The sequence below is a fragment of the Populus alba genome, chromosome 5, assembly GCF_005239225.2.
Source record: "Populus alba chromosome 5, ASM523922v2, whole genome shotgun sequence".
Taxonomy (NCBI): Eukaryota; Viridiplantae; Streptophyta; class Magnoliopsida; order Malpighiales; family Salicaceae; genus Populus; species Populus alba.
Genome location: NC_133288.1, coordinates 20,817,538 through 20,880,675, shown reverse-complemented (window position 1 = coordinate 20,880,675; position 63,138 = coordinate 20,817,538). Strand labels below are relative to the sequence as shown.

Sequence of the window (63,138 nt, the reverse complement as noted above, 5' to 3'; positions counted from 1 at the left end):
AACTATAAACCCTGTCCATTTGCATGATGCTGATGAGATTAAAAACAAAACAACTGTGACACCTAAGCGGATAGTAATTATTTAGATTTATAGTCACTAATGGGTAATGCTATAACATTAGAAGAAAACGATCTTATCAATTGTTAACTGAGCCTAAACAAGTCCAACGTGACAACTGATGTGTAGGCTACAGAGGCAAGTGACCTCATTCGGGGTTGCAGATGCAAGACCTTATAGAAAGAGAAAGGAGCCCGAGCCTATTAGAAGGCAACTAGGGTGTTGGATAGGTTGAGCCTCCTAGAGGGTCATGCCGGGGTCCAAGGTGATCCTATCCGAGTATGGGATACCCAGATGGGATGGACGATCTACCCAATCCAAGGTTGGGGATCAACATGGTGATGGATAGAAGCCCAATCCTAGGCTAATTGAAGATCGAACTGCATTTAGACTAAGAAATAGAGATGATAAATCTGAGCCTATCTGCTTATTAATTTGGGAGATACTTGCGTTTTATGTGAATGGATGGGATTACTTCGAGCAAACAAACAAAAAAACTACAATTGAAAATGTCTGTAGATTAATTAGAGGACCCCGAGAGATCCCTATATCCCCATATTCAAGTTTCGGCGAGCTATTATTGGTGGCTGCTGGGTTTGTAGCAAACCATTTAGAGTGTATTTGGTAGTATGGTAGCAGTTGCTTTTCAAATAGTTTTTCATGCTGAAATACATGTCAATGATGTTTTTTTATTTTTAAAAAATTATTTTTGACATCAGCACATCAAAACAATCCAAAAAATATAAACCGCATTTAATTTTAGCAAAAATAAAAATTTTAAAATTTGATAAAACGCAAGTTGAAACGAAGAGCCGAACAGTCTTTTAATCCTATATCCCCTTTCGTCAAGGCAGTTTGGGCTTACACTCTTTAGCCCTGTGGGATTCGGAAATCCAATCTTGAACCACCAGCCGTTCTTAATAGACACAAAACATGAGCTGCTCGGCTTGGGCCAAACATATGTCCCATTAGGTTTGGTTAAATTAGAAATCCAATCTTAGATTTCCTCTTTATATATATATATATATATATATAGTAGTTAAGCTAAATTTCTTGTGTCTTTCAAAAATGTCGCACTGGCTATTATCAATAACTATATTAATTTTTAGACGAATTTAACTTGGAATTGTCGCAACATCCTACGAATTTGAAAAGAATTTTGAAATTTTATAATCCCACTTAAATTCATAATCGGGTTTACAAGTTTGATATGCTAGCTCGAGTTACTCGGTTTATAAGTTTCACGAGTTCATAATTCATTAATTTTTTTAATATTTTTTTATTTTATTTTTTAATATTGGATTGGTTGGAAAATAAATTACATGATTTGTTTTTTTTTTTGTTTTTTTAAGGTTATTATAGTCTTAAATAATTTTTTAATTTTAGGTTGGTGTTCAATTTTATAAACATATATATTTATTATATAATTAAAAAAATTATTAAACTCAATGGAGTTTATAACACGGTTTGTTTGAGGACTTAGATCGATTTAATTTGTCATTGTCTCAATAATTTTTATGAAAAAATTATCAACTTGAAATTTTATTAAAAGTTAAGCTATATTTTTACTGATCATTAAAATTGTATTTTGATCTATAAAATTAATTAATTTAATTTGAATTAATTCTACAAAATTGAATTTGAAACTTAAATTAGATTAAAAAAAATTGCAAGATTTTAAAATTGATTTAACTGAGCAAAGTTTGATAACACTTCAGAATTTTTTTTGTATTCTTAATATTTTTTAAAATTTTAAAAACATTCAGTGGAGCAAGAACCAGTAAATTAGTAATTTATATGGCTTGTTGGAGTTGGCAAAGGAAGAGGACAGCCATCTCCATTCCTTCCGGTCAAGTACTCCGGCTCGGGATAGGATCAATCATCGCTCAATTCCGGAAAAGTCTACTTGTTTCTGTGGTTTGCATGCCACCCCGATTTTTTTATCGCTAGTCAAGTGCAGCTACAAGCCTAGGAGTTAGCTCAGGAAGAGGACAGCCATCTCCATTCCTTCCGGCCAAGTACTCCGGCTCGGGATAGGATCAATCATTGCTCAAATCCGGAAAAAGTACTTGTTTCTGTGGTTTGCATGCCACATGAGCCCACACAGCAGTGGACGTCACACTAGGCTAGTTTTGTTGTGTTAAGTAACATAGCTGCATAATGGCCCTTAAAATAGGATAGATAATGTTTCACCACTTTTGCCCGTGTCTCTACGCAATTCGATGTTTTCCATGGGTACAAAAGCCTCATGAGACACAAGTAAAAAATAGTTCTTGCAACACAGAATATTTCTCCTCCTACTTTGTTCATGTTTGTTTACTTCACTCCCCATTTCTACACATTACATCAAGCATATTTCTACGCATTGTATCTAGCATTCAAGGCAATATATTTTCTTTAAGTATCAGAAAGCTTAACGTAAAGGGTTTATTTTGTAAGAATTTTGGACTATCCACCCAGTTCTTCTTTGGCAACTCTCAAAGCTCAGAAAAGGTCTAAATATCTCTTGAAGAGCAAGCTTCAAGCTTTTCCACAAGTACCCTTTTCAAGATTTGAATTAATGTTCAATATATGAATAAGTTAAGATCTGACAAAAGGGCAGTCCTTCATTGTAGAATTCAAAATCCGTGACAGCTTGTTGAAACCACAAGAATCTAACATCATTCAAGACCGGGGGTTTTCATTATGTATACTTCTGTCTTGGCTCAGTGAGTGTTAATTTAGTTGGAAACTTCATGGAAGATCACCATGCTTATACTTTAGAGTTGCGATATATTTACTCTATGATCAGAGGAGAGTGGGATTTTTTCTTTGAATTAACTTAAAATAGAGTATATCTGATCACTAATTACATCGTAATCTCAAGGAGTTGGTTTAAGTGGTAAGGAAAAGATTCATTCAGCTCGAGTTCAATTACTAATCTGTTGATAAAATGATTAAAGGATGGCAAATTCCTTGCTTTCCCTGAAGAGCAAGCCTCACTATGCTTGGTTTTACTCGGTTATATTTACCGGCAACAGCAGGATTTTTCAAGTAGAATGTTAATCCTCAACTTGGAACCAGTCAAGATGATTATGCTTATAAATTTTCTCTTCCAGTTTTCCTTGCATGGAAAAAGATTGCTTGCTGGAAAAACGAACTTCTGGTTCACAAACGGGACAGTTTTGCCGAGTATCCGTGCTCTTCCTTTCTTTTATTATTATTATTATTATTATTATTATTATTATAATTCAATAATATTCTTGTCTTCCTTCTAAACAGTCAACAAACTGGACAGAAACAATCCATGATCATCTGCCATCTAACTAAACAAATATAAAAGGAGGAAAAAAGGTTACAAATGTTCAAATTTCTAGTAAATCTAGTGATCCCCCAGCTCTTGTGAAAAGGTCGTGCCAATATTCAGTGCTATCATACATATTTGAATTAGTGGCATAGAATTGTTCCACCTCAATTACTAGTGGAGAAAATGGAAATTGAAGTTGTGGCTCCGTGCCAAAGGCCGAAAAATCACTCACAATTCTTGAATTATCAGCAGACAATACTTCCGACCAAAAATTCTCATCCATTTCAGGAAAATCATCCGACGACTCGATCTTCATGCACATATTGTTATTACTGGTATCAATATCACCTGTGATCAGAGAGGAGGTGTCACTTGAACATTGTTGCGGTGAGATTGGTCTATGTTCCTCGGTCTGGTCAGATCCTGCTGCAAGATTTGATGAATCGACTAATTCTTGATCTGTCTTTAATTCGTGATCAAATGTAGAAATATCAACGGATCTTCCCTTGATTTCTGGGGTGACATGATTTTTCTCAAGTCTTTTTTTCAAGTGGGTGTGCCAAACATTTTTAATTTCGTTGTCCGTGCGTCCCGGTAATCTTGCTGCAATTGCAGACCATCTGAATAAAAAAAAAAAAAAAATCATGTCAAGATATGCACTAACCTTTATTTTGATCCTCTTTGATTTGCAGAATTTAAAATGCTAAATGACTTGTTGGCATGTATCATGTCACATGAATGATTACTGTTATGTCCATTAACCAAATGTGCCAATCTTGTTTGAGAGTGCTTCAACTTGAAAAAAGTGTTTTTTTTTTTTTATTTGCATACGCTAATGGAAACTGCTAGGAATCTGTTCAGACACACATGTTTTTTTTATTTGCATACACTAATGGAAACTGCTAGGAATCTGTTCAGACACATGCTTCTGATACAGCCATGAAAAAAAAATGACATGTTGGTCAATCACATGAGGGAAAAATACTTTAAAATGACAAGTTGAGTTTTTTGTTTTTCTAGTTTTTGGTCTTAGGGGATGTGGGGTGGCGGCTAAAATGACAAGTCATTTAATCACATGAGAAATAAGTGTTCTATGCCTAGCCTATCTCCCATCTCCGTACGAGGCACTAAGTATCAATTCTATGTTCTTCAGCTCTAGAACAATGCCCCATTAGCAAATCTTAACCCTAATTTAATGATATTTGCTTCCTTGCATAATTTTTTTCCGGCGAAGCCGTCCCATCCTTCCCTTAGCTGAATGGCTTGCCTAGAGCCTAACTTAGCATTAAGTGTGTCTGTGTTGTCAATATTATACCATGTAAATTATGATTAACAGTAGTTTGACGAAATGCTAACATTGCATACCTATTTCCTAACATCTCATGCAATTTGATGATGGTATCCTCTTCTTCTCTGCTGAAATTTCCTCGTTTGATGTCGGGCCTCAAGTAATTTATCCATCGGAGCCTGCAGCTCTTTCCACACCTCAGTAAACCTGAAAAGGGAGTCAAAAGAGAATTGATTCAAAACCAAAACATTATGCAGTTCTTGTAATTCCCAAAACTTTCAGATGATCAATTTTACTTAGTAATCCATGCAATTGCTTAGAATTCACTTCAGAAGTTCTAGCTGATCTTATAATCAAAGCACATAAAACAGGATCACCTTCTTCTGAAATTCCAACTTCAAATCACAAACTTGTGTGGCAGAATCTTCATTTATTCTCAGTACTAATTATGAGTAATGAGTATATGCTTTTAACAGGCAATTTTTGGTTGAAAGCGATGTGTATAAATTACCAGCTTGTTTAGGAAGCGCACGCCAATTTCCATGGCCGTGAAGTTGAATGTAATTGGTGAGAATCTGATCTTCCTCAGCAGTCCATGGACCTTTCTTCAACCCCATTTTCTCACAGCATGGAGCCCTCACCATTTTTTATACCTCAGAGGTTGAAAGAATGGCTAGTTCTGTGCAAAGAAATGAAAGAAACTAAATGCTCAAAATATGAAGCAAGACCACGAAGAGGTGGTGGGTGTTTATATAGCATGACAAGAGCATACGGGTGTGTGTGTGTGTGTGTGTTTATATAATATACTACAAAGTACACCCCATCCATTTTTTTCGAATTAAAAGAAATATCAGCCTGCAATTTCTAGGAAATATCTCTCTCTCTCTAGTGTTGTGCAGCTATTTGGTTCGCAGAATGGTCAAATAAAAACGTGGTCATTTTCTTTAAACGGATGTGAACATGGTGGCTATGTGCAAGTGCAAGCATGAACATGGGATGCAGATGAGCTCAAATTATTGAAGGCCAAATAATTTCTCTCGGAAGACATTAATTTTCAATAGAAAGTTCTGGGTGGATCATGTTGATGTCATAATCTCTTCGAGGAATTGGTTGGAGATATAGAGATTTTTAAGGAAAAACTATCGAAGTCCGGAACCTCTAGCGCCATTGAAAGAATAAAGGCCAATTCTTGTGGTAAAGACAAGAATTTTGTGTATTTTAGAATTATGAACACATAAAAGTTTTTGTGGAAAAATAATACTGGTAAGAAAAGTATTAAAGACATAATTTAACACAACTAGTATTAAGAACAGCAATTGAACGTAACTATTACTAGGAATAACAAGTTTAAAAAATTATGCCTCTTTCAATTTAATTAACATGCGAAAAATCAATCTAAAATTTTCTGAAAATTTAATGGTCAAAAAATAAAATTAAAGATTTAATAACTAAGAAAAAATAGATCATCAGAGACACCAAAACTTTGTTTTTGTATACCTAGTATCGCGCGTTAGAAATATCTCAATAAGACGATTCTAACAACACCTTGAAAGACTACAAAAAATAATAGTAATTTGTTAGAGGTTTTGTTTGAGACTAATTTAAAGTTAATTACAGCCTTATTTAGTATTCTTTTAATGTATAGGTAGAATTTTCTTATCGAGATTCCTCTAACAATATTGAAAGTGTCGAAAACAAAGCTTTGAAATGTCCTCAATGAGTTTTTCTTTCTTATTTTCTTTTGTTTCTCTTTCCTATCACATCATTGTATCTTCTCTTTCTTTCTTAGCTATTGAATCTTAAATATTATTTTTTGATAATTGAATCTTTGTAAAATTTTAGTTTGATTTTTGTTTAAGTTAATTGATTTGTAAAAGAAAAATATTTTTGAAATATAGCTAAACAACCACTATTAGCAAATTATGTTATTTTTCAAAAACAATCCATAAAATCTCAATTAATAATGATTTAACATGTATTTTCAATATATTATTACAAAATCAATTTTATTCTTATAAAATAATCAGAATATATTTTTTATTAATTTTTTTCATCCAAATTAATTAATTAAATCATTAATATGACTTGAAATTATAGTAAATAAATTCTATAGATATTTCAGTTATGTATAAAGCAAGTGATGAACACATTTTTTTTTTTTTTTACAAACACCGCGTACCTCACTCTTTTTCTTTATAACCTTTTACCTCACACAATCATTCTTTCTCTCTGGTGAGCCCTTCGTCTACTAAAGTTGTCACTTTCTATATAATATTAAATCATATGAATTATTAATTATTAATTATTTAAACTTGGACAAAAAAAGTGATAAATTAAAGACTCAATATTTTTAAAAAATAAAATTAATTCAATGAATATGTCGGGATGAAAAAGCTCGAAGACAAACCATCACTTTGCAAACGTAAAATAGTTTCTTTGGCACAATCTCTTAAAATAAAATTAAAAGCATTTTCTATATATAATAAATATTGAGCTTGTGAGCGGATTTTCTGTTTTCTTCGTCATGGAAATAGATTAATTCGAGTAAACCTGACTTCTTCCTGCTCGCCCTATATAATTATATTAAAGATGTATCTAATTACGACCTAAGGATACATGGACACTTAATTAAAGTTGTACTAAATATATGGGTAGGTAGTGTGCAATAAGATTTTATAATTTAATCTTTTTATTGCTTAATACTCTAGTCAAGGACATGTTTTGGAGTTATTTTAATAAGTAAAATTTCTTTTTTGTTTGGTGAAAAATTACAATTCTATTTTTGGGGTTTAAGAGGTCATCAATCTCCTTTTTATCTCTTTTTTTGGGGCGGCTTGAGAATAATTCCCTTCTATCTTTTAGAGTCTTGCTCATAATATGTCCTTACATGTTCATGTTCATGTCCGTAGGGTGCGTGTGTTTTATTAATGTGGATTTTCAAATCAATTTATGTGTATTTCGATTAATCTCACGGGTCCTGAAGTTAACAATTATGTAAGTTTTTAGTGGCCCTGAAATTTGTGAGACTCAAACTAGTAATTTTCAGGAAACAAACTTGAAATTTGACTAGTTAAACTATATCCCCTTAATATTCATAGGATATATATACTTTATACGGTAAAAGAATTGTATATTTTCAATTTTCACATTGATTAAAGTATATATTATTGTAAAGAGATTCTGCATTTAAGGTCAAAGAAAGAGGCTAGTGTATTAGGTAAAAATGTTGTATTAAGTAGGTGTAATCTATTGCTAAGTGAAGGTCGTCTGAATTGATTAGCCATTAAGGGATGAGACAAACACCGGTCAAAACCAAGAGAATTTGGTCGTCTTAGTACTGATATTGTAGTTTCGATTTCTTGACTATTTCTGTATAAAACAGTAACGAAAATATTTATAAATTCCAATTTCGTCAATTAAATTTTATAGGACATGTAGGGAGGCGAATTAAAGTTAAAATTAACCTCAAGCTTAAAAGAGAATGTCCAAAGTGGACGCCGGTCGTTGCCTTCCCAGGAACATGTAGGGAGGCGAACTAAAATAATAATTAAAAAAAAAAAAAAAAAAACCCACAAAGGAGAATTCTTTCGGGGAAGAAAGGATTGTTGATTGGGACTGGCCCAAAATATTTTCTTCGTGTCATCTTGAATTTCAAAAGAGTTTAATAAATAACTCTCCCCTCTAACTCCTAGCAAAGAAAATAAATGATGCTCAGTTTTTTTTTAAAAAAAATTATCTTTGACTTGAGGGGTTTTTTCTATCTTTTATGTTAGGTTATTTGGTAAGTAACCAAACATATTTTTCAATAAATGATGCATATAGGTCCTTCAAATCTCTACAAATAATTTTTCATAGCCAGAACCAATAGGCTTACGTATCCATCTTTGAATTAACAAGAATTGATCTTATTTTAAAAGAAATTAAACTAATTTGATTTGTTTATTTAAGTGTATGTTCATCAAATGATATTGTGATCGGTGCTTTCAAAATCAAGACAAATTTTTTACAGTCTTTTAAGTTGCAGTTTAAATGATAAATTAATTTATTTTTTTGCAAACTCTGATTTCGCCAAGTTGGAGTCTTTTTTTTAAAAAAAAAAAAAACATGTGAGAATTTTTCTATCCACACTACACATTCACGAGAAAGTGACAGCTATAAAGTTAAAAACTCATCTAAGCCCTACTTGAAAATACTATTCTATATATAAAATGCCAAAAATGCTTTCTTTTTACATAACAAGTGTTTTCTGATTAGATTGTATATTATTTAAAATTAAATTCTTTATTTAAATGATTTAAAAATATACTCAATTTATCATTTATTAAGGAACCATCTTAACCCAATAGCTTAAGCTGTAAATAAAATTTCAAGATAAATGAAAATTTTTTGGACTTGAAACTTGCACATGATCATATTATATTGTGCTTAATTGTTATCAAATAAATAAGAATGATAAGATTCAAACTCGTAACCGCTTGGTCATCAAAGTTCTGATACCATATTAAGAAATATCTTAAACTATTAGGTGAGATTTTAAAATATAATTTATATTATTCTCTAATAACATCTAGTGTATTCATCTTTGAATGCTTATTGAAAGATTAAAATTCAATGAATGAAGATATTAATCCTTTAAAATTGTATTTTTTAGTTTGATTTTTTTTTCATTCAGACAAGCTACTTGTCATAATTTGATTTGTTTTTTAAGCATTAGAGATGATTAGGATCCAAGTTCTTGAATCCAAGAATCAAAATATCCTAAAACTTCTATAAACTCATTTTTAATTCTAAAACACAATGGAATCACCTTAAAAAAAAAATCAGGGAGGAAGCAAGCACTTCACATCCTCGAAGAGATTAAATATTTTAAGAAGAAATGGGTCTTCTCTTTTTCTTTACTCTTTTTCTTTTTATTTTTCTTTTAAAAAATGGACTTATGCATAGTATAAGGAAATTGACCATTGGTTGAATTATTATTTTTTATCTCATTTCGGTGACTAATGCATAGTTATTTTTTTATTTCTTTTTTTTTTCATGAAAAACCCTCTCTTCTTGATTTCATTTAACTCTTGCGTATCTTGTTCTCTGTGTTTTTTTTCTATGCCAACGGCTGCAAAGGGAACATATACAATTCGCTCTGTAATCTCTTTACTACTCTTTTCAACGTTTTATTGTTGAAGATGTTCCTTAACATTAAATGCATGAAGACCAAGTTATGGTCGATGGAGTCCAGGCCATCAATTGCAACTGGACTTCATTTTTATTTTTATTTTTTTAATGTCAAGCTTTTGAATGGAACTGACCTTCAAGCTCGTGGCTGGAATAGAAGAAAAGTTCGAGGCGTAGAAAAAAACATGGTCAAATCCGTGATCCATTACCTATCGTCATTAGATTTGGCTCGCCTAAAAAGGCACTTTAACATCAATCTGAGAGCTAGCTGTTTGGTTAACGTTTCTTTCACAGTCGACATGTCTTGTCCTCGGAATTAAGCGTTCTCTTCACAAGGAATAACTCACTCTTACCATACGGTCGGCAAAGTGTTTTTATTTTATTTTATTTAAAGATATATTAATATTAATATTTTTAGTATTAATCTGTTAAAACCATAAAAAATATTTTAAAAAATTGTTTTTAAAACAAATCTAAAAACAAAAATCACTCTACTCACACGCATTAATTTGTTTCTAGTATTTGAGAAACGCATGTGAAAAGAAAGGTACTCCACGCTAGGATTTTGAATTCTCAATAATTAATTCTTAATTACTTTTTTTTTTGGAGAGAAAACAAAATATATTGTGTACAAAAATAAACTTTTTTGGAAAATTTAAATATGAAAACATATCGGGGAGAAACATCATTTGATCTCTGTCCTAGTGTTAGGCTAACAGTGAATTCAATGCATTGTCACTACTTTCAAAGAGGGAAATAAAAAACTGTCTCCACATAAAGAAAGAGATAATACAACCATCTCCCTTTTCAATCCTCCTGTTTATTTTTATATTTTAAAAAAAACTTTTTCGGTGCATGCATGATTACATATTATACGCGGCATGAGACAGGTAACATATGAATTAGCTACAAGTCACTATCCGGAGATGACCTTTCCAATTCCAAATTGTGGCTTGCAATGACGTGCGTGATCAATTGTAATTAAACTTATATTATGAGACACTCAAAAAAAATAAAATATCAATTAGTAACCTTTTTTAATTTTTTTAATCTGTCAAAATTAAGTTTTAAAAAATAAATAATATATTATTTTAATATATTTTAAATAAAAAATACTTTTAAAAACAACATTTACTACACTTTCAAATCAAGAATTCACAAAGTTTTTGGACTTGTGGCCTTGCAATTCAGCGATGTTGAGCTGTGAAGTACCCCACTTGAATGTTTATAATAATTTGAAAAAATAATCTATGTCAACAAAGTGTTTAGAAAAATTAATTAAATACTATCACGTTCGCTTACGAACTGATCAGGGATTTTTTTTAATTTTTTTATCTTGTGTTAATGAATTCTCTAATCCAACCATATAGAGTTAGTAAATCAAAACCAGCACAGAAAAATCTAAAAATAATGCAAAAGTCATGGGGCTTCAAGTTGAGTTCCCGATAATAATTTTAGGCTGACTTCAATATTGCGTCCTGGAGTCCAAGTCAAAGCGTAAGACGACCATAACTCGGTGCATGATGATACCATCGATGACTGCAGGTTACACCAGTGATCTTCTGATTGGAAAGGGCAGGCGGTGTGAATGCAAGCTTCAAAATTTCCTCGATCTCTCCGACGGATCAACAATGTTGTTGTCTTTGATAAGTTTACGAAAATGATAGCGCGACCAATTCATAACACTAGGTGGTGCTTGATGTCAATGATTTCCGAAAGCAGGACCCAGTTCCATTAATCATCAAGTTATCTTTGATAATAGCATCAAGTCAGCAAAACAACCTCATCTCTTTGGCAAGAAATTAGAGCCTAAAAGTCTTCATTCAAAGAGGGTTTGTTTCCTGGTCGAAAAGATCTCTCTCGCTGAGATTTGTATATCCCCAATTACCAAGACGTGGGAGGAATTATCACGTTAGTCTGGGAGGGGCTTTCTTTCAATCGGGGATTTGGAGGGCCTAGTTGAATAAAGAGCCCGATTTGGAGGGCTATAATGACTCCTTCGGAGCTTGTCATGCATATGTACCCTTTCTCTTCATAAGAAAGGGGATAGATCTTGATCTGGATATGGATTCTCCTTAACCTGCCTGAGCTCTTACAACGAAAAGGTAAATTAAGATGCGGATATCAGTCCTCGAGACGAGCATAGGCGTGCATATGCTAAAGTGGCAAAATGATGGATATCAATCGTGAAAGAAAGCCTACCTTTCTGGTATTACTCAATGATCAAAGTATATCATTCTGTTAGAAGTTGTACAAGTATTATTGGTTAATCGTTCCTAGGCAATCAAGTTCCATTTACAAAGAATCTTGCTGATTCTACATCGGCTGCTGGCTGCTGCACATATAGCATTACTGTTCCTAATCTTTCCAGCTTAATGTTGCAATATAAAAGGGCTGCTGCTACGTCTAATCGCACTTGAAACTTGGCCTTCCAGCAGAAGGTACAGGATATATTGGCTGGAAGAATATGCCGGAATTGTTTTCAATTCTTGTATCATTAAACTCCACCATCACTTCAGCAAAGAATAAATTTCCTGTTTCGGTTGTTCAAGTCCAACAACATTTGATGATTCTTTGAATATAACTGGAGTTCGACATTACTTCAATCCTTTAATCTGAGCTTTACTTGGTCCTTTTTGAGAAAGAGGGAAGTAGGTTAGCAAGAAAAAAGGAAACGAGTGAAAAGGACAAAAAAAATAATTGTTGCCTCCCTAGACAAATCCATATGTTATGTAAAAAGGCAAGAACCACCTTTAATCGCTGCCTACTCGATTTGAATTTCGACCAGCGGGTCTACCTATCTTGAAGGGTTGAAATACTACCCAAAACTATAAAATGCTACCATGAAAATCGGCTTCCTGTTCCATCAAGAAAACGATCAGTATGCCAACCTTTGGCTTGCAGCTCAGATAAAAATGGATCAAATACGCTATTCATCTTCTCATAAGCATCTTGCAAGGTGACAGAAGTAGATTCATGATAAGACTTCTTCATGCTCGAAGCATATGCAGCCACCAGCCATGCCCTTAATGCATCTTCACCACTAGCATTTTGCTCCAATACCAAATCAGTCCATTTATTCCCGGGACTTAGAATAAACTTCTCCCCGGGAAATATTTCTTTCAATTCACGTAGTTTTGAAGGCCTCACTGCCCTGTGCAAAGCCTGCCCAACTTTTACATTGCCGGCTTCTTCTATAAGTCGTCCTGGAAATAAGAGATCTTCATGGTATCTGAGATCAGCAGGGCTTGATATTTTCCCTGTCTGAGTTGGATGACAGTTGAAGAAATTAGGCAAGTGGAAATAAAAAAGTAAGACGTGCTGAAGTGTGAAACAAACCTTGACAAAATCAGCCACAACCATTGCCGTCCTCTGTGGATTCAATGTGTTAACAGGGGTAGCTCGCATTTCTTCAATAACACAATAAACATGTACAATGGAAAGAAGAGGCCCAGCAACAAACTGCAAGAAATATTAGAAAATACAGCTAAGAGTCACGTAGACAACATAAACTGCTAAATCAGCCCATTACAAAATATATCCCCCGTGAGTCACTTAGAAAACATAAACTACTATATCAGAACATTATAAAACTTCCCCATAAATTGCAGAGGTTCACTTTTGTATATTGAATAAACAAACTAAATCAGTTTGTTTTGATAACTTAAACATGCCAGTGGCTGATTCAAAACTGGCTTAAGAGATACCACGTTCCACTTGAGGTTGTGGCCTCAAAAAGACCACACCACAGCAAAGCACGGAGTCTGCTGGTCACAGTTTTGAGCCTCTTAACCAAGAAAATCAATGTGGCACGGGGATCCCAAAACACAGCTTTAGTGTTGGGTCATAATAGTAATCTCCTAAACATCAGCAACCTTTGGAAACGGCTACTTGCACTCACTTTTGAGAACATATGCATAATGCAAAAAGACATATCAAGTACTTGTATCAGACAGCAATGATAAACAGTGTACCTTCCCTTGCATCGATGAACAGACAGTGGATGCTAACTGAATTCCTACTCCTAGTCCAAGAACATTGAAAAGTGTTGAGATGGCCTCCCCTTTTGCAAATAGGTCACTTAGATTGCCTTCTTTGGCAAATGAAGAATATATTGGCAACCTTGTTGCCCTTGCTGCAACTACTGCCATCCCCTATCAAATCCAAGGAAGTGGAAGCAAACTAAACATATTGGTCTATGCCAAAATGTAGAACAGTAAAGATAGAGAAGACAAAACCCAACTACAACCATAATGAGCTAAGTTAATATTTTTATGCAAATTTAAGTGGTTGTTACCCTAAAATATACCTTTGCAAAGTTGCCAAGGCCTGCCACCTCAAGAAAAAGATGCGGACATAAAGGAGAAAGAACTTCTAAGCCAGTGCCCAAATCATAAAGCACATCAGCTGCAACACAGAAAACACAACCTAGTTAGACACTTGAAGAAAATAAAGCATGACTCCAACCAACTCCTATCCACATTCATGAAGTGAGAAGAGTCCATAAATACAAAAGGAAAAACTCAGGTTTTAGACCCAAGAAAACAAACCTAGGATTCTCCAACATTTCGGCTCTGAGTCCATTCTAGCACCCAAATTGCTACATATGAGCTTTCCTGCGTGCTGCATCCCATCCTTCAGTATCTGCTCATCAACAAAATTTAATGAAGAACTAAAGAGTAAAGCAATCAGGATAAAGAATCTATCAATTGTTTCACCAGTGAAACTTACCCAACTCACTGCAGTTGCTTGTGCAGGTGTAGGTCGCAAGCCAGCAGCAAATAGTAGCGACTGCAAAGCATTAAGAATATAAAGAAAAGACCCCCAAATTACAGCCCTGTTCCATAGGATTAAAAAAAACAAAAAAAAACTATGGGATCATGCTAGCTAATTAGAATATATGTTCTACTTGCATAAATAAATGTTAGCAACATTAGTAAAAGAACACAAACAAAATATCCATTTCAGACAATCAACAAAGATAGAGGCATCAGCATTGCATAGTATCTCTAGCCATCAGGGACAAGAAACTAAATTAAACTAAGACAAAGAAATTGAAGTCTGAGTGTAATAGTTCAGAATAGGCCCAGAAGAAGACCTGAGTAGATAGCACAGATAATGCAGCACTAGAAAAGTGTTGCAGCGCACGAAATTGAGTGTATCTAAGATATCCCTCATTCACACTGCAAAAAACGAAACACCAAAACACACACATATAACAATAAAAATTCCCAGCAGTGTATATTCAGTTGCCAAGTTTGCACCGCCAACAAGGAAAAGGCAAAGTACCAACTAACCTGTACGGATATCCTGATGGAAAAAACTTGTTCAAGAAAGATTCAACCACTCTACGATAAACTGGTCTTGCATCATCAACTACCTTCATCTGTTGTTTGCATTTAAATATCACTGACTGAACTCAAATTCCCCAAGCAGTGAACTTTATTTTGAATTGGCTTCTTTTAACAAAATCAAAGAAACCCACAATTTAATTTTGTAGACATTGCTCAGAGTTAACAATCACGCACACCAAGTGTTCGTAAAAATTTATAAGCGAGAGAGGGGATCAGGATTAGAAAATTCCAGGAAAGAAAACAAGAAAAGACTCACAGAGAGTTGACCGTCGGGTTCAAACTGGAAGTGTCGAGAGACAGAATCAGAGGTTTCGATCCAGTAGACTGGAATTTCTGGTGTTTTGTCAGGCTCCTTCTTCTGCATCTTAATCTTGTCCTGTTTTTTTTTTAAATAAATAAATAAATAAGTAGAGAAACAGAACCCAAAAAACAAAACACTAAAAGAAAAGCTGCTGTAGTTGTTGTTTAAGGAGGCTTTTTTGAAAACATAAATGGAGATTACCAGCAAGTTCATGGTTGTGTGACGCACAAAGAGATAAGATACGCGCCGCTCTTGTCGGGGTTGCCGTTCGAGGTTGGAGGGAGCTAAATTCTATGAAACAAAACTGATAGGGAAAATTACTAATTAATTAAATAAAACGCAAACAGAAAACACCGACGTCGTTTTTTCTTCGATTTAAAAATGAGCTACTTATAGTGGCCTGCTATCCTCCACAAGGAATAAGAAATTTAAGTTTCGCTACCCTTTTCTATAACCCAACTTATAGGTTTTGAATTTATATTTAAAAATTAATTAGTTTAAATTTTATAAATTTTAAAATTATTAAAAACTTATATTGTTGTTAATTTTAGAATTTATAAGATTAATTTAAATACATACAAACTGACTTGAATATCTATATTAATAAATAAAAATTAAGTTTTGCATTTTTAGAAAATTATCATGAAATAATAATTACAATTGAATTTAAGGTAAGCATAATGATATAATAATCTCTATGATAAGGTGTGCGTGATTATACAAAACAATTTCTAATTTGATATATATTTTTATTTTAAATCTGATTATATTTTAAGGATAATTGGATGAGTGAATATTTAGCAGTCATGGAGTAATAAATAAGAGGGGCAAACCCGTTATTTCTCACAACATTCTTACATGTTGATTATGTTAGACGGTAATGGAATCCACCTTATAGCAAAAAAAAAAAATTTAATTTAAAAATATATTAAAATAATTTTTTTTTTTAAATTATTTTTTATATCAATACATTAAAATAATATAAAAACATATTAATTCAAAGTAAATAAAAAATAAAAATAAAATTTAATTTAATTTTTTTTTCAAAAACCCTTTTAAAACATAAAAATAAACGGAGTAGAAACTATTGGTGACCTTGTACTATACATTATTTAACATCATTATTAAATCTGAAAATATAAATATTTTGAAAAAAAATATTCATCAATTTTTTTTCTATTTAAAGTATTTCATGTTTATCTTATTTAGTGGAATATTTTTAATTAGGATCATTATTTATATTTTAAAAAATATTTTATAATTCTTAAATCAAGTAATCTCGAACTAGTATGCCCGTGTATTGTATGATTGAAATCTAAAAAAATTATGAATATTATAAAATTATGTTTAATTTCAATGTAAAAATTTTAATAATAAAAAATCAATTTTAATCGAATAATTTATTATTAGTATTATTATTTTCAGATAAGATACTTAATAATTTGAAAAATAAATTATTAAAATTGAGACTAAAACTTAAAATAGTATTTAAAAAACATGTCAAATATAAAAAAATAAAAAAAATAAGTGAATCTGATAAATTTTTCTTAAAGAGTTTTTTTTTTAAAAGTGATAGACAGCATGTCGCTGTTACTGATCGACTCAAATAATATATTGATATGCTTTTAAATTCATATAAATAGTAGAGCGTCATAGTTCTTTTAGTGTGGTGGGATAATTGAGAATTATCAAACTAAATCTCAAGCATACAATCATTCTTGAACCTGTAATTTCTTCCACTATTATTAAAATCGACCTAACCCAGTAACTCAACCCAAAACATAGCTGGCTTGTCTCCTTACCAAGACCGGGTATCCAAAAAAAATCAACTTAAAATCATTTCAATTTGATCTAGTGAATACAACTGATAATTTTATTTAATTCTTTTCTTTTAAAATGATATCTCTGACTTAAAAAAAAAAAAAAAAAAAAAGAGATTATTAACATATTAATTTATCATTACAGTTAAAATCTTTATAAATTAATATCTTTAAAACCATGAAAATTTATTTATTAATTAAATTATTATTTAAACATTAAATTTAAATTTAGATGGAACAAGAATATTATTTAATCAAGATTATTAATTTATTTAGGTTAATTGTGCATTGAAAAATGTTTTTTCTCCCAGCCAAGATATCAGCTATTAAATAACTCATGCAAAGGTTTGTTTGCTTGAACGTGCCGTAACTCAAGACGAATAAGAAGAATATACACAAAGAATTCAGCTCTGGGATCTACACCACGTAACAATGCATTACAGTACAAGGAGGTTTGCTTGCTTGAACGGAAACTCGCAACAGAGGTGATGAATATACCACGGGGATTTCTGCTCTAAGACCTAGAACATGCAACGGCCAACTAGCATATCATCTTATGCAACCAATTTCACAATGTCAAATCTGCATCATCATCATAATCAAAATCTGGATCAGCTGAAGGCCTGATCCTTTTAGAATCTCTTGATGCACCTCTTCCCTTCTTTGGCTTTCCTCTGAAAAATAAATCAGGTGAGTTATATATTATTACATTCTAAATTCTCACTGTCATCATTTAACTTTAACTGGTCATCTCAATCATGCATAAGGCATCCGAATATAGTTATAACGTGAGGTTCAGACTGATCTAAATCAAAGTACTCACTGTCCGTTTGCGTATATGCCTCCACCCTTGGATCGACCTACTCCAAATTCTGATCTCCCATCTACAATAAACAGAGAGATTTGAAAGAATTTGATAAAACAAAACAGAAAAAAAAAAAAAAGTTCTGCAACTTTATATGGCTCACCATCTCGTCCAGCTGCTTGTTCTTCAGCCTGGAAAAACATCCCGTGCAAGGGAAATACGAGTAACATATTAGAGCAAATTTCTAACTGGCCAAAATTTGGGATGAAGAAAACAAAATCGAAAGTTGTTTGATATGTGGGAGGGTCAACATAATGAAAAGTTGCACGCCTATATACTCCAGTACTAACTGATGATGCTTATCACCAGAACAGGTGGCATCTTAAAAACCAGATTCATATGCCATAGACAGGATTGTGTAAAAGCAAAATAACCTTCAAAACAACAAGTAGCTTTCAGACTACATGGTCCCATTACTATTTAATCATGTCTAATGAACAAAACAGGAGTAGCTGTACTTTCTGAAGCAAGTTTTCCATACACTAGAAGTACTCTTAAAGCAGAATAGAATTCCTTGCCATACAATCTCCAAGGATAGCAATTAAAAGCAAACATGGATTGAATTCCAAGTGGCTGCTTAGTCTTTTAATCCATGGTTTTGAAAACTCAAAACCCAGCACAACCTAGCAACAAACCCAGCGGTCCTTTTTCCAGTTATTAACGAGTTTAGGTACTGACAGACAATTTTTTTTTTTTTTTTTGTGCTTTAGTCTGAAGTTTTTTATAAAAAAGCCATGGGTAAGAAGAGAACTCAATGTGAGGTGAAAAGCACCACACACACGTTTCAGGTTTCTCATCACCCTAATTATATATGTTTTACATGCAACATGAGCAATTTCAAGGCATTGCATACACTTTCAGCACAAAATGACACTGGATCTTTCAAGAGAGCAATGCCTAAGAAGTTAGAAATAGTCATCAAGCAAATAGGTTCATTATAAATAGCTTTGAGTCTTTTATTTTTCTTGCTTTCTTTTTATGTTGTAAACACATTCATAGAGCATTACCCTGCACACTCTAAACTGACATGAAAAAAAAGGAAGAAAAATATTATTAAAGGAAGGAAAAGAAAACACAGGAAATGCTGCCATTACTGAGCATTTAAGACTTATAGTACATACAGCTGGTGAGGTAACTGAAGACAACGAGAAGAGCCTATCTTCAGGCTGGAACTTCCTAGACCGTTTTAAGCTGCAATTATAAGCTTGGAGTTAATTAAAGAAAATGTATGGCAATCCACCTGAATCCAAATCCCAAATGTGTAGGCATATATAAACTTAGCAAGCAAACATCAAGATATCTGTGTGTTACTGTGTTTTTTTTTTCCCACTTTTTTTTTCATGACTATTACTGTATAGAAGGCTCTAGACAATGTAAAGCATACATTCTCCTCCTTCAACTGTATTTAAGATTTTTTTTCAGCCTGTAATTGGTGTATATGTCAAAGCTCCTCTGTAGCACATAACCAACCTCTCAAGAAAAAACTGCTACATAATCTATACCTTGGTTCTATTGCTTTCAGTAACTTTAAGATAGATCATTTTGCTTTCTGAGCACTTGTTTACTACAACTACGATGTGAATATTTGCAAGTGCCCACCCTCTGTGTCCTTTTTTTTGTGCTATCAGTAATTGTAGTAACAAGAATTTTCATGACCTATTTATGTAGCCAAGATAACATGCGAAGTTCTGCAAATAACTAGTACCTATTTATACACAAAAGAAAATAAAAAACTTCATCTATCAGATTATGAACTTCACAAATAGAGACAAGAGATAGAAAAACTATTCATATCAAATCAAAAGAAATAAAGGAAAATCATAAAATCCACGCCATACAGTGCAGTGTTCTTAGATGAAGATAGAAACCCTTCGAAACCTTTCAATACATTGCCGCACTGGCCTGGATCTTGCAAATAGCTTGTCTCCAGATCATAAACCTGAATCAAAGCAGTCATTAAGCTCCTGCAGAACAAGCAAAAAAATAGAGATGGGATAGGAGAGAATATATAATTAAACAAAAAAATGATATAAAATTACTTTAAATTCCCATTTCTTTCCAATATAAAAAAGAGCTTCTCAAACAAAACAAACTCTAATATGAATACCAATTAGTTTCACATGAACAACTCAAGCTTAAATGAAGAACCCAGATAAAATTGTAGGAAAATATTTCAACTCGTTGCTTAAAGAGTCAAAACTTTAGGCGAGGTTACAGGACCCATTTTTTATAAAAATCCCAATTCACTGTGACTAATAAGACTCCAAACCCTAAAAACCCAGAAAGAAAAAACAGCATAGGCAGCATCCATGTTAATAGTATTATTCATATCAATCGTAAAATTAAGGAATAAAGCACCTGTCTTTCGATAACACGAAGCTCCTCATGCAGCTTGGCTCTTTTGTTTAAGAGATTTGCAAGCATTGCAGCTGGATTTGAAGACCCTCTATGCCCTAATTACATGCAAGAAAATAAAATAAAAACATCAACTTTAAAAAACAAGAAAAAAGAAAAATATCAACTTTAAAGAAACTCAAAAACCCATTTAAGAAAGAATAGCCGTTAATTCAACAGCCTACCTTCAGGATCCATCTTTTCGCGCGAAAATTGTGAACAATTTGTGATCAAAATTTGTAGGTTTTGAAAACCCTTACCCCCAAATTGGACGGACAGATTTGTTTTTCTTTTTTTTGTTCTTTTTAATTGCAAAAAAATAATAACGTTAGCATCAGCGCATTTAAATTAATGGGCCCATATTTTGTACCGAATATCTTGGGCTTGATATTGGGCTTGGCTTCTTGGAAAATATAAATAAACTAATAATAATACATAATGTATAAAAAGAAAAGGCTTGGGAGGACGCGGCGAGCAGATAAACGTTGATAAATATTTACTAATATTCTAAATATTAAAACACGTGGAGAAATTACAGTAATTTTTTTTATATAATTTTTTTTTCATTTTTTTTCCGATTCCCTGCATATTATTTCTTTTTTTTATGTCGTTTTTTCTTTTTTCTTTTTTTTTCTTTTCCTACATGTTTTTTCTTTTTCTTTTTTGGTTTTTTCCCCCAAAATTATCTTCTTTTATTCATTTTTTTTGTTTTTTATATTTTTTCTTTCAAGATTATCTTTTTTTATTTTATTTTTTTACTATTGAACTGGTTAAGAATTTAATTTTATAGTTTTTTTCTTTAAAATATTATCGATTGCTACAATATTTTTCCATATGATTTTTATGTTTTTTTATGATTTTTTTCAAAATAGTCTTTGTAGATTTTATTTTTTTAATGTTGAGCTGATTAAGAATTACAACTATAGCTTTCCTCGTAAAACATTGTAGATTGCTATAATGTTTCTCTGCGTGGATTTTTTTTTCTTTTTTTATATGAATTTTCTTTTTTTTATGATTTTTTTTTAAATTGTCGTCGTTGCTTCTATGTTTTTAATATTAAGCTAGTTGAGAATTTAACTTTTGTACTTTTTAAATATTAAACTAGATTGTTACAGTCATTCCCTACATGGTTTTTTTTTTTTTGTTATGATTTTTTAAAAAATTATCTTTGTCAATTTTATTTTTTTAATATTAAGTTGGTTGAGAATTATAACTGTATATTTCATTACAGAACACCACAGATTGCTACAATGTTTCCTTACATGATTGTTTTTTCCTCTTTTTTTATGTTTTTATATATATATATATATATATATAAAATTATCTTTGTAGTTTTTTTCTTCAAAACATTGTAGATTGCAATAGTCTTTCGTCGTATGATTTTTTTTGTGTTTTTTTTTTCATAAGTCCACGACAACGTACATGCATGCCATAAGCCCGCGCAAGCGTGACATCTAGTTAACTAATACTCTAAAATGCGTAGGGAAAGTATTGTAGCTTTCCCCGTATGTTTTTTTTTTTTGTCTTTCTTTCTTTCTTGTTTTTTTTTCTTTTTTTTCCACACATTTTTTTTGGGTTTTACATTTTTTTTCCAAGATTGTCTTCTTCTTCTTCTTCTTCTTCTTCTTCTTCTCTTTGTTTTTTTTTTTTTCAAAATTATCTTTATTGATTTTTTTTTTATCCAAAATGATTTTTGTTGATTTGTTTTCTTTTATATTGAGCTGGTTGAAAATTTTGATTCGTAGTTTTTTTTCTTTAAAACACTATGAATTGTTACAATGTTTTCTCACATAGTTTTTGTTTTATTATAGTGTTTTCCCACATGTTTTTTTTTTTAAATTATCTTTGTCAATTTTTTTTAACATTGAGTTGGTTGAGAATTTAACTTTAAGTTTTCCCACATGTTTTTTTTTTTTCCAAAATTATCTTCTTTTTTTTTTCTAGGATTGTTTTTGTTGATTTTATTTTTTAAATATGGAGCTAGTTGATAATTTAGCTTTGTGGTTTTTTTCTTTATAACATTGTGGATTGCTACAGTGTTTTTTCACATTGTTTTTTTTTTCTAGAATTTTCTTTGTTAATTTTATTTTTTTCATATTGAGCTGTTTGGTTTCTATAAAATTAACTTATTTTTATAAGATTATCACGATTTTATAATCAAGATCCTGAGTTTACTACATCTATCCATATCATTTTAATATATTAATTTTTTAATGTTTTTTTTAAATAATATATTTCTTTACATGCTTGGACTTTTTTTGGTTAACTATTTTATTTTGTCTTTTGACTTTTCTTTTCTTTTTGCATTTAAATTTCTTTTTGGTTCGCATGACAACATAGTACGAAAAGAGTAACTTAGATTATTTGATTGGTATTTGAAGAATCAAGTGAATGCTCATATAGAATGCAGAGAAGTGAGCCCTTGGATAATAGCATATTTATTAATGAGTTGATTTACGACATGTTTTATTTTAAATTAATTTTAAAAATAAATTCTATATAACTTGATTGATTTAATTAAACTCGATCCATGATATTTTGATAAAAATAATTAATTTTGGTAAAATTTGGTTGATTCAATTATATTTTTAATAATTATATTGATTGAATTAAACTCGGTTGATGTTATTTTAATAAAAATAACTAACTCAAGTTAATATAATAATCTAAACCTAATTCTAGATCAATTACTGGATTGAATTTAATAAATATAGATAATCCTAGACTAGTTGTTATATATGGTAAAAATCAAGAGGTATGGTAGTAGCGTTACTGCAACGCACAGTCCCCTTTGCCTTGTTTGTTTTCAGGAATTCACTTTCCTGGAAACCATTTTCCTCACTTTCCCATGTTTGGCAATACATGGAAAGTGAGTCAAAGGAAATGTAATTCCAGTCAAAGGAAAATATTAAGCTTAACATAAGGAAAGTGTTTTCCGTTTTAAATTCTCGGAAAACACTTTCCTGAGCCAATGCTACGTGTTTCTCTGTAACTGTTCATGGTAATTGCACTGTTCATTGAACAGTGCAATTAACATGAACAGTGTATTACATACACTGTTCACTAAAAAAGAGTGAACAGTGTAGTTTTAGTGCACTGTTCCGTTTTTTTTTTTTTTAATATATATAAGTGTGCTATTTTTTTAACATTAAAAAAAAAATAGTTTAGAGTGAATTTTATACCTTAATATTTTATCCAATTTTATTATATGCTAAAAATATTATTAAAACTATAGTTTTTGTCGGATGTATTTCGTACGTAATGAAATTATAAATGGTTTCATAGAATAGTAAAAAATATTTCACAAGCTTATTTCTTTATAATATGATATGATATATATAGTTATATTTTATAAAATAAGCTATGTATGAATATAGAATATAATAAAAAAAAAATTCATCATTATACATTTTAGATTTTATTTTTTTTATTGTAAGTGATTAAATATTTTATATATATTAGATAAATTTGAAAAAAAAATTAATTTATTAATAAATTATTTTCCAATTCATTTTTCATAACACAACCAAACACTGGAAAGTGTTTTCCATAACACTACCAAACATCGGAAAATACTTTCCCAGAATTCACTTTCCAGGAATTCACTTTCCCCGGAATTCATTTTCCAAAAGGAATTCACTTTCCTGCAAACAAACGGGGCCATAATCTTCTCTACTCGATTTTAACTCTTAGTTTGTTTTTGTTAATGTCTCAAGATATAAGAAACCTGAAGAGATATAAATAAAAATATAAAATAAATTGTTTTTTAAAATAATTTTTAAATGAATTTCTTTACTTTAATGAAAGGACACACGGAAGAAAGAAAAGAAAAAGGAAACCGCAGCCACACTTGCAGACGGCGGACACCTTGGCTATCCGGTAACAACATCCATGGTCCTTTTTTTTTTTTGTTTAACTTTCTGCATGAGGAAGAGTAGAAAAGCCCATACGCACCTCTCCTCACATTTCAGAATCTTTCATGCCCTTCATAAATCTCTTTCCCTTTCACACTTCTTACATCACACCCAAAAAAAAGAGAGCAACAAAAGACATATTCTTTTGTCTTGAAAGCACTGAATTTCCTTTTTCTGTATTTCTTTTAACTTCTCTATAACTTGGCCACTACCTTCCTTTTTTTGTTCTTTATAGATTTCTTAGAATTGAAGCGGCTGCGCTGTTTGTTGCTGTCCTTCATTTACCTTATAACTCAGCTACAATTCTCTCAACTCTTTATAAGCTGCCATGAATTTCAGAGGTGCAAGTCGGGTAAGCCCCATCGCCGTCTCTGTTTATTCTACAAGGGCTTGTTTTCTTTTGTTGAAATGAGATTGTTTTGACTGTCTGTGTTGATGCATGCATGTTTTTTCTTCTCTTGTTAACCAACGATGTTGTCTGGCAAAATTTGTGCCCTTTTTTCTACTTTGTTAGTAAAAGATTTGATCTTTTGGGGATAAAGAAGAGGAAATTCGTTGTTGTTTGAACCCATTTGTGATTAATCTTAAAAGAACCGATTTTTTTGTACTTAGAAATTGCGTTTTAATTTGACAGCAAGTTATTGATGTGATTAATTCACTGTAAATTTCCAGGCCAATGCATCATCCGGCATGGGGGTTGCTGATCACAGCAAAAATACATTTATGGAACTTCAGAGGAAGAAGGTACACCGATATGTGATCTTCAAAATTGAAGAGAAGAAGATGGAAGTTGTGGTCGAGAAGACCGGGGAGCCAGCTGAGAGCTATGAAGATTTCGCTGCATCTTTGCCTGACAATGATTGTCGATATGCTGTTTATGACTTCGATTTCGTGACTTCTGAGAATTGTCAAAAGAGCAAAATCTTCTTCATTGCATGGTGAGTTTCTGCCTTTGATTTCATTAATTTCGATTTGATTGGTTGGATTAGAAAATTATTTGAGACATGATAGATTTACACGATTCTTTATACATGTGCTATGTTTTGATGAATCCCTCGAAAGATAACTTGCTATGGTATTTGGATGTCTTTTGTGTTGATCGTGGACTGGTTGTAATCATGAAAGTGCCAGGTCTGATGGCATGCTATATATGGGACTTGATTTCTTTTGTTGTTGAAAGACAACAAACGATGATGTGTGTCTATCCCTGCACATGATAAACTCTTCAAGATGCATTGTCCCATTGAAACCACACAATGCGTTTTATCCTTTTAAAAAACGTTTCTTGAGGAGAGATGCCTTTTGTGCTTGTAAGTAACTAAAACTCTTGTTTTACAGCCGATATGAGATTGATGGAATCATAGCACATTTGGATCATCTTGTGTTTCAATATAGGCACTACTGGACTAGCATATGCAACTTCCCCGGCCCTTTCTCCTTGTGCAAATATTTGCACATAAATAGCTGAATTATAGGCATCCATTCTTGCAATATAACCCAAGGAAAGTTTTCTTGCCTTCATATGTCTAGCCTCCAGTTTCTTGTTATACTGAGAAGGCTTGGAGCTGTTAGGGTGATGATTATGATAATATTTGCATAATGCCGCTAAGGTAGCCACAAAAATTGCACTCTGTTTTTCTGCGATTTGTCCACAATAACAATTGCATATGGTCATATACACACATATACGTACAAATGTTATGTTTGTACATGTACTTGTAAATCTATCTAGTAAATAAATCAATCTAGATAAGATGTTTGGACATCTCCTTTTGGTGTTTATGATAACCAGGGAATAAATTTTTAGCTTCAGATGTTACTATAAGTCTGCTTTAAGTTGTGTTCTGTAGTCTACCTTTCAAGTTAAACCTTGTATTTTGATGTCTGTCTAGTATGATAATGAGACCTTAGGTAACTGAGGGGGTTCGGCCCTCAGAGATATCCTCGTCTGTCTGAGAGCATGAATTGATATTCAATACAATTTGATTACACTAAGTCTGTACTCTAGGCTGCGCTTTCCCCCCCCTTTAGTTCTGTCTTGTATCATTTTACTTATAATAGCCTTATATCCTTGAAGTAAGTATAGAATTTGTAATTTGGATTTTGGACTTTCGAGTCATGAATTTGCATTTTCTCGCTGCCTGTGTTGTTATGCCATAGAAATGTTCTGCCGCAGCTTTATGCCAAAGACTGACAAACCCATACCATGAAAATAATTTGATGGCCTAGTCATTCTGTTTATTCCCCTGCCAACTTTTATACCTTGTCGTATGGGAAAGAGCACTGATTATTGATTCCACCTGCAATTTTTCACGCCTCTTAAGGTGCTCTTGTTGTGTGTCCCCATCCACTCAGCAGAAAAATTGATTTCTTCTTTCATTTATTCAATGTATGACCATTTGATCAGGTCTCCTTCAACCTCTCGAATCCGTGCTAAGGTGCTCTATGCCACATCTAAAGAGAGATTTAGAAGGGAGCTGAATGGCATCCACTACGATATTCAGGCTACTGACCCTACAGAGATGGATCTTGAAGTGATCAGAGACCGTGCAAATTAAAGAGTCTACACCATTAATGGTTTCTTCCGAGGAAAACAACTTTGCCAAGCTCTCGCCAACTTGCGAATTAATACCTCCTTGTTCCATTAATCTACGTACAGGATCCATATGTGAACAAGATAAACTGCATGTTACTTGAATAACTAGCATTGCGGAAGTGTGATAAAGCACCTCTGTGCTATTATATTGGAAATTCCTGCTAAATTCAGCTTCCTCATTGTCCTCTTGTTTCCCTAAATTCCTGCTAAATTCAGCTTCTGCACTGGAAGCTGTAGCAGATAAACATCAGCAAATCGAAATTCATTTACATATGTACTCCAATGAACTAACGGATCAATACAAAAACAAATGAGACGGGTTTTTCACCAGACCACCTTTACTGCTCCTGCTCCTCAATTCTCGCGGGACATCACCTCTAGAGATTTCCCCTTCGATTCTGGCACCAAGAAAGTAAACAGCAGAAGGTTGTTGAGTGCATCATCACGAATCCAATTTGGTTTTCCTTGTGAGTCCAGTGGTTGTAAGGGATGGCCAAAGCAAATATAAACACTGTCATGAAGAAGAAGGCCAACAAGTGGATGGCAAATCTTCCCAATCTGTCAATCAAAGCCACTGTGAACCAGTAGCCTAGGACAGTACTCCATAGAGCAGTAAGTGTTCGTGCCCTTGCAATTCTATAAACCTTTTGAATTTCATTAATAGTTTTTGCGGGAGGAATCCATCCAATTGCGCTAAAGAAATCCTTTTGGGAAAGATTGTAGTTGAAGAATACAACCCAGCAAGCGAAACTCGTGGCATCGAAGAAACTATGACGAGAACAAACCAAAAGATTTGGCTGGTTGCTTATTATGACATGTGAAGAGCCTGGTAGACATATCCATGGACAAGAATGACAGGTTCAAGTTTAACAAGAGCCTTGGTCATACCAAACAACTTGTTTTACAGCATAAATTTTGATCTGAGCCATGGATTGTGTTCAAATTATATGTCATTAAAGTTGATAATTAAACTTTTTATATTCATCTATTATTTTTATTTCATCGTATCATTTAAATTACGTCAATTTCTGTGATTATCAACCTGTAAGGGTTTGTATCAGTACCTCTCAATTACTCTGTATAATTTTTTCATAATAGAGACAGGTTGATAAAAACTTAGATCATTGAATCTGTCCTGTTATGTGAACTTAGCTCCAAATTTGGCACTGGCCCATAACAAGAAAAGGAAAATTGAAAAATCTATCAAGTGTTCACCAAACTTATTCTAGAGAAGTGGCTAAAGAAAAATTTAAACCGCGGGCACTGTCCTGTTATGTGATCTTGGCTCCACATTTGGCACCGAACCCTCATCAATCTCATTCTCTCCAGACATCTCCTCCAAGGATTTTCCATTTGATTCAGGGACCAAGAAAGTAAACAATATGCCGAAGAAGTTGACGACACCGAGGACAAGGAGTGAATTCTTCACACCGATACCTGCAGGGTACCCTGCATCGGCCAGGGCCTTGTCCTTGTTCTGGGCCAAATATAAGAACCCGAACGCACCCACAATTGCTCCGAGCTTCCCAGAAGCTGCTGATATACCGTGGCAAGTGGACCTTAACCTCGCAGGGAAAATCTCGGCTGGTACAACAAATGTGGTGGCATTAGGTCCAAAGTTTGCAAAGAAGAAGGTCAATGAGTACATAACCACGAATCCAATTCGGTTGTCCTTGTGGGTCCAGTGGTTGTAAGGAATGGCCAGCGCAAACATGAACACTGTCATGAAGAAGAAACCCATCAATTGGATTGCAAACCTTCCCATTCTGTCGATAAAAGCCACCGTGAACCAGTAGCCCGGGACAGTACTGCATAGAGCGATAAGTGTTTGCGCCCTCGCAATTCTATAAACCTCGTCGATGGCATTCATGGTCTGTGCTTTGGGAATCCATCCGATCGCGCTAAATATATCCTTTTGGAAAAGATTTTGGCTGTAGAATGCAATGTCAAGCAAGAACCATGTGGTTGTTGTTCCAAGCAAGTGGAGTCCATGGCGATGAAGGAACTTTTTTGTGAACAGACCAAATTGATTGGACTTGTCCTCTGTCAGTTGCTCGACCTTTTGCTCTTCCGCTTCAAGATCCACCTGCAGAACTCTTGACATATCAGTCGCAGCCTGTTTTGCATTCTTGGCGACAAGCGCAGTGTAACGGGCAGTTTCAGGCATCTTCATCCTCCAGTAGTAGGTAAGTGCAGCGGGAAGAGCTCCAACCATTAGAATTATACGCCAAACGTAGTCAGCTTGCGGGACAGTTGAGGCAAGTGCATCAACCTGGTAAGCTGGAGCATCAAACCTGGCCTTAAATGCAGATGATATGATTATAGCAAATATGCCACCAGCCAAAATTCCAAAACCTTGCATAGCAAAGACTGCAGCAATGAAGGCGCCACGAGTCTTCTTGTTAGCATATTCAGACATGATGGTGGCAGAAAGTGGATAGTCACCTCCAATACCAAACCCGAGCCAGAAACGAAAGAAGCAAAGGGTCGACATGACAGCCTTAGCATCACGGCTAAAAGAAAGACCCGAGGCAACCGAACATATGACCATGAGCATAAGAGTCATACCATACACTTTCTTCCTTCCCATCTTGTCACCAAGCCAGCCAAAGAAGAGCTGCCCCGAAAGAGTTCCACAGAACGCCACACCATTAACAGCTGCCGCTACATTGGGAGGCAAACTACCAGGCTTCTCTGCTCCATCGACATGGTAATATATGCGGCCAAGCAATTTGGTGACAAGGGATATGCAGAAGAGGTCATAGGCATCGGTGAAGAATCCCATGCCAGCAATAATAATTGCTGTGAAGTGATACCATTGTGTTTTTGCCACATCAAGCGCATTGAGAACCTGTAATTCCTTGGCCATGATCACCTAGCTTATCTAGGAAAATGCCTTTCCTTGCTCTCTCTGTTCTCTGCAAAACTCTTGACCAGAGTTTTGTGAGAAAAAGGGACAAAAAAGAGGGAGAGAAGAGCTAGAAAGAAAGAAATTGATTAAGAAGCTCGTTTGGTTCAAGAAAGATGGTGTTTATTGAATATATAAGCGACGAACACCCCTTAAATTCTTTATAAAGCAGCGAAGGCAGGCAAATATACCACGGGCATATTCCCCCACTCTTTTCGCCCGCCCTCTTTCCTCGGTCAATATCCTTTTTCATTTACGTTGCGTTTATGTTCATCCCATTTACGCCTGCAATGATAACTTTACCTCTGTTTCGTTGGCTACAACTATTATTCGAACTAAAAAAAGTCGTCTTCGTCTTCTTCTACTTCTTCAATTATTATCATTATTACTATTATTATAGAATTTGTGGTTTATTAATTTTAGTGAAAGTTACAAGAGTGTTGAGCAATTGTAGACGTTTGGTTCCCTTATTTCAAGTTATATAGATTTCAGTTAAATTGAATTTATTTTCTATAACTAAATTAAAATTATCAAACACTCGAAGTATGAGGAGACAATCACCATGAACAAAGGTCCATAGCCATGACTTCTCTTTCTCCTAGCTTGCACGAGTCAAAGCAACAGTCCTGGTGAGAGGAGGAGGGTGACAATGAAACATTCTAGTCATTCCATGTGGTTGGTCACCATTACGGATACATCTCTTAAAAATGGTCTGGCAGGTAAGGGATGAACAATCATTAATAATTTGGTTCCAATTTTTGGTTGCTGTAATTTGATTATTATCAGTGTCTTCTTGATATTTTGTGTATAATACTTTTTAATTGAAAATATATTATAAATTTTTTAAAATATTTTTATCATTAATATATTAAATTTATTAAAAAACATATAAAAATATCGATTTGATTTTTTTTTTATATAAAAACAATTTTAAAAAGAGGGCCATCGTGTAACATGTGCTATATTGTTTATGATGTTACCATCCTTAATTTGAATGTGTGCGTGTGTGTATAGAAACACACAGCCACACACAGAGAAAATCAGCAAACCAATTTCTTTTTTTCTTTATTTGTTTATAACATTGTTCTGTTAGCCTATTAAATAGTAATGTTTATATTGTTAATCATTCAGATAATATGAGTATTTCTAACTTTCAATGTTTGAGATATCTATTAAAAAAATTAAAAATTGTGTATAAAAGGTAAGTGTTAATTCAAAAGGCTTAATTCTAATGTTTAATTAAGTAAATATTAACTACTAAAATGTTAATTATTCACTTATTTTGGAAGATTTAGATTAAGAAAATGATTAATTATATTAAAAAGGACATGAAAGAACTAATTCCATTCCATAGATTTGATACTATTTGTGTTTCAAGACTCTGGATTGTGGGCAATTCATAGGGAGATTTTGTGGCTTGAAATTTATGCGAAAGGAAAACTAAGGCGTAGTTTCATGGCGATTATGCATGTATTTGTATTTTAATTTTTAATTAGTGACTTTGATGCCAATATTTTCACCCATTAACGTCAAGTGACAAATTACATGTGCAATTAAAGTTGATAATTAAACCATCTAGTAGATAGTTTAATGGTAAAAAAATTTGGACCAAGAATTTTTTTTATGTGATTTCAGGTTCGAATTTTGTAATTGCTAACATGATAACTATTAGAAACTTATATGGTTGTTAACTTTATAGCCCGTGGGATTAGTCGGGGTACGCACAAACTGATCCGGACATCTACGTTAATAATAAAAAAAAGTTGATAATAAAGATTTCCATTTCCATATGTTATTTCTATTGCACTGTATCATTTAAATTACATCAATTTTATAATTATTGATTTGTGGCTCAACTTAAATTGGATGATATAACCAGTGATGGGTATTTATGAAATACCGAAATTTCTTCGAAATAGCAATTATAATTATGAGGGAATGTTATCAAATAATAAATAAATAAATAAAAAATATGCCTCCTAAATTCCACATGACCATGGAGTCATTTCCAATTCATTTAGACTTTGTTTCTGAAAATTCCAAGTACATTTTAAAGAGTTCAGGTCAGATTTATAAGGTGAAAGAATCAAATTACCTAACAGGTTAGGCAAAGTATGAAGTATGAACCTTTTGCTAGTCATCATTAAGAGTTTTCGGCTACTGAAAGCTACGTAGCTTGTCTTGTTAGATTCTGGAAATTAGTCAAAGGTTCATAAATGGAGATGGTGGTTCACGATTCACACGTAGTTTATTAAGGCAGATGCAAAGAATCTGCAAGTGATTTGCAGGAACAATTAAGCCTACAATCATGCCTTGTAATTTAATACAGATATACTCTATCCATAAATAATTTTGATAGCTGTAATCTCTCCTTAGATGGATCTGTAAGTTAGTATAAAACAACATGCTAAGCATCAATAAAATTATATTGAAAATTCTATCGTAAGCTTCTGGATAATTTCACTCTTCTATATAATTCCTGGTACTTGTGCCATAATTGATGCCCGGAGGCTGCTGGCTGGCTCTTAAGTCTCAAGTCGTCGGTGAATTTAGTGTGACTGGGATAGCCACCCAAAACCCACAATCAGATTCGATAATTTAATGTCTTTTTCAACACAAACACACACACACACACGGAAGAAATTGAAGTAAAAGGAAGTTTCGTTAACTCTTCATGAGGCAAAAAGGTACTAGTTTGTATCAGGGAGGAATTAAAGGGTCTTCAGAATTTTCGTTCAAGTGGTCACCCTGTGAAGATTTGTATCATTGCCTCGCAATTACTCTTGCATAGATAGGTTGATCGAATTTCAAAGTCAAAAAAATGGGGGTGTACAAGTAGGTGAAGGCACAGAAATGGGGGTGTAGAAGTAGGTAAAGACAATTACTTGGGAAAATTAAATGTTTGGTAATGGTTGTTTTTGAAAGAGTTTTTTTATTGTGAAAATATATTAAAAATAATGTTTTTATTTTTTTAAAAAGAAAATTAAAATTTAAAGAAAGGCCTTTAGAAACGCACCTAATTCTCGGAATGAGTTTTCTTTCATAGTTTTTTTTTTCCACCTGCGACAGTATTAGGAATTGACTTTTGAATCCTGGTGCACGTCTATATCAAAACGGAAGTCCAGCTAAAGCATGGAATCATTCACACTTCACTTTCGAGGACAGTGCAGAAAAAAACAAGAACGATGCAAGAAATCAAAATAAGCTAAGGAAATGGAGGACATGTCCATGTGGTTAGAATCGATTGCAAAGCAAAAGCTACACTCATCATCACAATAGCGTTTCAACAATGTCTTCTTTTGACATCGCAGCAAGTTGAAGTGACATAAAAGAGACCTGATTTACTCGGTAACTTACAAGACTGAGGAAGACAGAGCAAGGGGAGAGACACACGATAACAAGAAGAGGTATATTGAAAAATCTATCAAGAGTTTATCTAACTTATAATAGAGAACTGGATAAAGAAAAAATTTAAACCAACGGTACTGTCCTGTTATATGAACTTTGCTCCACATTTGGCACCGACCCCTCATCAGTCTCGTTCTCACCAGACATCTCCTCCAAGGATTTTCCATTTGATTCAGGGACCAAGAAAGTAAACAATATGCCGAAGAAGTTGACGACACCGAGGACAAGGAGTGAATTCTTCACACCGATACCTGCAGGGTACCCTGCATCGGCCTTGGCCTTGTTCTGGTCCTGAGACAAGTATAAGAACCCGAATGCACCCACAATTGCTCCGAGCTTCCCAGAAGCTGCTGATATACCGTGGCAAGTGGACCTTAACCTTGCAGGGAAAATCTCGGCTGGTACAACAAATGTGGTGGCATTAGGTCCGAAGTTTGCAAAGAAGAAGGTCAATGAGTATATAATCACGAATCCAATTCGGTTGTCCTTGTGGGTCCAGTGGTTGTAAGGAATGGCCAGCGCAAACATGAACACTGTCATGAAGAAGAAACCCATCAATTGGATTGCAAACCTTCCCATTCTGTCGATAAAAGCCACCGTGAACCAGTAGCCTGGGACAGTACTGCATAGAGCGATAAGTGTTTGCGCCCTCGCAATTCTATAAACCTCGTCGATGGCATTCATGGTCTGTGCTTTGGGAATCCATCCGATCGCGCTAAATATATCCTTTTGGAAAAGATTTTGGCTGTAGAATGCAATGTCAAGCAAGAACCATGTGGTTGTTGTTCCAAGCAAGTGGAGTCCATGGCGATGAAGGAACTTTTTTGTGAACAGACCAAATTGATTGGACTTGTCCTCGGTCAGTTGCTCGACCTTCTGCTCTTCCGCCTCAAGATCCACCTGCAGAACTCTTGACATATCAGTCGCAGCTTGTTTTGCATTCTTGGCGACAAGTGCAGTGTAACGGGCAGTTTCAGGCATCTTCATCCTCCAGTAGTAGGTAAGTGCAGCGGGAAGAGCTCCAACCATTAGAATTATACGCCAAACGTAGTCAGCTTGTGGGACAGTTGAGGCAACAGCATTAACCTCGTAAGATGGAGCATCAAACCTGGCCTTAAATGCAGATGATATAATTATAGCAAATATGCCACCAGCCAAAATTCCAAAACCTTGCATCGCAAAAACTGCAGCAATGAAGGCGCCTCGAGTCTTCTTGTTAGCATATTCAGACATGATGGTGGCAGAGAGTGGATAGTCACCACCAATACCAAACCCGAGCCAGAAACGAAAGAAGCAAAGGGTCGAGATGACAGCCTTAGCATCACGGCTAAAAGAAAGACCCGAGGCAACCGAACATATGACCATGAGCATAAGAGTCATACCATACACTTTCTTCCTCCCCATCTTGTCACCAAGCCAGCCAAAGAAGAGCTGGCCCGAAAGAGTTCCACAGAACGCCACACCATTAACAGCTGCCGCTACATTGGGAGGCAAACTACCAGGCTTCGCTGCTCCATCGACATGGTAATATATGCGGCCAAGCAATTTGGTGACAAGGGATATGCAGAAGAGGTCATAGGCATCGGTGAAGAATCCCATGCCAGCAATAATAATTGCAGTGAAGTGATACCATTGTGTTTTTGCCACATCAAGCGCATTGAGAACCTGTAATTCCTTGGCCATGACCACCTAGCTTATCTAGGAAAACGCCTTTCCTTGCTCTCTCTTTTCTCTGCAAAAATTGAAACCGGATTAAAAACCATGCAATATCACAAGGATCCTTAGATAATAATATCGAAAATTTAAATGAGGTGATAACTGAAATTTCAAATGGCGTCACCAATAAAAACAGAACACAGAAAAACAAACAAACAAACAAAAGAAAGCCATTCTCACTCTTCACGTTACTTGGGGACGGTAGGACTAATTCTCAAGGCAGCAATAAAATACGTAGATTCTAATTTTGTTAAATACAAGTATTGGATTCTTTCACACAATTTTTTATACAATGAAGAAAACAGCATATACAAAGATTTTTCGGAAGAAAGTATCCCGTTAGTCAATGGTAGGTCCAACATCTACTCTATTTCTAATCACCTCACTTAATTTATCTTTCTGGAGAGCAAGGAGCAGTGTATGAGACAAGTGAGAGAAAGTAAAAGACACAAGTAGAGACAAAAGAGCAGTTCCTCTATTTCACACAGATCTTTTTGGTGGTAACTATGAAACATACAAATAAATAAATAGCCCATTAATCTTCTAGAAAGGAAAAACTTCCATGACGATAGGAAATTTAAATTAAAAGACAGGGAGAACTCATACTAGCTAATAACAAATATCTGCAAGAAAATCTAAATTTAAAGAGAGAAAAAAATAAGAGCAGGGTAGAAAAAGAAACACCTCTACTGTTTGATAAATCGAAAGTACTGTTAACCAAAATTATCAAGCTACACAAGTGGATTCAGGCAGGATGGATGGACAAGAAGTATTATTATGTTTTTTTAACAAAACAAGAACATGGGAGAGAGTTTCGTTAATTACTCTACGTAGAATTTTAATAGTAATATCAATTAATTAAAAGCTTTGATTCTCACAAGAACATTTATTTAAAGTGATGCTTAGCTTTTCCAAGTGATGAGGTGAGATCCTAGAATCAGGCTAGTAATAATAAATTAATTAAGAAGATCAACCGGCGATTATGGCAGCATTTGTGGGCCAAAAAAATGAAAACTGAATCACAATTTGCAGCAAGGAAGTTGAAATATAGATCCAGACTGGTCTCAACTGGCAATACTTGATATGAGATTTGAACCTAAATCGTTTCTTAATTAACATTTGTCAGGAAAAAAAAAAATATGTATATGGAGAAAGCGAAAAAACCACGAGTATAACAAAATTTGTATATTGTCGTTTTTTTCTCCTCCCTCTTTTGCACGCATGAGAGAAACTCATAAAAGAGAGAGCTTTAATTTGCACACAAACCTTACTGCCTTCACGAACTTGCTGTACTCTTTCTCGAGAGAGTGAGGAGGGGACAAAAAGGAGGGAAATAAAAGTCAGAAAAAAAAGAAATTGATGAAGAAGAATGCTGTGGTTCAAGTAAGAGGGTGTGTCTTGGATATATATACAAGTAATAAAGCGGCAAAGGGATGGAAATATACCACCGGCATATTCCTCTCACTATTCGGGCGCCCTCTTCCCTCGGTCAGCAACCCACACGCTTTTCCATTTCCCTTGTCGTTTTATCTACTTCGACACTTGCAGTAATAACTTCGGCCTAAAAAATCTTATATTATTTATTTTATTGGAAGTTGTCAGTGTTCTGGCCAATTGGATCGAAGTAAAGGCTTTCTTTCCTTATGCCAAGCTATCAGTTAAATTAATTTACTAAATTATGTAAACGTAAGATGATCGACGGCTTGTCTTGGAGTGAGCTGGAACAGTCACCATGAACCGTGGTCCATAGCCATGAATGCTCTTTCTCCAAGCCTGCACCAGTCAAAGAGTTGTCCTTTCTAACAGTTCTAGCGAGCGTAGGAGGGGTTGAGAGGGAAGCTCTAGTTATCGTTCCACGTAGTCGTCGGTCAACATTTTGGACATTAATTTGAGTTCAAAAGTGGTCTGAATTTCGTGGATGGAGGGATGCATTTTGATCCATTGTCATGCTTCTTAGCAGTAACTGTAAGGACAAACATGTAGGAATGGGCCACCCTCCCTAAAGTCTACAAGAGGGCCACCCTGTACTGTATACTATTGTCGTTTGTGATGTGACTACCCTTAATTTTAAGGCACTGATTATATATATATAAATAAAAGATAATTTTAGTTTAATTATTTTGGTCTAACGATTTGGTGAGTGTTTATATTAAAAAAAAGATGTTTTTTAGTGATTCTGATGGGATGAAATTAAAAATATAAAAAACTATTTTAATTTCTTTTTAAATAAAAATACATTTAAAAAGTATTGTGCATCATGATAGTCTTGTTATTGTTCCACGTAGTCGTCGGTCAACATTGACACTTGAGTTAAAAAGTGGTCTGAATTTCGTGGATGGAGGGATCGATTATTACACGTCTTAGCAGCAACTGTAAAGACAAACGAGTAGGAAGGGGCCACCCTCCCTAAAGTCTACAAGAGGGCCACCATGACTATAAACTATGGTCGTTTGTGATGTGACTGCCCTTAATTTTAAGTTAATGGTTATACATATAAAAGATAATTTTAGTTTAATTATTCTGGTCGTTTGGGTTTTAATTTTAAAAATGTGTTTATCTAAAAAAATAAAATTTTAGTGTCTTCTTCTATGATTTTAAGATGCTGATATTACAGTTAAAAAAATATAAAAAACTATTTTAATTTATTAAAAAAAAACAAATTTAAAAAGTATTATACACCATAATATTAAAACACAATTCCAGCAAAAAAATTTCTTTCTTTACAATGTTTGTTCTATTGGGATATTATATGTATTGGTCATTGTGGTACAAAGTATTTTTAAAAATATTTTTTATTTGAAAATTTATTAAAATGATTTCTTATTTATTTTTATATTAATACATTAAAATCATTAAAAAATATATCAATTTGATATTTTTTTAAGTGAAATGTTTTTAAAACACATCAAAAAATAGAAATTATAACATTTTTAAACACTAATAGCTCATCATGACCAATTTATTATTCCATGGATGAGAAAGAGAATCAGATATACATGGAGGCTATTTGGGGTTGCTGTGCAACCCTTTCAAGATTTTTGAATTTATTTTATTTAAAATTGTATTTTTTATATTTTTAGATTGTTTTTATACAGTAATATTAAAAATAATTTTTTAAAATATATATAATTTTAATATATTTTTAAATAAAAAAATATCATAAAAATAATCTGCACCAAACTCAGCGGTAAACTCCTCACGAGTATACTATGTACATGCATGTATAAAAAACCAGCTGAACAATTTGGTCAAAATACGTGTACTTTCTTGATGATAAAATTCATGGCTTTATGGAAATGATGATTGTTAGGAAGATTTGAAGTTATTGGTGATAAACTCAAAGAATAAGGATGATTAAAACTCTTCTGTTCATTTAATTTTGTTATATAAAATAAATAAAATTTGATCAAAGTCATGGTAACTTGAACCCAAAAATACTTAAGAGGTGACCTCAACCTGTCGTCGTCGGTATCAATTTTCCCCTTCTTCCTGGCATTGTATGAGTGTGAATGTGACCTCCTTGTCTTGCAAAATTTCTATGCCCCGCCACCCGGCTTGCTGGCCATTTGGGCATCTTTCATTTGTCATCCACAGTTGACCTCTATAGTCAACTCCATCATTTCGTGATTATTAGAAAACAAAAATATGTTAATGAGGGTGGGGGCAGAGCGAGTTTTGTTGACCTATGAAGATGAGGAGAAAGGGTGAATAATTCTTCTATTTATTTGATGAAATTTTTTGTTGGTATTTATATTATTATTTTATTAATAATTATTTTATTAATTAAATTACATAAGAAAATGTTTTGTTAGTGAATAATTCATCGGTAATTTTTTATTTATTGATAATTAAAAATATTATTATCAATAGATTTATTGACAAGAAAATCACATAAAAAAATAAAATTATTCACTTTCTTCCATTCGTATTTCACTCAGGAAGATTGTCATAGAACAAAAAAAAATAACATATGCAATTTCGTTGTTGATTATTTAAAAATATATTTTTTAAAAAAATTTATTTAACAAAACAAGAAAATAATTAAATTAATATAAAATCAACACTTCATAATGCTCATAATTGAGTTGCTTGGAAAAAAAGAAGAAGAAAATCAACTCAAATAAATTAGCAACAAATAAATAACACAAAAAAAATAAAACAACAATAACATTGATCTCATATGAAAAAACATCCTACAACAACATTCATACAATTATTAAGAGCAAATAAATTTTAAAATAAAAAAACACAAATATAATGAAAAAAAACACAAAAAAAGGAGATAAATCTTACCTTAATGTAGTTACGAGTGAAGTTGAGAAGAGAAAAAAATTCATAAAATATGTTAATTAAAAAAAAAACAGAGAAGAGAAAAGAAAAAAAAAAAACAGAGAAGAAGACATACCTAAGAGTGAAAGAGAAGAGGAGTTGAGGAGAGAAGGGAAGAGAAAGAAAGAAATGGATATTAATGTTTTTATATAATAAGAAAAAGAAAAAGAAGAGGTCCATTGTGAAATGAGAGATTCTATTTATTGGAATATTTTATCGACAGATAATTAAATATTAATATTTCTTGACATTTTATCAGTGATTTTTTTTGTAATATTTAATTTAAATTTTTAATTTATAAAAAAAAATTCAGAAACTGCTAAATATCATCGACGACTTTTCAAATAATGCAAATTTTACTCTTGTGTGTTAAACAAGAAATCCCAACCAAAAGCATCTAAAGAAGAGGAGATGATCTTCCTTTCTATAACCAATTCAGAACATAATATGCTAAAATGCAAACGAAAAACTAGACATTTTTACAAATTAATTGTGAAAGCATTGGTGGTTGAGAAGAGTTAGGTAGACATTTTTCAGGCGATTAAACTTGTTTTTGGTGAATTTTATGAGATTATATAGATGAATTAATAGGTGAGTTACCACTAATGAGAGGTATTCAACATCAGTTAGATTTGGTATCAAGAGTTAACCTTCCAAATCTACCATATTATGGAATAAATTCTAAAAAGGGTGAGATATTAAAGGAGACAATAAATGAGTTGTTGAGAAAAAGCTTGACAATTTGATTCGAAGTATGTACAGTGACAAGTCAAAATAGTAGGATGTTGCACTTGAAAAGTCAGAATTCATATACAACAATGTCGAACATAATACAAAACGTAAAACATCATTCAAAATTATGTATCTGTAGTGTCCTAGGCATGTACTTGATCTTGTATCAATATAGAAAGGTATTGAATATATATATAACTGTTATAAAAAAGATAATTGTGAATACACGGACTATACATATAAGGATGCGAAACAAATTGCAACAAATCCATGTCAAATACAAGAAGATTGTCAATAAACACCATTAACTGTGCTAAAGTATTTGAGGAATGAGATATGTTACTCGGTAACTTACAAGGCTGAGGAAGACAGAGCAAGGGGAGAGACACACGATAACAAGAAGAGGTATATTGAAAAATCTATCAAGAGTTTATCTAACTTATAATAGAGAACTGGATAAAGAAAAAATTTAAACCAACGGTACTGTCCTGTTATATGAACTTTGCTCCACATTTGGCACCGACACCTCATCAGTCTCGTTCTCACCAGACATCTCCTCCAAGGATTTTCCATTTGATTCAGGGACCAAGAAAGTAAACAATATGCCGAAGAAGTTGACGACACCGAGGACAAGGAGTGAATTCTTCACACCAATACCTGCAGGGTACCCTGCATCGGCCTTGGCCTTGTCCTTGTTCTGAGACAAATATAAGAACCCGAATGCACCCACAATTGCTCCGAGCTTCCCAGAAGCTGCTGATATACCGTGGCAAGTGGACCTTAACCTTGCAGGGAAAATCTCGGCTGGTACAACAAATGTGGTGGCATTAGGTCCAAAGTTTGCAAAGAAGAAGGTCAATGAGTACATAACCACGAATCCAATTCGGTTGTCCTTGTGGGTCCAGTGGTTGTAAGGAATGGCCAGCGCAAACATGAACACTGTCATGAAGAAGAAACCCATCAATTGGATTGCAAACCTTCCCATTCTGTCGATGAAAGCCACTGTGAACCAGTAGCCTGGGACAGTACTGCATAGAGCGATTAGTGTTTGCGCCCTCGCAATTCTATAAACCTCGTCGATGGCATTCATGGTCTGTGCTTTGGGAATCCATCCGATCGCGCTAAATATATCCTTTTGGAAAAGATTTTGGCTGTAGAATGCAATGTCAAGCAAGAACCATGTGGTTGTTGTTCCAAGCAAGTGGAGTCCATGGCGATGAAGGAACTTTTTTGTGAACAGACCAAATTGATTGGACTTGTCCTCGGTCAGTTGCTCGACCTTCTGCTCTTCCGCTTCAAGATCCACCTGGAGAACTCTTGACATATCAGTCGCAGCCTGTTTTGCATTCTTGGCGACAAGCGCAGTGTAACGGGCAGTTTCAGGCATCTTCATCCTCCAGTAGTAGGTAAGTGCAGCGGGAAGAGCTCCAGCCATTACAATTATACGCCAAATGTAGTCAGCTTGGGGGACAGTTGAGGCAACCGCATCAACCTCGTAAGATGGAGCATCAAACCTGGCCTTAAATGCAGATGATATAATTATAGCAAATATGCCACCAGCCAAAATTCCAAAACCTTGCATCGCAAAAACTGCAGCAATGAAGGCGCCACGAGTCTTCTTGTTAGCATATTCAGACATGATGGTGGCAGAGAGTGGATAGTCACCACCAATACCAAACCCGAGCCAGAAACGAAAGAAGCAAAGGGTCGAGATGACAGCCTTAGCATCATGGCTAAAAGAAAGACCCGAGGCAACCGAACATATGACCATGAGCATAAGAGTCATCCCATACACTTTCTTCCTCCCCATCTTGTCACCAAGCCAGCCAAAGAAGAGCTGGCCCGAAAGAGTTCCACAGAACGCCACACCATTAACAGCTGCCGCTACATTGGGAGGCAAACTACCAGGCTTCGCTGCTCCATCGACATGGTAATATATGCGGCCAAGCAATTTGGTGACAAGGGATATGCAGAAGAGGTCATAGGCATCGGTGAAGAATCCCATGCCAGCAATAATAATTGCTGTGAAGTGATACCATTGTGTTTTTGCCACATCAAGCGCATTGAGAACCTGTAATTCCTTGGCCATGACCACCTAGCTTATCTAGGAAAACGCCTTTCCTTGCTCTCTCTTTTCTCTGCAAAAATTGAAACCGGATTAAAAACCATGCAATATCACAAGGATCCTTAGATAATAATATCGAAAATTTAAATGAGTTTGCTTAAGAGCCGGTGATAACTGAAATTTCAAATGGCGTCACCAATAAAAAAAGAACACAGAAAAACAAACAAACAAACAAAAGAAAGCCATTCTAACTCTTCACGTTACTTGGGGACGGTAGGACTAATTCTCAAGGCAGCAATAAAATACGTAGATTCTAATTTTGTTAAATACAAGTATTGGATTCTTTCACACAATTTTTTATACAATCAAGAAAGCAGCATATACATAGATTTATCGGAAGAGACTATCCTCTTAGTCAAATGGGAGGTACAACTGCTACTCTATTTCTTAATCATCTCACTTAATTTTTTTTTCTGGAGAGCAAGGAGCAGTGTATGAGACAAGTGAAAGAAAGTAAAAGACACAAGTAGAGACAAAAGAGCAGTTCCTCTATTTCACACAGATATTTTTGGTTGTAACTATGAAACATACAAATAAATAAATAAATAGCCCATTAATCTTCTAGAAAGGAAAAACTTCCATGACGATAGGAAATTTAAAGTAAAAGACAAGGAGAACTCATAGTAGCTAAATAAGAAATCTCTCTCACACTGGACAACCACAGATGCACGCTACCACAGATGTTTAGCAATTTTCCATGGCTAAAAGCTCTGTTAAGACATTAAATAAGATAAATTCATGCCCACAAAAAACATTAAATCTCATACACTATTGTGAACAAAAAGAGAAGCTGAAAATTCATCGGAAAAAAAAGAGAGAGATCTGAAAAGTTAATTTTCTAAGTGTGACAACAACATTTGAAAGTAGATCTACTGCAAGAAAATCTAGATTTAAAGAGAGAAAAAGTAAGAGCAGGGGTGGAAAAGAAACACCTCTACTATTTGATAAATCGAAAGTGCTAACCAAAATTATCAAGCTACACAAGTGGATTCAGGCAGGATGGTTGGACAAGAAGTGCTATTATGTGTTAACAAAACAAGAACATGGGAGAGAGTTTCCTTACTCTACGTAGAATTTTAAATAGTAATATCAATTATTTAAAAGCTTTGATTCTTACAAGAACATTTATTTGAAGTGATGCTTAGCTTTTCCAGGTGATGGGGTGAGATCCTAGAATCAGGCTAGTGATAATAAATTAATTAAGAAGATCAACCGGCGATTATGGCAGCATTTGTGGACCAAAAAAATCGAAACTGAATCACAATTTGCAGCAAGGAAGTTGATATATAGATCCAGACTGGTCTCAACTGGCAATACTTGATATGAGATTTGAACCTAAATCGTTTCTTAATTAACAGTTGCCAGAAAAAAAATATGTATATGGATAAAGCGAAGAAATCATGAGTGTAACAAAAGTTGTATATTGTCGTTTTTTTTGCCTCCCTCTTTTGCATGCATGAGAGAAACACAAGAAATGACAAGAAGACAAGGCGAGAGAACCCCATAAAAGAGAGAGCTTTAATTTGCACACTAACTAACCTTCCTTCCTTCCTTCACGAACTTGCTGTCTTTCTCGAGAGAGTGAGGAGGGGACAAAAGGGAGGGGAATAAAAAGTTAGAAAAAAAAGAAATTATTGGTGAAGAAGAATGATGTGGTTCAAGTTCGAGAGTGTTTCTCGGATATATATATACATACATAAGTAATAAAGCGGCAAAGGGATGGAAATATACCACCGGCATATTCCTCTCACTATTCGGGCGCCCTCTTCCCTCGGTCAGCAACCCACACGCTTTTCCATTTGCCTTGCCGTTCTATCTCCTTCGACACTTGCAGTAATAACTTCGGCCTCTCTCGTTGGCCACCACTATTACTCAACCTAAAAAAATCTAATATTATTTATTTTATTGGAAGTTGTCAGTGTGCTGGCCAATTGGATCGGAGTAAAGGCTTTCTTTCCTTATGCCAGCTATCAGTTAAATTAATTTACTAAATTATGTAAACGTAAAATTATCAACGACTTGTCTTGAAGTGAGCTGGAACAGTCACCGTGAACCATGGTCCATAGCCATGAATGCTCTTTCTCCAAACCTGCACCAGTCAAAGTGTTGTCCGTTGTAACAGTTGTAGTGAGCGTGGGGGGACAGGGGTCATCCTCGTGTGAGAAAGAAACTCTAGTTATTGTTCCATGTAGTCGTCGGTCCACATTATGGACATTTGAGTTCAAAAGTGGTCTGAATTTCGTGGATGGAGGGATCGATTATTACACTTCTTAGCAGTAACTGTGTAAAGACAAACAAGGAGGGATGGGCCACCCTCTACAAGAAGGCCACCATGTACTATATAGTTTATACTATTGTCATTTGTGATGTGACTACCCTTAATTTTAAGGCACTGATTTTATATATAAATATGACTACCCTTAATTTTAAGGCACTGATTTTATATATAAATATATATATATATATAATATTAACTGTATAGTTTTTTAAAATGAAGCATTTTTTAAACATACCAAGAAAAAAAATTACCACACCCTTAAACACTAATAGTTCATCATGACCAATTTATTATTTTTAATATGCACTTGAGGTCTTGGTCCAGTGATAAAAGTGACTTATTTTCTTCCTCTGCACTAAGGTTCAAATCTCATTATGCACGCCTGTTATCCCAGTGGTGTCTTACATGTTCACTGGGTTTACAGGATGTTCAGTGGGCCGTGAGATTAGTCGTGGTGCGCGTAAGCTGGCCCGGACACCCATATAAATAATAAATAAATAAATAATAATAATTTTTAATATACATACATTATTTTAATATATATTTTTAAAAAAACAATTATTTTCATATTCCATTTTAAACTCTTCACAGGTATCCGGTGTGCATGCATAAAAGAAGGTGAACATTTTAAACTCATCAAATAAAAAACACCATAAAAATAATCTGCATCAAACTCAGCCGTAACTCGTCACAAGTATACTATGTACATGCATGTATCAAAAACCAGCTGAACAATTTGGTCAAAATAGGTGTACTTTCTTGATGATAAAATTCATGGCTTATGGAAATGATGATCGTTAGGAAGATTTGGAAGGCATCGGTGATAAACTCAAAGAATTAGGATGATTAAAACTCTTTTATTCATGTAATTTTGTTATATAAAATAAATAAAGTTTGATCAAAGTCATGGAGGAATTTTCGCCCGAAAATACATAGAGGTGACCTAAAGCTGTCGTTATCGGTATCAATTTTCGCCGTCAGTCGCCACGAAAGCCCCTCCCCCGTTCATACTGCCATTATACGAGTTTGATAATTGCGAAATTTCCATGCCCCGCCACCCGGATTCCTGTCCAAGTGGGCATCTTTTAATTGTTGTCCACAGTTGACCTCTCAAGTCAACTCCATATCTCAATTATTTTATGTGCATCTCCAACCATGCAATCCTGCAACGGGATTTTCTTCCTTTCATATTAAAAAAATCATTTGCAGACAAGCAAATAATGCTGCAGTTGCATGTATCTCTCACTCTTGTTTTTTTTTTTTTTATTATTATTAACAGTATATTAAAATATCTGAGTCACTATTTAAAATATTTTTTTATTTTAAAATATATTAAAATAATTTTATTTATTTTTTAAAAAAATTATTTTCAACATCAACCCATCAAAATAATAAAAAAAAAAAAATTTAAATTTTAAAAAAACAAGATTTGAACCACATTTCCAATCATATTATAAAAATATCTTCAGACTAATTATTTTGCACGTCAAAATCAGAACCCTCGTAGTCAAGTCTTGAAAGAACAATTAGTGGTACTCATTGGTTCAAATAACTCGGTTTGGATAAGAAAGTCAAATTCAACCAAATTTTCTTTTCTAAAACTTTGAATGGAAGTGAACTGAATGAGATAATCTAATTTATCGGATTGGTTTTATATTTTTGAAACCAAATAAATCCAATTTAATTGATAGTCGGCTACTTTTAACATGTTTTGATTTAATAGGGCTTTAATTTGTAATGAGTTTTTAGTTATAATAATCTTTTCGGTTTGATTTGGTTTTTTAAATTTTAAAAGCTAAATTCAAAATCAAATTTAATCATTTAAAAAAAAAAACTTTTAACCATAGGTAATAAATTTAACCATTAGGCAAATATTTAACCCCTTTTCCTTTAAAGAATAGGGGACTGAATTGTAGAGGTAGAAGAAAGATCAGCCTAATTTTTTTTATCACTCATTTTTTTTACCGAGTTTATTTGGGATATTTAAATATTTAGCACTGTTTCCCCCCCCTAGTCGATACTGTAATAAAATGTCCTTTCTTTCGATTGCTGTAAGAGCAGCTAGTTTTCTCGGCCCATAAAGCCGACATGGATTTGTGATTTTCTTTTTGTCTTCAAAGAAGAAGGAAGCTCACGCTTGATTTGATTTTATTTATCTGTCACTTCTCACAAAACTAGCATACCTTGTTGGATTCTTAGAAGGTATTGATTGGTTTTATGGGGGAAAACAGTACGACGTCGCCTGAGAGCTTATCACAATAGTCGTCTCGTCGAGTTATAATTTTGGACAACTTTTGCTTCTGTCGTCAATTTTTTCAATTTAATACAGCTTCATACGTCAAAGTACATCACCATCAACAGTAGAAAAATGGCAGAATATATACATCTTGTGGGTTGGTATTTTTTTAGTGGTTTTGACGGGGTTATTGCTTTTAATTTTCATCAGTGGCTTCCCATGATTTGGAGTCGCCAGATAAATATTATGGTATATATAAAGTAAGATGTGGTGTCTTATTAGTTATATTTTAAATTTATTTTTTAAAAATAAATATATCTAAAAGAGGGAGAAGTACTAAGTAGAAATATTATGTGTGCTTCCTTGATGATAAATTCATGACACTAGTCTTACGATGATATGATGTGAGTTGGATTTTAATTTAATTTATAATGTAAGAGAACAAGACACAAATGTTTATTAATATAAGGGTATTATTTACGTTTAATGAAATAAATTAAAATTATATAAATAAAAAAATAATTATTAATACTAATTAATATTAAAATAAAAAGCTAATTTTCTTAATAAAAAGAAAAAGAGTTGGTATTAATTAAAATTTAAATAGAAAATATTCAAAAATTTAAAAAAATGATTAGACACTGCTATCTGGCGGAATAATTTTTATTGAAGTTGTTTGCTACACTTTTTTTTTTAAATGACTTTTTGTAAATGGAAAATTCTCAAACATAAAAAATTAAAATTCTAATTTTGGAATCTCAAAACTCATTTTAAACTTATTTTTATTTAAAAACACCATAATAACATCTGTAAACTCGTATTTAACTCTAAAATACCCTTCGATGACTCTAAAAAAAACCATAATTAAATGAATAGAAAAAACTTGAAGGACGTAGATCTATTTTTTTGGCATGCGTGAATGGCAACACTGAACTCCACTTAAAATGCGAGGACCAAATGAAAAAAAAAGGACAGCTCCATTGACTTGAACAGTGCATATGTGAACAGTTCAGTTTACTGTAAAACCACCCAAATCGTACAAGCTTACTGTATAATTAATATAGAAAAGATGATCGTCGGAATGATTAGAAGTCACCGGCGATAAATTCAAAGAAAAATAATTAAAATGCTTCTGTATAAAAAATAAATAAAACTCGATCATGGTCACGGTAACTTGGAGTCATGGAAGCAAAACCCACAAAATACTTAAGTTCGACCTCAGCCTGTCGTCCTCGGTGTCAGTTCTTCCCTTCACTCTCCTCGAAACCCCCTCTCTGCCATTATATGAATAAACATGAATGTGACCTGTTATCCTTATCTTTTGCCCTCTGCATCAGGAAACCCTCATCTTTATTTTGTTAGCACAGTTGACCACTATAGTCAACTCCTTCAACTAGGAAAAAAAACAAATAAAACTTAAGCGCCATTATTTTATGAAGATCTCTAATCATGCAATAAAGCGACGAGGATTTCATTATTTCATATAAAAAATTATTTGCAGACAACCAAATAAGGCTGAGCTGTGAGCATCGGGTCAAACAGTTCGATTTGAATAGAGACAGAATACTGCTTGCCTATAAAGGTCGTAAAATATTATATATCACATTGCCATGTTACTGATTTTGTTACCGTTCTTCCTTTCATTTCGGTGAGAGTAGTTTTCTCCGCCAACTAGTTTCGAGTTAATTTTGAATTTTAGAGTGTTTTTTTGAATTTTTTAAATTATAAACAGGCGTATCATGATTTTTATAATGTTTTTATAGATATTTTGAGTAAAAAATATATTTGAAAAACAAATTTTTAGGTAAAACAACCCGATAAATAGTATATGACGAAAGCTTGTCACAATAGTCTCCGAGTTATAATTTTGTGAAAACTTTTGCGTTAATCGTCAGTCTTTTTTCAATTTAATACAACTACAAAAGTCGAAGCACATCACAACAATCAACAAAGAAAATAATAGCAAATAGCCTTCATAAGGGCTTCTCAGAAACTGGAATATATAGCTGAACAATTTAATTCATTGTCGCTCTACTACTTCTAAAGGTGTCTAATTAACGAACAAATTGAGGAGGCAATTATAATTATTATAAAGAAAACTGAGTTCGTGAGGTGAAAACGTTGTTCAACGTGAATTGTGCGATCACTCATGAATCACTATAGTTTGGAGCAATAATTTTTATTTTTATTTTTCTCCTCAGTCATTGAGTCTTTTGATTTCCAAATTGAAAGACAATTGCTTCCTATCTCTTAACCAGGTGTGAAATTAATTAAAAGATAGATGATCAAGATGGAAAAGACACCAAAAATAGATGGTTAATTAAAAATTAGAGTGAAAATCTTAATTTAGTTTTTTAATTTTTCAAATTATACCTTTAATCTTTTAATTTTTCAAATTATACCTTTCACTTCCTTAAGTTCTTTGAAATGAAATTTTGATACAAAACTTTTTTTTTAGTCCTTAATTTGTGAGAGGAGAGAAAGAGCATTGCCGGATTTTTCAATGCAGAGAAAAAAAATTGTTATTAACACCAATTTCAACCATTAAAATAGTTAATTTTAATGTTTATAAATTTCATTCGATAAAAAAATTAATATATGTTGTTTAAAATATCAATATTATTTAAAAAATATATCAAAGAGGAGAGAGCAACTAACTTATAAGGTAGTGATTTTTTTAAATCAAACATATTTTTATAACACATTCAAACACCAAAACAAAAAAGACTTGAAACTTGACAACAATATAGATATTATCTTTAGAAATTAGTAAACACTTAAAATTCATGAATTTAAGAAGCGATCGCGCAAAGCATATGGATGCTAATCTACCGAATTCAACAGTAACTCTATAAAGTTAACAGATGCAGGCAAGAATATCTAGATAGGATGATTACATTAAGCTAGAGATTTCCACTTAATTTATTAGAGGAAGTAGTTGTCAGGAGACTAAACAAAAAAGGGGGGGCGCAATGTTCACCGTTGCAGTCGGCATCATCGATCTTAATTTGTTTTATTAAATCTTAAGTATATATTTGCTAGCAAGCATTAATGATGATACCCCCGCAATAAATTATTATAATGCTACGAATTTGGCGACCTAATGGAGGGTATAAACATCGTCCTTGACAAATTTGAAAGGAGAAATATTTTTATTTTTTAAAAAAAATTTAAACAACAATGTTTGCAGAGTTTTCAGCGGGTAGAGCTGGAAATAAAGGGTGGATGCTCAATGATTACATTTGTGTGAGTGCCATGAAGGTGGTCTAAAACCTAGCTACCTCCAACTTCTCGCCACTTCCACTTCATAATGTTGGCATCCACATTCTTAAAAAAATGTTTAGAATTCGCTAGAGGAGTCCATTCTCAATGGTCATAACTTAAAGTAGAGCTTCCTAGATCTTTCTTCCCATCATTCATCCACTACTGATCTTGAATCGAAAACCCTTACAGTGAAAGCTAGCCTCCTACTCCCACTCTATAAAAATCTGTATAATTCGATATAGGTTTCGGTGGCTTCTCGGAATTTCTTTCAATGCCCCATGTAAAGTGGGGAGCATAATGAAAGGATATCCAACCGTCTCACAACTAACATGGCTGCACGATACCCCTGTCTTTGTTTTCTCCCTTTGACAATAAAAGCAATAAGCACTTCAAAATGGTTCTCAGAAAAAACCAAAAGTAGCTTTCTTGCTAGAAAATACCATTGATTCAATGGATTCGTGGATGGTTTTTATATGGTCTTTGTAGGTTAGCTAATGTTGTGGATTTGAAAACGACAAATACTGCACCAAAATTAAAGCTCAAAAAGTTGTGAAGTGTCTTATGTTAGTGTCTGCCCAAACACCATCGGTCTATAGAATGGACTCTTCTGTACACCGGAAACTTCTGTTTATAGGTCAGACCAAATTAAAGAGATTGAAGGACCCGCCCAAGATGATCGCCCAATATCACCTGATATTTTTGTCTGCACATAATGACCAGTTTTTTCTAGGATGGTTGATAGTGATAAGACACTGTTTTTGACGTTAGAAAATAGTAACACCAACACGGCTCGACAAGATTTAATTCTTCAACGTGCATATTATCTGAGTCGTGAGTAAAAGAGAACCTAGAAATCCAAGATTGCTTGGGAAAGAAAAAAGGTTTATGTTTTATAGGAAGTAGCAGAGGTTGAGGAATCTACAGGTATCTTGAAGCATGAGGAATGAAGACACCAAAAAATATGTGCGTATGGCTGTTAAAACCACAAAACATGGGGTTCCATGTTCTTTTGACTGGATCGTTTTCTTGGGCCTTTTTCAGCTTTTAGACAAACAAACGAGAGAGACAGACATCAGAAAAGATGAAGAGGTTTTGATAAGTGAACAATAGACTTTCACTTTTCGATATGAATTATAATCTGAGAGCCCAGACGAACCAGTTCAGAAAATCTAGGCCCGAGCAGGCCAGGACTAGTTGAGCATTCAGGTTCGAAATCTCTGCCCAGACCCATCTATTTTTAAATTGTATATTTTTCTTATTAAAAAATTATTTTAATTAAAAAATTTAAGTTTTTTGGATGGGAATTCAATATACAATTTATATTTTAAGACTAATTAAAAACACAGAAGAAAAAAAAATAAAAATATAAAATTAGACTAGTCTAACACACAGGAGAGACGACTAAAAGTCTACTTTCCCAATGAACAATTGGGCCGACTTTAATCGCGGGGTGCACCAATTAAATGGTTCAGGATTTTCAGGCAATCCAAAAATCATCAACTTATCCTTTTAGATAGCTAGGTTTTTGGTATGTATTTCTCAAATATAATTCAGGTGTTCATATACTATTTTTTTCATAACCTCTAATAAATTATTTTGAATTAATTATAAATAAATATCATTAGATTTTATTAAATGAAAATATTTAGTTTTTAAAATCTAAATAGTTTTACATAAAGTTTATAATTAGATTATTTTATTGGTTGTCAAGACATCTAAATTATTGTTTTAGAGTAGCATAGGCCTTTTTGGTACAATGGCTACCCAAAATCCAATATGCATCGAGAAGGGTCACATGGGCTCTAAACCCACAATGCATGGACTTTATGTTATGATCAAGTAATAGTAGTTCTTCTGGGCTTTAGATTTATCTATTTATATTAGGGCTCGATTCCCTTTCAGGACAAGGGTTAAATACCCAAATTAGAAAGGCTTTATTTAATTCCATCTCTCTCTCAGGCAACACCGATCCTCTGGAATAGTCATATCTTGCTCCTACACTCGCAAAATCAATTTAATTTTTTGTCTCATTTATGAAGAAACATGTTCTTTTACTAGTTTTTGGGACGAAAATTACCACAAAACAATAGGAATTAGCTTATCATATATGTTGTTATATTTTTAGATCCATGTTTTTTTTATAAGTTCAATTTGTTATTAAATATAAAAGTAATTTTTAATTTAATATTCTATCATATCGATGCTGACAAATTTAGAATCTAAATATGTGAAAGTTGTTATTATGTCAATTTAACCTCTAAGACAGCCTGCCTTGAATGGTGTGTAAGATATCAAACCCTACTTAGTTGACATAAATTATTGACCAACATTTAACTAATTTTGGTGTCATTCGATCAAATACGAAACCCACAAGGGATACAAATATTAGAGGGGAAAAAAGTTGTTTTGCCGTGGAATTTTTGTAAATCAAAGAGATAAACGAACGGAGCATCGGCTACTCTCCTACACGTGAAAGGATTCTCTCATAAGGCTATAAAGGCTTCTTATCTGTTGATTTTATCTATATTGATTTCTAATGATGATTTCTAGAAAACTGATTGAATCGCCCTAAAAAACTGATTATACAGAGAAATTCCAAGAGCTGTGGCCTAGAAATTAGAAAAAATAAATAAAGCTCACGTTTCTAGGAAGCCAAACGTGATGGTGGTGGTGGTGGTGGTGGAGTTAAGGGCCAAAAGGTTTTAACTTTTTCCATCACGTTCTCAAAACTGTAGCACTATTTATTACATTTGATAATCATTGAAATCAATAAAGTCAGATTGAGATTTAAATAGCAAAAAGGTGCGGTAAGAGACGTGGTGTTAAAGTTCAATTCAGATTTTTCAGTAGTATTGTCTCCCCGATCTGGAGTTCTTTATAAAAGTCTAAAGAACCCCAGATCGGAGAAAATTATAGACTAGTTACCATAGACGGAGCCAAGCCTACAAATGTTAGACATAGAACCACCTGGGTAGTGCGAGTAAATATTAAAGGCATTAACTAGGTTAGTATGTTTGACTAGAGAAATTATAAGTTTCAAGATTTATTTGATTGTTGGATGGTTATATGTTTTATATTTTGGATGTTTTTTAATGTGTTTATATATATGCACATGTAAAAATCCAAATATTCTTCTCATCACAATTGTCTCCAGCTATATATACTTTTAAAAAATTGCCCTTTTTTTAATTATATTTGTCTTTGTTACTTATGTTTGAAGTTTAATAAATGATATCAGAGTTCTTATTCAAATTAGTCCTATGTATACGGACAGTTGACTGAAAAAATTATGATTTTATTGATTCCATGACTTGTTGAATGATTATATATTTTATATTTTGGTTGATTTCTATAATGTATACATATTTATTTATCTCAAAATTATTGTATTTTTAAATATAGAGTAATGTTCTTTTATATTAACTAGGTTAGTATGGTGAGTGCGTGGGCAAGAAAAGAAGCATTTTGAGCAAGTGAGTGCAGTACTGTGCAGTGTTTAAACTACAATGACAGAAATTAATGTGTGTGCATACACACACAGATATATATATATATATATATATATATATATATATCAACAAAACTAATTAAATCTTATTTTGGCATTATGTTTTAGAAGCAGAATCATGGAAAAGAAAATTTCATCAGTTTTTTTCTCACAACTGTTTTTCTCTTTATTTTTTGTTTTGAAAAAAAAAAATAAGCGCACACTAAAAAGAAAAATGTAGAAAATCAAAAGAAAGCAGTAGTTAGATACCGACGGAGATGCTGATTCACTTGAGGAACAACTCTCTCACAAGAGCTTAAAAGTTCTTCCACATATTAAGCTCCTAGATCCTCGAACACCACCACTTCTTTGGTTGCTAACCCTTTATAATTGGGTTTGTAGTATTGGGTTTCTTCATAAAGTTAATATTTTCTTGGAATGTTTCTGTTCATGCCAACTAATGTTTATTACGCATTAATGCAAATTATGATATATATGCTGTAATACTTTTGTTGTTTGCAGATGTCTGGTGAGTAGTGACGTTATTTCTGTTTAATCAAGTAATCTTGCATGAAGTTTAAATATATTCTCTGCTCTTCAATGCATTAATTTCTAGTTTATTTGACAATTAATCTTTCTCTCTCTAATCTAATCAAAGTCTTGACATTTAGCAGCATTCTTTTTTTTGGATAATACGTTTAGCTGCATTATAAGAGTTTTCTGGGCATGAATTTGGGGCCAGCAACAGAAACATGTTTCTTAGTGATGTGTGAAGTTGCCATAGCCTGCTTGCCACTCGCAATTAAAAGAGATAAAGAAAAAGGAAAATATGGCAAGGAATGCCATTACCTTTGATATTATTAGTGATCTTTCAGTTTTAACTTGAGCTTAGGCTCTCTTCGGTTTATTTTCTCCTTGACGTCCATGCCTGCTGCTTGGTTTCAAGAACTGTTAAAAGCAATAGATTTCCCGCACATAATTCTTCGGGTATGTGCTGTTCTTCTATCTAATAGCATTCTTCAAATATATATTTTATCTGCCCGGAGACGTTCTGCTTGAAAATTAATGTATGTTTGGTTTAGCTTGAAAATTAAATTAATCAACGTTTAATTAATCAACGTTATTAAATATTGTGTTCTTGAGGAATCTGGGGATTAAAATCGTTGAGCGTAAATAAAATATATATCTTGAATAAATTAATTTGAAGACCTAAGACTGAAATCAAATGTTAGGCTTAAGGGCTTGACATTGGGCAACAGCTAGAAGAGAAGGACCGATCAAAGTAGTGCCTCAGGATCGTTGTTATCGAGTGGTTAGAAGAAATGGTTTTATAACTCCATTTGTAAGTTCAAGCTAATTGGAACTGAGATTTTCTATCTTTCGACGACGGATCCTCGTAGGCTCATACAACTCCATCACATTCAGATATAGAACTCACTGAATTTAATGGAATTTATTGTCACTAACCTATTGATATTTGGAATTCAGCGCACTGATCAATTTAATTGATCAATGTTTTGAATTGGTGGTCTCATTTATGAAGAAACATTTTCTTTTACTGAGTTTTTTTTGGACAAAAATACCAAAAAACAATAGGAATTAGCTTATCATATATGTTGTTGCTGTATTTTTAGATATAATCTTTCAATCCATAATTTTCTTATAAGTTCAATTTGTTATTAAATATAAAATTATTTTTAATTTAATATTTTATCACATATTATCATCGTATATTTATACAAACAGAATCGGAATCTAAACGAGTGAGAGTTATTATGCTGTTAATTTATCCTCTAAGATAACCTCACCCAACATTTCACTAATTTTTGTGTCATTAACTTCATCAAATATCAAATGATACAAATATTAGGGCAAAAAAGTTATCTTGCCATGGCCTTTTTCTAAATCAAAGAGATAGCCAACGGATCATCTGCTACACTCCTGCACGCCACGGAAAGACTGATGGCAGGATTCTCGATCTTATAGGGTTCTATTCATTTCAATATTTAGCAACACTCTAGATAGATTTGCAATGATGATTATACAGAGAAATTCCAGGAGGTGTGCCCTAGAAATTGGAATAGCACAGACTATAGAGTGCTTGGATCGATGTATTAAAAAAACAAAGCTCAGGTCTCTAGGAAACTTTGACAAAATATATATAAAAAGTTTTTTAACTTTTCCACAACGATCTAAAAAATATAACTTTGATATTCATGGAGATCAATAAAGTATTATTGAAATTTAAATAATAAAAAGGTGTGGTAAGAGACATGTTGAAGTTCAATTCAGATTATTCAATAATATTGTCTCTCCAATCTATAGAGTTCTTTACAAAAGTCTAAAAAAGGTCTATCCTTAAAATCTTCCTTTTAAAAAAAAAGAACATGTTACACTTAAAAATTATATAGACTAGTTACCATAGACTTAACTAAGCCTACAAATACTAATACCATCCCGTCTTAGTAACATTACCGTAAACTAAATTATCAAATACAAATAACAATAAAAATATTAATGGAGATAATACTATTAATAAATTATATTAACATTTATTTTTATTCATCACAGAAAACATTACTAATAAAATAACTTTGTCAAAAAAATTTCAAGAAATTCAAGAATAAGTATGGAATTTATCACATTATGTGAATTATTATGTGAATCAAGGATAAAATTATTTTATTAATAATATAAACTCAATCACAAATAAAATTTTTATCAAAAAATAATTTTAATATATTTTTTATTTAGCCTATTTTTTTTATTTGTAAATCTATCTATAATTATATTACCAACAAAATTATTTGCAGAATAAAAATTACTTGTGATAAATTTTCTGACAAACAGTTACTTTCTATAATTCCATTTTCCATCAGTAAACAACAGTTTTTCCATGTGTGGGGCTACGTTCTGGCAGTGAGGTTTGTTCTTTGGGAGACAAAAAAAAACAAAATAAAAATAAAAAAGGAGTTGAGTGGTGTGACGGTAATAAAGAGAAAGTTTAGTGTGTGAGTGTTAATACCTAACTTGGTGTGTTTTAGTGTTTACATTTTTTCCAAGTGTCTTTATAAATTAAAATTCATTTTTTCTTTTGACCATTGTTGTCCCAAGACCAACAAATAGTATTTTTTTTCAATCAAAATTAACCCTACATATATGCACAATTGAGTATAGAAATTATAACTTTATTGATTTATTAATTTGTGAAGAGGTTATATGTTTTATATTTCAGTTGTTTTCATTTGTGTATTTAATTTTTATTCTTATCACAGCTATATATATATATATATATATATATATATATATAGCTTTTTTATTATTATTATAACCGTGTCATTATTACAAACATCTCAAGTTTAACAAATGGTACAAGAACATTTATTTAAATTTGTTCTTGTCATAATTTGTATCACTTATACAATTTTTTTTCATAACCAGCTGTATACAATTATACATCTATATATAAAAATTCAGTTTTCTTTGTTATTCATGTGTGTATTTAATTTTTATTCTTATCACAGCTGTCTCTACAAACACACGCACACACATATGTAGCTTTTATTTTTATTATAATTGTGTCATTATTACAGACATCTCAAGTTTAACAAATGGTATTAGAACATTTATCTAAATTTGTTGTCATATTTTTTATTACTTATACAATTTTTTTTTTTATCATAGCCAGCTGTCTACAATTATACATCTATATATAAAAATTCAGTTTTCTTTGTCATTATAAATGTCCTCGTCAATAATGTTTGAAGTTTAACAAATACTATTAGAACTTATATCTAAATTAGTCCTGTAAATGCGCATAGTTGACTAAAACAATTATAATTTTATAGAATCAATGACTTGTTAAATGATTAAATATCATATTTTTTGTTGTTTTCTAAGATGTATATATAATTATTTGTCTCAAAATTATTCTATTTTCAACCATAAATTGTTGTTTGATATCTTTTAAAAATTAATTTTTGCTTGATCATACATTTGGATACATAAACTATTATCTGGCTATTATCAAGTTATGGAGGCTGATTTTCTTGGATTTATGTTCAACTTAAGCAATTCCTAACAAGTTTTACACAAACTTTTCAAGATCATAGGCAATTGAAACTTTGCAAGCTAAGTTTTTTTGGATGAGAAAAGAGGAAGTGAGAGTGCTTCGACATGGGCGGGTACTCTGAGAATAAAGCATGAAACCAACACATCTGATTACAGCTTCTTATCATCGTTTTCGAGTTGTGGGATTTTTAATTTATTTGGTCCACAAGCCAATAATCAAAAGGCGAGCAGAGCAGAGCAGGCGAAAGATTGAAAAAATAAATGCTCGGTCGAGACACGCTACACGACAAATCTATGGCGACTACTTAACGCCAAATTTGCTTACGTCAATAAAGGGTATCTCAGAGTTCTCCTTTCGGTACATTGTACGAGTTTGTTCTTACTATTAATCTTTGACCTCTCTTACACCTGCTAATTTCCGTTACTACGTAACAACGACGAGTGAAAATTCTTCAAGTGCCAACGGTAAATCTCACTTGTATGTTTTTTTTTTTTTTTTTTTTTTTTTTTTCTCCTGATAAAAAGTGGAAAAGATAGTTGGGTTATTCCCTGTTGATTGAAAATTTTATATAACCATTGCATGTAGGGACGGAACTAGAAGGAGGCAAAATCAAGTTTGGATTCTGTAAAATATATATATTTTTTATTTAGTATTTAAATATAAAATAGTATGATATTTTTATTTTAAATAAATAATTTTTTAATAATATATCTTATTATATTAATTTTTACCTCTCATTTCAAATGCTACCTCCGTCCCTTATTGCATTATAGTTTTATTTTAAAACATGGTTATTAAATATTATGTAACATGATAAATTGGCTTGGTATCATGTGAACTTAAAACATAATTTAAGCTAAGTTTTATTTTAAATTGGTTTGTTAGTTGATCTAATTAGACTAGCCGACTTAATTTATAAAGTCAAATTTGGGTGAAATATAAATAATTCAACTCTATAAATTTTACTTATATATATTTTTTTTGAAAGAAATTTTTATTTAAAAAAAAATAAAAAAAATATTGTTTTGATGTTACTTACCGATATTGCAAACTAGTGTTTAGTTTTTGAGAAGATACTGCATCTGTAATCCTAATTAATTTCATAAGTTTTGTTTCCATATGAATATTATGGGAATTATTCAATGCAAATGTTTTAGGCTATGTGTGTAATTAATTAATTTGCGCACTCATTTTGTAAAATAAAATTCAATGAAAGGAAAAGCAAATTTTATCACATAGAAATCTTAATTCTACAGAGCAGAGATATTTTGAAATAAAAAATTATTATATATACATGGAGTCTAAGCTTTCAATTGATATTATAGATTATATATATATCGCACCAAATAATAAAGTATCACCCGAATTTCATTAATACATAGGCATATACAAATTAATCTACATCAATATCATAGTACAAATAACTCAAATAAATTGGCATTTGAATCCAAAAAAACCTTAATCTGGAACTGTCATAATCTCACTTGTATGTTTTCAGAATCTCACTTGTATGCTTTTTTCTTTCTGGTAAAAAATGGAAAATATAGTTGGGTTATTCCTGATTGAAAATATTATATCACTATTGCATTATATTTTTATTAAATTATTAAATATAAATTGGGACAATATATCAACTTAGCAACTTGCTAACTTCCAACCTTAACCAAACCATAGTTTCTCTTGAACTAGAGTAAACATTAACCTTATTAAGTTTGGTCAATTTTGTTGACTTGGTTTGATCTAGATAAGATTTGACTAGTTCAACTTCAAAGATTTTTAAATTTTTTTTTTATCCTAAATGATGTTAAGATTATCCCGGTTCACATGACAAATACACAATTTGAGTCTTAGGTCAAGTCAAACAAGACTAAATCTAATAACTATGTTTAAATGTATCCTTATATGTAGTTTTGTTAATATGAATATTTTATTTTTAAGCGCCAAACGGTAAATTTCAGAATCTCATTTTTACATGAATATTTTATTGCTGATCCCATCAGACAATTTAAGGTCTAGTAGAATGCAAATCCTCGACGAGCATATTTTCGATGACATGTTTCCATAAAAAAATATATTAGTATTGTATTTGCCATCATAAGTTTTATCTAAACACCAACAAAGTATTATGTTGGTATTTTTCAATTTTCTTGTAGGGTTATAGTATTAGAAGGAAATTACATGTTTGAATTGGCTTTTAGAAATACTATTGCTACGTTCATGTACATTTATATGTGCAGCTAGCAAAACTAATTGAGTTTTATTCTGGTATTATTTTTTAGAAGCATAATCATGCAAAGGAGAGTTTTATCAGTTTTTTCTCACAACTTTTTTTCTCTTTTAGTTTCTCTCGGGTTTCTTTTTTATTAAACAAATAATACTGGAAAGCCCCCACTTCTTTAATTGGTTGCTAACCCTTTATAATGGGATTTGTAGTATTGGATTTTTCTATAAAGTTAATATTTTTTTGTATTGTTTCTGTTTCATGCCAACTAATGTTTGTTAGGTATTAATGCAACTTATGATATGCTATCGTTTTGGTTTTTGAAGACGTCTGGTGAGTACTGACGTTTCTTCTTTTTTGTTGAGCAATCTTGCATGAAGTTTAATTTTATTTTCTGTTCTTCAATGTATTTATAGTTTATTTGATGACTGATCTCTATCTAATCGAATCAAAGTCCTTGATCTGTAGCTGCATTCTAAGTGTTTTCTGGGCATGGATTCGGGGCCAGCAACATAATCATGTTTCTTAGTGAAATGTGATGCATGGATCAACTTGTGGCTTTGATATTGGTTTATCTAGGGTTTACCCACGACGACAAACGCCGTGTCATTGCTTGTGTTGTAATTACTTTCATATCCTATAGTTTGATTTGGGCCATGCCCGCGCGTGGTTTGATTTGAGAGCTGTTAGTGGGTGACAATAAGATGTTTTTTTAGTGAAAATAGGGGTGCAAAGCTGTCAGTAAGATGTCTCAGCCTTCCTGCAACTTACTATTAAAAAATATAAAGGAAAAGGAAAATGGGTCAAGGAATATCATGACCTTTGATATTAGTGATCTTTCAGTTTTAAACTCTGCCAGATTGTCATTCGTTTATTTTCTCCTCGACATCCATGCATGCCTTGCTGCTCGGTTTCAGGACCCAGACTTGTTAAAAGCAATAGATTTGCAGCCCATAATTCTTCAGGTATTTGATGTTCTTCTATCTTACATCATTCTTCAAATATGCTTTCTTCCCGGAGACGTTCTGCTTGAAAATTAATGAATGTTTGGTTTTACTTGATTCTGTCAAACTTTAATTTGCATCTTTATGGCCCAGTCAGCGGTTGTGATGTTATATATATTACTGCTTCTTATTAAATATTGTGTTTTTGAGGAATCTGATGGGTTAAAATTCTTTAACATATATAAAATAGTATATTTTGATTAATTGAAGTAGGCTCTTAGGCTCGTGCTTAGAAAGCAACGGATTAATTTCCAACTCCATTTTAAAGTTGAGTTAAACGGATCTAATTAAACTTGAGATTTTCTATCTTTCCACGGCGGATCCTCATAGGCTCATACAACTCCATCGATCGTATTCCGATATAGAACTCAATCAAATTAATGGAATTTTCGGTCACTGACCTGTTGAAATCTGGAATTCAGCGCAGCGATCAATTTAATCCATCAATGTTTTGTATAGGTGGTCTCATTTATTATTTGAACATTTGATTAATTTGTTGTGAGTATGAAGAAACATTTAATTTCTTTTACTAGTTTTTTTTTTTTTTCCTTACGAAAATCACAACAAAACATGTATTAGCATATCGTATTTTAGGCAGAGTCTTCAATCTATAGATATATTTCTTTTTAAGTTTAATTTTTTATTGAATATAAAATTATTCTCTAATTTAATTTAATGTTTTGTCACAAAGTATAAAGTAGTATATCTATGTTGACAGGATCAGAATCTAAACACGTGAAAGTTTTAATTATGTCAATTTAACCTCAAATAATGTAACCTACTTGAATGGTGTAAGAGGAATCAAACCCTATTTAATTAAAGCTGATTAACCAGCATTTCACTAATTTTGGTTTCAATCGATCGAATATAAAACACAAAAGATACAAATATTAGGGCAAAAAGGTTATTTTGCCATAGCCTTCTTGTAAATCAAAGAGATCAACGAATGCTACACGCCTAAAGGTCAGAGAGACAGGTAGAAGGATTCTCTCTTAGGGCCTAATTCATTTCAATTTTTAGCAACTTTTAGATAGATTTTCAATTACAGAGAAATTTCAAGAGGGGAGCCCTAGAAATTAAAATAATATAGAGTGCTTGGATCGATGCATTAAAAAAGAAAAAAGAAAAGAAAAGAAGAAGCTCAGGTCTCTAGGAAACAAAAAGTGATGGTGCATGGCGGTGGTCGAGTTAAAAAATTTTCTCGGAAGGAAACAAGTAAAACCATAAACTTAACCAAGCCTACGAATACGGGGCCTGTATATCCTGTGTCTGTGTGCAAGGAAAGAAGCATCTGAGTATAGTGAGTGCACGTGTGTGGAGTTAATTACTTACTGGCAGTGACTTCGAGAGACAAAAAATGGAGTTGAGTGGTGTTACGGTAATAAAGAGAAAGTTTAGTGTGTGATTGTTAACACCTAACTTGGTGTGTTTTAGTGTTAACACTTTGTACAAGTGTCCTTGTAAATAAAATTTAATTGCTCTTTTCATCATTGTTGTCCCAAGACCAACAAATGGTATTAATTTCTTTTTTCAAATTTGTCCCTAGATATATGCACAGTTGACTATAGAAATTATAACTTCATAAATTATTGGTTTGTTAGATTGTACATGTTTAATATTTGGTTATATATATATATATATAGCTGTGTTAAGTGTCATAGATACACACACATATATATAGCTAGTGCCAGCTGTTATAAGAATAAAAATTAAATTTTTACACACAAACATATATGTATGTGTGTGTATGGGTGCGCGTGGACCTGACCTTAACTATATATATATATTTATATAAAAATTTAGCTTTTTTTATTTATTATAAATGTTCTTTATTACTGATGTATCAAGTTTAACAAATAACATTAGAATATATATCTAAAATTATTCTTATTATAGCTTTTTCTTTATTACTGTTGTATCAAGTTTAACAAATGACATTAGAATATATATCTAAAAATATTCTCATCATAGCTTTTATCACTTATATAAAGATTTTTTTTTCTTCTGATCACAACTAACTATCTCAATTATACATGTATATATAAGGACTCTTTTTTTTTTTTCATTATAGTTGTCCTTATCAATGATATTTTAATTTTAATTAAGAAATATTGTAAAAGCACAGTAGGAAAAATTATGATTTTATAGACTCAATAGCTTGTTAGATGATTAAATATTTTATGTTTTATTGTTTTGTTTAACCTGTGTGTTTTGTATGGAGGGGGCATAACTAACTTTTGCTATATATACTTATATAAAAATGTCTAAAAATATTCTCATCATACCTTTTTTTTCACATATATATAAATTTATT

The 63,138-nt window shown here is 32.7% G+C and overlaps 7 protein-coding genes across 16 annotated transcripts; 1 reads left to right on the top strand and 6 right to left on the bottom strand.

Annotated features, from left to right (window-relative positions):
• Positions 1–3,286: 3,286 nt before the first annotated feature.
• Positions 3,287–5,404, bottom strand: LOC118062179 (transcription factor MYB14). The gene is made up of 3 exons (XM_035075886.2): positions 5,143–5,404; positions 4,709–4,838; positions 3,287–3,963 (listed from the first exon to the last, which is right to left on the bottom strand). The coding sequence occupies exons 1-3, from the start codon at positions 5,273–5,275 to the stop codon at positions 3,402–3,404; spliced, it is 825 nt and encodes a 274-aa protein (XP_034931777.1). The 5' UTR covers positions 5,276–5,404; the 3' UTR covers positions 3,287–3,401.
• A 6,583-nt stretch (positions 5,405–11,987) lies between these two features.
• LOC118062180 (protein root UVB sensitive 2, chloroplastic) lies at positions 11,988–15,813 on the bottom strand. Of its 3 annotated transcripts, XR_004689715.2 has the most exons (11): positions 15,657–15,813; positions 15,411–15,530; positions 15,098–15,186; positions 14,899–14,983; positions 14,532–14,591; positions 14,351–14,444; positions 14,110–14,207; positions 13,775–13,954; positions 13,140–13,262; positions 12,552–13,064; positions 11,988–12,432 (listed from the first exon to the last, which is right to left on the bottom strand). XR_004689715.2 is itself a non-coding variant. In XM_035075887.1 (10 exons), the coding sequence occupies exons 1-10, from the start codon at positions 15,666–15,668 to the stop codon at positions 12,639–12,641; spliced, it is 1,287 nt and encodes a 428-aa protein (XP_034931778.1). In that variant the 5' UTR covers positions 15,669–15,813; the 3' UTR covers positions 11,988–12,638. The 3 variants fall into 3 exon arrangements, 2 of the variants coding, with proteins under 2 accessions (XP_034931778.1, XP_034931779.1); XM_035075887.1 differs by having other exon boundaries at positions 11,988–13,064; XM_035075888.2 differs by lacking the exon at positions 15,657–15,813 and having other exon boundaries at positions 11,988–13,064; positions 14,532–14,637; positions 15,411–15,462.
• A 1,788-nt stretch (positions 15,814–17,601) lies between these two features.
• Positions 17,602–20,877, bottom strand: LOC118062181 (uncharacterized). 2 transcript variants are annotated; one of them, XM_035075890.2, is made up of 7 exons: positions 20,720–20,877; positions 20,499–20,593; positions 19,979–20,104; positions 19,262–19,331; positions 18,244–18,271; positions 18,099–18,159; positions 17,602–17,949 (listed from the first exon to the last, which is right to left on the bottom strand). In XM_035075890.2, exons 2-7 carry the CDS (start codon positions 20,525–20,527, stop codon positions 17,844–17,846), a joined length of 420 nt encoding a protein of 139 aa, XP_034931781.1. In that variant the 5' UTR covers positions 20,528–20,593; positions 20,720–20,877; the 3' UTR covers positions 17,602–17,843. The 2 variants fall into 2 exon arrangements, with proteins under 2 accessions (XP_034931781.1, XP_034931780.1); XM_035075889.2 differs by having other exon boundaries at positions 19,979–20,079; positions 20,720–20,876.
• A 3,424-nt stretch (positions 20,878–24,301) lies between these two features.
• Positions 24,302–27,219, top strand: LOC118062186 (actin-depolymerizing factor). 3 transcript variants are annotated; one of them, XM_035075902.2, is made up of 4 exons: positions 24,302–24,413; positions 24,684–24,800; positions 25,121–25,386; positions 26,856–27,219. In XM_035075902.2, the coding sequence occupies exons 2-4, from the start codon at positions 24,777–24,779 to the stop codon at positions 27,004–27,006; spliced, it is 441 nt and encodes a 146-aa protein (XP_034931793.1). In that variant the 5' UTR covers positions 24,302–24,413; positions 24,684–24,776; the 3' UTR covers positions 27,007–27,219. The 3 variants fall into 3 exon arrangements, with proteins under 3 accessions (XP_034931793.1, XP_073265543.1, XP_073265544.1); XM_073409442.1 differs by lacking the exon at positions 24,302–24,413 and having other exon boundaries at positions 24,420–24,800; XM_073409443.1 differs by lacking the exons at positions 24,302–24,413; positions 26,856–27,219 and adding an exon at positions 25,787–26,849 and having other exon boundaries at positions 24,420–24,800.
• A 930-nt stretch (positions 27,220–28,149) lies between these two features.
• LOC118062185 (inorganic phosphate transporter 1-4) lies at positions 28,150–30,073 on the bottom strand. The gene has a single exon (XM_035075901.2). It carries the CDS (start codon positions 29,911–29,913, stop codon positions 28,294–28,296), a length of 1,620 nt encoding a protein of 539 aa, XP_034931792.1. The 5' UTR covers positions 29,914–30,073; the 3' UTR covers positions 28,150–28,293.
• Positions 30,074–33,158: 3,085 nt separating this feature from the next.
• On the bottom strand, positions 33,159–36,585 carry LOC118062184 (inorganic phosphate transporter 1-4). Its single transcript, XM_035075896.2, has 2 exons — positions 36,343–36,585; positions 33,159–35,092 (listed from the first exon to the last, which is right to left on the bottom strand). Exon 2 carries the CDS (start codon positions 35,041–35,043, stop codon positions 33,424–33,426), a length of 1,620 nt encoding a protein of 539 aa, XP_034931787.1. The 5' UTR covers positions 35,044–35,092; positions 36,343–36,585; the 3' UTR covers positions 33,159–33,423.
• Positions 36,586–40,307: 3,722 nt separating this feature from the next.
• LOC118062182 (inorganic phosphate transporter 1-4) lies at positions 40,308–44,155 on the bottom strand. 5 transcript variants are annotated; one of them, XM_073409384.1, is made up of 3 exons: positions 43,994–44,155; positions 43,802–43,834; positions 40,308–42,275 (listed from the first exon to the last, which is right to left on the bottom strand). In XM_073409384.1, exon 3 carries the CDS (start codon positions 42,224–42,226, stop codon positions 40,607–40,609), a length of 1,620 nt encoding a protein of 539 aa, XP_073265485.1. In that variant the 5' UTR covers positions 42,227–42,275; positions 43,802–43,834; positions 43,994–44,155; the 3' UTR covers positions 40,308–40,606. The 5 variants fall into 5 exon arrangements, with proteins under 5 accessions (XP_073265485.1, XP_073265487.1, XP_073265484.1 ...); XM_073409386.1 differs by having other exon boundaries at positions 43,798–43,830; XM_073409383.1 differs by having other exon boundaries at positions 43,802–43,830.
• Positions 44,156–63,138: the final 18,983 nt, after the last annotated feature.

What these genes read in the sequence shown, in the direction of transcription:
- LOC118062179 (XM_035075886.2), bottom strand. Translation starts at nt 5,275, where the DNA reads ATGGTGAGGGCTCCATGCTGTGAGAAAATGGGGTTGAAGAAAGGTCCA. An exon ending in TGCGCTTCCTAAACAAGCTG is followed by an intron (nt 4,839 to 5,142) that starts GTAATTTATACA and finishes CTCCCTTTTCAG; the next exon opens with GTTTACTGAGGTGTGGAAAG. An exon ending in CATGAGATGTTAGGAAATAG is followed by an intron (nt 3,964 to 4,708) that starts GTATGCAATGTT and finishes TTTTTTATTCAG; the next exon opens with ATGGTCTGCAATTGCAGCAA.
- LOC118062180 (XM_035075887.1), bottom strand. An exon ending in AAGCAACTGCAGTGAGTTGG is followed by an intron (nt 14,445 to 14,531) that starts GTAAGTTTCACT and finishes GTTGATGAGCAG; the next exon opens with ATACTGAAGGATGGGATGCA. An exon ending in GTTCATCGATGCAAGGGAAG is followed by an intron (nt 13,263 to 13,774) that starts GTACACTGTTTA and finishes TATTTCTTGCAG; the next exon opens with TTTGTTGCTGGGCCTCTTCT.
- LOC118062181 (XM_035075889.2), bottom strand. An exon ending in TTCGTGTTATCGAAAGACAG is followed by an intron (nt 20,080 to 20,498) that starts GTGCTTTATTCC and finishes GCTTTGATTCAG; the next exon opens with GTTTATGATCTGGAGACAAG. An exon ending in ACAAGCAGCTGGACGAGATG is followed by an intron (nt 18,160 to 18,243) that starts GTGAGCCATATA and finishes TGTTTATTGTAG; the next exon opens with ATGGGAGATCAGAATTTGGA.
- LOC118062186 (XM_035075902.2), top strand. Translation starts at nt 24,777, where the DNA reads ATGAATTTCAGAGGTGCAAGTCGG. An exon ending in ATTTCAGAGGTGCAAGTCGG is followed by an intron (nt 24,801 to 25,120) that starts GTAAGCCCCATC and finishes GTAAATTTCCAG; the next exon opens with GCCAATGCATCATCCGGCAT. An exon ending in AAAATCTTCTTCATTGCATG is followed by an intron (nt 25,387 to 26,855) that starts GTGAGTTTCTGC and finishes CCATTTGATCAG; the next exon opens with GTCTCCTTCAACCTCTCGAA.
- LOC118062185 (XM_035075901.2), bottom strand. Translation starts at nt 29,913, where the DNA reads ATGGCCAAGGAATTACAGGTTCTCAATGCGCTTGATGTGGCAAAAACA.
- LOC118062184 (XM_035075896.2), bottom strand. Translation starts at nt 35,043, where the DNA reads ATGGCCAAGGAATTACAGGTTCTCAATGCGCTTGATGTGGCAAAAACA.
- LOC118062182 (XM_073409384.1), bottom strand. Translation starts at nt 42,226, where the DNA reads ATGGCCAAGGAATTACAGGTTCTCAATGCGCTTGATGTGGCAAAAACA.